The following is a 71,133-nucleotide window of genomic DNA, read 5'->3' on the forward strand; positions in this document are numbered from 1 at the left end:
TTTATTAATATTTTTGTATATACATTAAAGATTAAAATGTGTAATAATTTTTTTCATAATTGATCAAAAAATTCATATAGTTATTAACCTTTTTTAAATACATGATTAACTTTTTTTACACACATTGTTTATTGTTTGTATAAATATTTCGTATACATGGGAAACATTTTTGCCTATGCGCATTAAAAAATTAAAACACTTGGTTCACATTTTTTTCAAATATTTTATGGAAATAATAAAAATATTAAAACACTTGGTTAAAAAATTAAAAAATGAAAAAAAAAGCGCTTGGGCGCTGGCCTTCACGCGAGACATAGGCTTCATTCGGAGTACAATTTTGTAAAACACCAGAAAGCAAACTCGTACAGGAATACGAAATCCAGCTAGCTGCGAAACCGAGGAACCGAAACATACGAAGGTCTGTATAGTTTGTCGCCGGTTCCAAACCCTGTATTTGTAAGCATCAGCTACTCTATGCTTCCTCTTCATCAATGAAAATCAGCTATAGCTGCTTTTTCGTCAAAAATATATACAGTAGTAATGGTGCTCACCTGTATCTGCAGTATTATTATTGCACAAGGCATGGATGTGTTGTCTAAGACAGAAACAGAGAATTAGTTTGCAATCTAGATGACATTTATGTGCTGTGGGCTGTGGCGTCGCCTGCATTAATGCTCGTGACGCTGATTCGCTCAACTTTGAAGACAAGGTTTATAGTGAACTGAGTTTTATTGTCATAACTTTTGTATATATCAATAATCGGTCAACTTTGAAGACAACTGGAACTATGTATTTATTGTTACAGTTTAGCGTATGTTCATGATCGTTCACTTTTGTAGGCAAGGTTTCAGGTTCTGAATTTCCAAACCATGATTTAAGTTCTGTTTACATTCACTGAAGTGATTATATTGGGGGTCTGTGGTGGGGATTTGTTAGCTCTACATATTCATGATTCTTGTGCTACCTTCAATATGGTGCGCAATTTTCTGTTTTGATGCTTCCTGCCCAAAAAATCTTTTTGGTATTTTAATAAAAAGAAGTGCTAAACTTGTGACCATGTTTTTAGCCTCATGGGGTGAGCTCCAGATGTGCTAGCCTTTTTGGATTGATGGCTGATATGAGTATGTGGTATGAGGAACCCTAGTTGATTTACGAATTATCTGAATCATGGCTGATATGAATCCAAGTTCTGTGTGTTGTTACTTTGGTTGTGATTGTTTATTGCAACATGTTTTCATTATACAAAAAAAAATTGTTGGTATGAACACAAGCGGTGCATCTTCTAGTGCTTTTGTGATGATGATGCCGGCCACCAAGCGATGCGCTTCTTTCCACGCCCACCCACCCACCCACCCACCCACCGAAAGCATTCCCTTTCTTCTTTACCACTCACGATCACACGCACCTTCTCCCACATCCAACGCATCCACCACTGAGGTGTTGCTCTCTTCCTCTCATTCTTATCTCCTCCTCTCCTCCATTGTGTCTCGTCGCCTGTAATACATACATCCGCATCCAACCTCCACTGAGTGCTCTCCCCTGCCAGCTCACTCCCAGAGACCTTGACGACCGCGGAGGTATGTTTCCTGCTAAAAACTGATTACTTCTGCTGCTTGAGAGTCTGATAGATTTGTGTTGGTTGAATCCAGGGTCGCAGTGAAAAACTAGCTATCAAGAACCATTCAGAGCTGACCGCTGACCCGGACGTAACTTCTTCTCACCTTTCTTGCTGTTCTGCTCACCTTGTTAATCTGCTGGTTTGCTTACTACAGTAGATTATAGTTTCTTCTTCTTCCACACTGGGAGCAGTGAGCCTCTGGTGGGCCGTCGCAGCTTCCGCTTCCTTGTCCCCTCCGACGAGGGTGCCCCCGCTCTGTTCTGCTTTGCCGTGAAGCACCAAAGGTGAGAATCTTGCTAAGTTTTGGCTTGTAAACTCAGTTCTAGAGCTTGGATTGCATTGCAGCTCTCTAGGTTCATCGATTTGCAGTTTTTCAGCTGATTGGTCATGGAGGTGGTCACGGGTGCCATGGGCAGCCTGCTCCCCAAGCTGGGCCAACTGCTCATGGATGAGTACAACTTGCACAAGCGCGTCAAGAAAGACGTCCGCTTTCTCTCCATGGAGCTTGAGAGCATGCACGCTGCCCTCATCAAGGTTGGCGAGGTGCCGCGTGACCAGCTCGATATGCAAGTCAAGCTCTGGGCCGAAGAGGTCAGAGAGCTCTCCTACAACATGGAGGATGTCGTCGACAAGTTCCTCGTACGCGTCGACGGTGACGGCATTCAGCAAACTCACGACAACTCCGGCAGATTCAAGGAGCTCAAGAACAAGATGATCGGCTTGTTCAAGAAAGGCAAGAATCACCATCGGATAGCTGACGCCGTCAAGGAAATCAAGGAGCAACTCCAGGAGGTGGCTGCTAGGCGTGACAGGAACAAGGTAGTTGTTCCTAATCCTACGGAACCAATTACTATCGATCCTTGTCTTCGAGCTTTGTACGCAGAAGCAACAGAGCTAGTTGGCATCTATGGGAAGAGGGATCAGGAGCTCATGAGGTTGCTCTCCATGGAGGGTGATGATGCCTCTAACAAGAGACTGAAGAAGGTCTCCATTGTTGGATTTGGAGGGTTGGGCAAGACCACTCTTGCTAGAGCAATATACGACAAGATTAAAGGTGATTTCGATTGTCGGGCATTTGTTCCGGTCGGTCAGAACCCTGACATGAAGAAGGTTTTAAGGGATATCCTCATTGATCTCGGCAACCCTCACTCAGATCTTGCGATGCTGGATGCCAATCAGCTTATTAAAAAGCTTCAAGAATTCCTAGAGAACAAAAGGTATGCATGAGCTACAGGAAAAAGTTACACTATTGTATGAAGTTTGCACTAAACTGTGGACCTTATAGGTGCTATATTTTAGGCATGTTTAAGTATATATGTGTTTGATTCTTCCCTCCTTTATAAAAATAATTAGAAGTACTTCTTGTTTCATTCATTACACTGGCTGAAACTTATTGGCATCGGTCCAAATAATCCATCTAAACATTTTACATTTCAGAGAAATGGGTGTAATAACAATTCTAACAAATATTACACACAAAGGAAAGTGGGAAATGAATGTTACAAGAATTTAAAAACCCACTGGTTTTGAAACACATATTTTAAAGGGTGGCAACGCGCGCCAAAGGCTCTTGAAAATTCCTAAAATATTGTATCTTTGATTGACGACAAAACAAGAAGGTAAATTATCTCTTCATTATTACATTATATTTCCATCCATGACTTTTTCTGGAAACTTAAATCAGCAAAAGATAGACGAAAGGATAATGCCACACAATTTAAGTCTCCAAGAGGTCATTAGCTGCCATATATGAAATTGGTGGGCCAATCTGTACCAGGGTCTTTCTGATATATCACCTGGCCATTTGAACTTCTGTAGTTAATTGTATTCTACCCATGGTCACTGATCCAACAAGTTCCTAGTTGTGTTTTACTCCCTTGAATATTAAATATTTATTCAGATTGTTTATCATCTGATTGGAGGCTCATAAGTCATAATTCATGCTTCAAGAGAATCACATTGTAGATTCTCAAAAAAAAAAAAAGAGAATCATATTGTCGAGTTTGAGACGCATGCTTATTACTAGTTTGTTTCTGAATATATGCCCTTATAGATGTATAGTTCCACCCATATGTTCATATAGCCCTGAGTTTTGTGATTTGTATATACCTTACACGGATACTCTGAACTAATGTAGGTATCTCGTCATAATTGACGATATATGGGATGAAAAATTGTGGGGAGGCATCAACTTTGCTTTCTCCAACAGGAATAATCTAGGCAGTCGGCTAATCACCACAACCCGCATTGTCAGTGTCTCCAATTCATGTTGCTCGTCAGCCGATGATTCAATTTATAAAATGGAACCGCTTTCTACCGATGACTCCAGAAGGCTCTTCTACAAAAGAATATTTCCCAATGATAGTGGATGTCCAAATGAATTTGAACAAGTGTCTAAAGATATATTGAAGAAATGTGGTGGGGTACCACTAGCCATCATTACTATTGCTAGTGCTTTGACCAGTGGCCAGAAGATGAAACCAAAGCATGAGTGGGATATTCTGCTCCAGTCCCTTGGCTCTGGACTAACAGAAGATAACAGTCTAGAGGAGATGCGTAGAATACTATCTTTCAGCTATTATAATCTACCCTCTCATCTGAAAACTTGTCTACTGTACCTATGTATATATCCAGAAGATCGCGAGATTAATAGAGATAGACTCATATGGAAGTGGGTGGCCGAAGGATTTGTCCACCATGGAAATCAAGGGACTAGCCTGTTTTTGCTTGGATTAAATTACTTCAACCAGCTCATTAATAGAAGTATGATCCAGCCAATATATGATGATATAGGCCAGGTACATGCTTGCCGTGTACATGATATGGTTCTGGACCTTATCTGCAACTTGTCACATGAAGCAAAGTTTGTTAATGTATTGGATGGCACTGGGAATAGCATGTCTTCACAAAGTAATGTTCGTCGTTTGTCCCTTCAGAATAAAATGGAAGATCATCAAGCCAAGCCTCTCACAAATATCATGAGTATGTCACGAGTGAGGTCAATTACTATCTTTCCACCTGCTGTTAGTATCATGCCAGCTCTGTCAAGGTTTGAAGTTCTGTGTGTACTTGATATGTCGGACTGTAACCTTGGGGAAAGTAGCAGCCTGCAGCCTAACCTCAAGGGTGTTGGACACTTAATTCACCTAAGGTACCTAGGTCTATCAGGTACCAGAATTAGTAAACTCCCGGCTGAGATAGAAAACCTGCAGTTTTTGGAGGTGTTGGATCTTGGAAACAATTATGAGCTAGATGAATTGCCGTTCATTCTTTTTAAATGGAGAAGATTAATCTGCCTAAATGTTTATCCCTATAAGGTGGTTCCAACTCCTGGTGTGTTGCAGAATATGACATCCATAGAAGTGTTGAGGGGGATCTTGGTCTCTCTGAACATTATTGCACAAGAGCTTGGCAAACTGGCAAGGCTGAGGGAGCTTCAGATTCGCTTCAAGGATGGTAGTTTGGATTTGTATGAAGGTTTCGTGAAGTCTCTGTGCAACCTACATCAGATCGAAAGTCTAATTATTGATTGCAATTCCGAAGAAGCATCTTTTGAACTGATGGATCACTTGGGAGAATGCTGGGTGCCTCCTGTACATCTCCGCGAATTTGTGTCATACATGCCCAGCCAACTCTCTGCACTGCGAGGGTGGATAAAGAGAGACCCCTCGCATCTCTCGAACCTCTCCGAGTTAATCCTCACGTCAGTGAAGGAAGTGCAGCAGGAGGACGTGGAAATCATTGGGGGGTTGCTGTCCCTTCGACGTCTCCGCATATGGAGCACCCACCAAACACAGCGGCTGCTAGTCATCCGTGCAGATGGGTTCCGCTGTATGGTACACTTTGACTTGAACTGTCGATCAGCAACGCAGATAATGTTTGAATTGGGAGCTTTGCCGAGGGCGGAATCAGTTTTGTTCAGCCTGGGCTTGCGGGTCGCGAAAGAGGATGGTAACTCTGGTTTCGACTTGGGCCTTCAGGGGAACCTGCTCTCCCTTCGGCGTGGTGTCCGGATTTGGATGTATTCTGGTGGAGCGAGGGTTGGGGAGGCCAAGGAAGCGAAGGCTGCGGTGAGGCACGCACTCGACGCCCATCCCAACCATCCCCCGACTGAAATTGACATGTTCCCGCAAATAGCAGAAGGTACTGACGCTACACCCAACTAATTCCTCGTGCACCTACGAATGTGTTCTCTCATTAGCGCCTGACCTTATTACTTTCTGCATTGATTTGATCTCTAAATCTTCCAAGGTGCTCAAGATGACGATTTAATGTGATTACCCGGTTGGAGGACCGATTTCTGACGCAGAGTGACTGACGTTGCTTCAGGTGTGCTCTCAATCTATACATATTTACTCATCATATTATTCTCCACCTTTCTTTTTCCATCTCTGGAGCTCAGCTTGTCATTGCATTGTTCAATTGTGCTTCTCTAGCAGCTACGGAAATTATGAACAGGCAAAGGTAATTTTACAGAAGTTTCTTTGGCATAAGTATCTGAGAAAAATGCACTTGGCACAATTTACCTTTTCGCAGTAGAAAAGAGTCAGTGGATCATACCTTCTTAATTGTTCGATTGCTCGTTATACTTGGAGGCACTCTATGATTGCTGTGTGCTTTTAGTTTTGATATAGTTCCTGTTAGCATGGACAGACTGTGTGATTGGTTCATGAATTTCAGGGTGGTTCTAATGAGGAAATGATGCTTGCTTCAGAAATAGTTTCCATTTGTACCTAAGCTGTGTAGTTGGTAAAGTTGCATTTTGGATGTTCTGTTGGTATAGCTTACAGAAGAAAGACTTGCGTTGTGCAGGTACCAGGGGCGCAGGTTACTGCTAGTGGCGTCTGAGATGTTTCATAAACGTTGGGTGGGCACCGGTCATGCAAAAAATTGAAGGATAAAAAGGTTCCGAGAGGTTGTGTGATGTGCTCCTTTTAAATGACAGTCGCTTGCATAAAGAGATGTTGCTTGGTTTTTTAGTAAAGTGTTGTAGTAAGTTGCTCTGTTTCGGCTGAGAGCCATCGTTGTTGCTGTCTGTTACATCGAATGGCTGGCTCATGTCATGTTGATGTTTTTTTTATCTGAACCGGACAAACCTGAGGGTGTAGTATCATGTTTGTAATGACTGAAATTCTGCGCTCACCCGAGCTCCTTAATTCGTAAACAACTGCGACTCGTTGTTGGATTCCTTACTTCAGAAAATATTTACTTGCTCTGGCTTATAGAGCTCTGCATGTTTTGTGGTGGTTTGTCGCTGTTTAGGTGCTGCTTCAGACTACTGGTACCTTTGGCCGCTGCTGCTACTGCATGAGCTTTGTATGGCATTGTTAGTATAGTTTGGTGTCATTGGGTTTTCGCCCCATGGTGAGTGTCCATTGCGCGCACTCGCAGCGGTTTCCTGGCGATAAGTTGAACTTGATCTTTCTCTTTCCCACCTCCTAAACGTCTATTCAGACTTGTGTATATTTGCATTACGGGGATTACCCGAGTTCAAAAATAAATATTATTTACTAGTTCTGCCAATGTGTTTCCGTTACATACAAATAAAAGGGTGCTTCCAGCTACAAGTATATTTTTGAGAAGGGCCATTGCAAAACGAAATGAAGCCCAAATTCTACCAACATGTTTCTGTCACATATACATTAAAAAAACGGTGTAGATGTCCCGTCAAAAAAGGGTGTATGTAGGAAAAGGAGTTCGACGCCGCCAGCTCCCTCCTAATGAGGTGAGATTTTTTTTTAGAAAAGGAGGATGACCCCCGGCCTCTGCATCTGGGAGATGCATACGGCCACTTTATTGATTATTCTCGAGGACCGTACAAAGTATTACAACAATGTGCCTGAATCCACCATCTTGGCAACATATGCCGCTACTCCTATCCAATATGATGAAGGGGTGCTAGCTGGGCCACTACCCAAACCACTCACCTAAGCCTAACATCAAAAGCCGGAAGCCGAAACTCATTCGGAAGCCCCAGCCGAGCCACATACCGGGTCTAGGGCACAATCCGGTCAGACGCACTCGTGTGTCGTCGCCGCCATCTTCCACAGGTCTTCAGATCATATTGAGGCTTCTACCTTGTCTGGCCACTCAGCCATCGACGTCACCATGACGCCAGATAGCAACCTCCTCCTGCGCGAGCCCATCTCCGCGCATCGGACGCCGAGTCTCCACAGCGCCATGCCATCGATCTCCGCCGCCATCAATGTGTGAGACGAAGCACCGCTCCACCATCCCTCCAGCCAGCACTTGCTCCAAAACGATGCCCCCAGAAGGGAAAGCAATAGAACGCCATCATCATCCGATCTGGAAGACCCAGATCTGAGGTTTCCCCCTGAGCACCCCGAGCCTGATGGTGCAGACTGCCGACGATGCCTCGACCATCGGCAGTAGCTCCACCAGACGAGCGTCGCCTACGTCGCCGCAGCCTCCAAGATGAAGCTGACCAGAATGCATGTGTCGACACCGAACCGCCACCACTTCCACCGCCGCTTGAGCAGCCCCCGAGCAACGCCTTCAGGAAGGAGCACGCCACCATGGTGTCGTCGTTGCTTGGAACAGGGGGGTCTGAGGTTTTCACCTGAGCTCCTGGGAGGGGTGGAAGGAAGGAGGTCCTCTCCGAAGCCTCCAACGAGGGAAGCAACACCCAAAGGCACTGCCATCGGAGTGGCCGCCACGCCGGCCAAGAGATTCCCCCGGAACCCTTCCAGCCACCGGATCTGCAAGGCCAGCACCCAAGAACGGTGACCGAAGCCACCAAGGGCCGGATCCGCTACAGATCGGAGTAGATCGGGGTCGAGGACGAACATCACCAAGGCCACCAACATCCAGCAAAGAACTGCCGCCGCAGCCGAAGCCCACCACCTCCCCGCCATCCACATGGCCAGGGAAGTGGCCCACCTATCCACGCCGGCGCCGCCCGCCGAAGCCGCGCCGCGTGCCACCAGCCAGGGCCGCCGCCATGGATCCGAGGCCCACGAGGGGCGCGAGCGCCAGATCCCGCCGCCGCCGGCCGCCAACGGGCTTTGCCCGCCGACGAGCGCCGACGGCGGCGAGAGGGGGTGAGAGGGAGAGGGGGGGCGGCGGCGGCGTTGGGTTCCGCCCGAGCCGCCCCTGTGGGGCGACGCGGGGGCGTGGGGGGGGGAGAGAATGGTCCAGGCAAAGGAGAAGGTCACCGCTCGAGTTCCTAATGAGTAGCCAAACTACATCAGCACCAGCCGACTGTCTTTGTTACAGTCAAATAGAATTAGGCCTTTGGCATAGATCTTTTGAGTTTAGCACTCTGTTTATTTCTAGGATTCAGTATCAGTCCCTGGTTATGAAGACTTCCTTTTGTAATTCAGTGTCAGGATCATGTAATACTTGATCATATGGATATGATCTGTCCTCTGCAGTATTTTTCTTAGCACTATGCACTCCATCATTTATATATTTCAGACCTTACTATGAGCTACTCAGCAGTTAATCAGTTATGTCAGCCTACAGTGCATGGATAATATTTTCTTATCTGAATATATATGATCAACCTGCCTGCCCCAAATGCATATTGATAGAGACATACTGATGATAGTGTTCAGCACCATTTTCATATGCTCAGCAACATATCTATGTAGTCCCCTGAACTAGCCCACTGAATTTTACAATTTTACTGCACACCTCAAGACCAGAGCGCCGCGTTTGGAGGAACATTCAAGACAAACATAGATGGAAGAAGCTGAACACTTCCTACCATTGTGAGTTTGCTTTTTGTGTGTTCTGTTTCCTCTCTTGCAGTACTGTTTGCAAGGTATTTTGCTGCCACTGCCCAATTACTGGCCTTTAATACTGTAAGGACAAGCAGAGTGACTACACAATTCAAGATTTTGGTGTATTTGGTTGTATTGTAAGGACAGGCAGAATGACTACAGAATTTCAAATTTTTAGTAGCCTTAATTAGTTGTGCAGTACTAGTTACAAATAGTGTGTGTGTAGTACCTAAGGGTAGTGTCAGAAAAATATAATGCTGAACTGGATAGCCTTTCTCTGATTTTAAGTTTCCTTCTAGACAATAAAACATATATTTGTTCATGTGTGAACGAGAGGTACAATCATCAATCCGTGTAGGTTTCCGGGAGCTTAGCCACAATTTTTCCCAAATGGTAACCACACCACCATCAGTGATATGAGAATACCTTGAAGTGTATACAGATTGATCAAACACTCAATCTTCATCCCCTAGCTAGCCTCACAAGTATCAGCAAGTGAGTGCCTCATACATATGATCAAAACGGAGCAGCTTCTCGATCGGGTGATCTCTTCAGTTCACAGTCACAATAGCTAGCATCGCAAAATCCGAGCAGCTGCAGGACGCTCCCTTTGGCAGCCTCGGCAAAGCACTCTTCAGTGTCTGCATGCGCTGCGAAGATCTGGCTACATACGCGGCGATCTGTAGCCAGAAGTGTCTCCCGAGCTCCATGTGCCCCAGCCCGCAGACTCATCTCCCTCGTCGGAGACTGCTGAGCTCCATGTGTAGTCTAGGTCGATGGAAGATGTGCCATTGGATGTCGATCGGTACTGCAAGCGAGAGCCCGGAGAGGACAAAATTGTCCATGATGAGCGACGCTGTCCCGCGGATGAGCAGCTGGCGGCGAACTCCTCCTCTAGACGCGCCATTGCAATCTGCAGCACCGTCTTGACGCGTGCCCCAGCCACACCAATGAGGCAGGTGGCCACGGCTCGACGTCCTCCGGCGACTCAAACACAAGCCCGACCCCCGCCGCAGGCGAGTCCACTGCATGCTCCCCCACCCGCACCGCCTCCTCCACCGCAGTGTCCTTTTCGTGGCCAAGCTCATCGTCGCCAGGGCTTGGTCCCAACCACTCATCCTCTGCCACCGAGATGTTAGAGCAACTCTACAACACGCCGACCCAAACTATGCGCGCGTCTTCATTTGGGCACAAACTTTGATCCAACGCGGCGACCCAAACGGACGAGCCTCCGTTTTGTTGTCCCCTTGTGACCTATTTTAGATCCAAATTTAAGCCGGGTTTGCGTCGACACGGAAACGCAGCGGATGCGTGTGACACCCGCCATTCTCCTCCACTTGTTAAACAGAATATTGTTATAGATTAGGAGGCTGTTAATATTTGTAGTTATCTCCTTATCTCTTGCAACAATCTATGTAATCTCGGCTATGCCGTGCCCTAGAGGCTGCATATATAAACACTCCCCCGGCCGCCCTATGGGCTGTGCTGAATCCCAATCTCTTTCTTCTGTTTCACATGGTATCAGGCCATCATGCGTAATCGCACGATGGGTTCCCCGACGGCCTCCGATTCCTCCTCCGCTGCTCTCACAACCCTATCCCTACCCGCCGCCTTCAACGGGCCGCCGGCGTCCGCCGTCCCTCCGCCTTCTGCTAGCCTCATCACCGGCAAGCTCACCACCTCCAACTTCCTCCTATGGCGAGCTCAGGTTCTTCCTCCTCTGCGCATCGCCGGAGCTACGGGCTATGTCGACGGCACCCTCCCAGCCCCTGCCAAGCTCTTGGAACCCGATGACAAGGGTGAGCGCGCTCCAAACCCTGCATATGCAAACTGGTACCGTCAGGACCAGATTGTTCTCAGTTACCTCCTCGCCTCTCTCTCCGACGAAGTGCTGCAGCAGGTGCATCGCTTTGAAACCTCTCGCGCCATCTGGGCGCATGTCGAGGAGATGTACAACATCCACTGTCATGCCAGCATCGTCCATATCAAGCTGGATATGGCGGTCTTCCGGAAGGGCAACCTCTCCATGACGGACTACTTCGCGAAGATCCGCGTCAACACCGACCAGCTTGCTGCCGTCGGCCGTGCCATGCGTGATGAGGACATCATCACCACCGTCATCACCGGTCTCGACAGCGACTACGAGCCACTCATCACTGCTGCCACGACTCGTCTTGATGGCATGTCTCTTGGGGAGTTTTATTCCCACACCATCGCCTTCGAGCGCCGTCGTGTGTACAATGCCGCTTGCCTTCATCCCAATCGGGGCAAGGGAAACTACCGCGGTAAGGGTCGCGGCAACGGCGGTGACCGCGGCGGCTACAACAACTCTCGCGGAGGTGACCGCGAGAACCGTGGCGGTGGTGGTGCGCGCCAGCAAGGCGACTTCGGCGGCAACCGAGGGGGTGACCGCGGCGACTACGGCAATCGCGGTGACAACCGCGTCCAGGGTCAGCTCTGCCGCGGCCCTGGGCACTATGCCTGGGAGTGCGGCCAGCGCTACAACCACGCCTTCCAACCCCAACAATCCAAGATGGCTGGTCTCGCTGCTGCATCTCCTCCTTCCATCTTAGGAGATCCCGCCTAGTTCACTGACACCGGCGCCACCGACCACATCACCGGCGACCTCGATCGCCTCACGATCAGGGAGAAGTATCCAGGGAGGGACACTACAAGAAATATGTCAACTTGTAACCCTCACTATTAGCCGCTGAAAGGTCATAGTTTTTCATTTGCGACCTTTTTTTACCAAAAACAGAAGGTCAAAACCTGGCGGTCGTAAACTGAAATTAACGACCTTCTGTAAAAGGTCGTTGGTTCTTCGATCAAAATTTTGGTCACTAGCAACCTCCCCAGGCCACGTAGGCATCCAACGTGGCAAGCTGATGTGGCACAAGAATCAGCCCCGTCCAATTCGGTTTTCTACATGGGCCTAGCCCAACAATTCGGCCCATTTATGATTTTTTTTCCTTTTAATTTTGGTCAGCTACATTGGCCTAGCCTAGCAATTTGGCCTTTTATTTTCTAGGCCTTTGGCCTTTTCGCTTCCATTTCTTGTTTGGGCCTTGGCCTTTTTACATTCCATTTTAGACCAGGTCCCACTAGTCAAATCATCCAATTAGGTCCCACTTGTCGGTTTTTCTTTTGTTTGTTTCCCATTTTAAAGGACTCGCTAGTGAAATGGGACCCAAGGGTGTTGTTTAGGCGCCGCAGGTCAGTTCACTATTTGTGCAATAACCAATAACTTGATTCAAACATAGCCAATAACACATACAATTTCAAACAACAGCCAAACGAAGTACTTTAGAGTCATGGCAGTACAAATCAGGTATTCAACTATAAAATACACCTAATATTAACATGGCCAGCTCCAGGGAGCTAAAACACATAGTTGGGTGCTGGTTTTCTTCGGGATTCTTCTCCTGGGGCTCTTGTACACCGCATCTGCAGGTTATAAATCAAAAAAGTTAGGAAATCAAGTGAAGTTGTGCATATAACATTCTCCTAACAATGAAAAATAGCTGCTGAAGTTGAGATCTAATAAGAAACCGTGCATATAACATTCGCAAACATGTATTGATACCTAGTGTTGACTGTATCTGCATCTAAACTGAATACTGATCCATAGTGTTGACTAAATCTGCATCTAAACTGAATACTCTTAACTGAACATAGACAAGTGATATGCTAATCAGGTGTTAGAATGATATCTGATATCAACAAGGTTAACCAAATTTCCCACATAGTTTTGGGGAAATTCTATCAGACAGACTTGTGGCTGCTCATTTGTATTCAGGTAACTATGGCAGTGACGCAAATAGACTTGTGGCTGCTCATTCACTAGCTATGGCAATGATGCAAACAGACTTGTGGCTACTCATTCACATTCACAGCAACACTTCATCATTCATCTACAAGCAACTATTGACCATCATATCAGACGGATAGGAAGGGTCATCTGACATATTGAACTCGATGCTGCAGAAGGCCGATGATGTGGTGGTACAGAGCAGGCCCTTTGTGGCTGGCTAGATGCGCCCCTCCTCCTCCTGCTCCTCGAGCAGGACAAGGACGGCGGCCGCTAGGCTCGTTGAGATCGGGATGCTGGGGGAGGCGAGCATGCCCTTGAGGTACTCCATGGCGCCGGGCGCATCATGTGCGGCAGGATGCTGATCGCCAGGTTGACCGCGATCACGAACAGCAGCGTCACCAGCGTCGCCGCCTGCACGCATTCCAGCCATGTTGACAGTGTCAGAAACTCAACGGATTTTCAAAACGAAGTACTGCTGGTGCTGCTACCGCTGCAGAATTGGTTGGAGATGCACCCACCTTGTTGGTGTAGATGGTCCAGTTGGTGAAGAGCTCTGACAGCATGGCTCCGAGCTGCCAAAAGAGCACACGGAGGCGCCCACGGAGATGTTGTCTCTGATGAATAGGGTACGTTGAGATTGCAAAGCAGTCCTCCCCTCTTGTCGCAGACACTGCAAGACAGCACATCTTTCAAAAAAAATTAACCAGTCTCGAGTTAACTTGTGCAGTAAAAGTTACCCTACACCTGCAAAACACAACCATGCATGTACAGGCACTATACGTACACAGCAAGACATATCAACAAAGACCATAAATATTCAGGGTTATGCATGATGGATGTTGAGCACTTCTGTTGCTTATTCAGAGTAAAAAAGGGTACCCCAGAAAATTTAAACATATTCTGCTACACAGAACCATGAGCTACCCATTTAGCAAGAACCGTACAGGAACAAACCATGAGCTATCTATTCAGCATATTATGCGCACGCGTGAGAATACTCGGGTATACTTAACTTGGGTTCAGTACCCAGGTACAGTTTAAAAGCATATCAGATTAGGTATACAATCATGCACCTGGGTTTAACTTATCAGGTTTCTTCACTTTCAATTTACACAGCAGAGCAGCTAAATTGATTACCCAAAACATGCATGTTAGTGGTCTACTGGAAGCATCACAAAGTTAATGTTTTGCTTACCACACTGCTATCAAGAACCTCCCTACTTCAAAAAGAAAAAGAACAGACACTTCCAGTTTGTATAATCTGACATTGAACACTAAAATTTAAGAATGAAAAGATGATTGAACAAAAGAGGTTAGCAAGTTAATTGTTGGTTTCATCACAAGTACCAGGAGTATTTTTAAACCTACACAAGTCATTTTTAAACCTATGCAAGTACCAGGAGTATTTCACTCCTTTCCGGTGCAAGTACTCAAAATTTGTTTGAGTAGCAAATCTAGGAGTACTGGAGAACTCCGAGTTAAATGTAATCAAAGCAACCACCAAAATCTCTCAATACCGGTCACAACAAGTAATCAGAATATAGCAGCAACAATTGCAGTACCCAGTTCATAAGAATACATCAATTAACAAAGCTATGGCCACAACGGATTGGACCAAGTACCATCTCAAGTACCTAACGAGTGCCAGACGTCGGATTCGCAATAAATCACAGAGAAGCTCATCCCCTATTGATTCAGCAAGCTACTCACATCCACGCATAATATTACTATCTAATAGCGCAACAGAAAAAACGATGGCAAGCAAAATCATCAAAGGGTGAACCAGTATAGCTGATGCACAACGAAACATGACCCTGAGCTTCATGCGGTAGATCCTGGGATGCTCCTCCGTCGGCGTCGGCAGGCCCCTCCCGACGACCTGGTACTGGTGGAACTGCACGAGCGCGAGCGCCAAATGGTCAGTTCAGATCACACGACGAGAACTAATCCCCGTGATAGCGGTGCGTACGCGTAAGAGGGGCTCACCCTGACCGCGACCATCCTGTCCGGAGTTGCTGAGGTCGCCGTGCGTCGGTCTGGGGCGATGGGCTTGCTGCTGTGCGATGCTGCGACGGGCTTCTGTTCGCGGGAGCCGCGCCAGCCCAGGGCCCCGCCGGTGAGCTCCGGCGAGGGGAGGGAGGAGGGAGGCGACCCCCATCACCATGGCTGCCAAATCCCTCCCTCCGGATCGAGGCTGTGTCCGCCAGATCGGCGTGGCCAAGGCCGCCAATCCGCCTCGCCTGCGCGGGGGAGGGGGGCGGGGGCGCCGCGATTGGCCGCGGGGGAGGGGCTTCGCCGTCGACATCTCGCCGGAACCCTAGACCCTCAGCTTCTCCGCCATGGCTGCGGGAGGGGGGAGAGCACCAGTGTGTTGGGGGTCGGGTGGGGGCGGAGCGGGGAGCGCCGGGGCGATCGCGGCAACGGCAGGGCCGGAGGGACGGAACCCTAGCGCGTCGGCCGACCTGCTCGACTCGATCTGGGGCATAGGGTAGGGAGAGATGGTGAGGGAAGGGAGGGACGAGGTCGGCGGCGGTGGTGAGGAGGGCTGCGAGGTCGGCGGTGGGTGGGAGCGGCGGGGAGAGGACTGGATCGGGGAAAGGAGGCCGGGGAGAGGACTGGATCGAGGGAGGAGGTGGCGGCGGCTGCGAGGAGAGGAGGGATGCGATGGGGGGGTCGATGGGATCTGACCTAGGGTTTGGGATGTGGGTGGGGGGTATCTCTTTTTCATTTTACTTTCTCTTTTTCTGTAGATAGATGGATGGATGGATGTGGGATGGAGAGATGGATGGATGGATGGATGGGCGCCATGTCAACGATCTGTGGGAAGAGTCCTGATTGGTTCGAAAAAACAGTGATTTAAAAAAGTGTCTAAGTACTAAAAATAGAAGGATTTTGTGAAGTGTCTATCAAAAATATTTTGCAAAATGGCACCACACAAATTTTCACTAGAGTTAGACCACATTTTATGGATAAGGACCAATTTCTATGCATTTCTGATCTTTCTAGCTATTTTAATCATTTTCCAAGTGCCCAAAATGACTTTTTTGTGAAGGACCTACCATATATTTGTTGCAAAATTGTACCAAATCAATTTTCTAAAATACTAGGACATATTTAATGCACAATTGACCAAATGATTGGGTGTCAAAAATTTTGATCCACCTCTCATGAAAAAGACAAATTTCCGCTCATTCAGCAGGAAACAGGTCAAATTTGAACTGCAGCGTCCTCATTGTTTGTTATTTATTTTTTCCAAAAATCATTTCTAGGTACAAAAATATCTATTTAATCAGAGAAACACCAAAAAAATTCCAAGATTCAAGCACTAGCTAGGAACGGTCATTCCCGCCGTTTTGACCGCATTTTGAAACGGGCATAAAAAATTCAAAAAAAATCAAAAAATTGGAAAACCTTCACATTGTGTCATTATATGTGACCAAGTTACCAGGAAAAATAATAAACTTGTAATATGGCAATTCTTTTAAAAAACTGTTCTCAGAAATGAGCTATCATGTGTGGAGATCAATGGCTTTCAAGCCAAATGATCAATCTTATGGCCAGATTCATGGCATAGTTTATTCAAATGATCTCATATTGTGCATAAGGGTGCTTATTGGAATGGCAAACAATATTTCCTAAGGAATTTTTCATTTTCTTTCGACGAAAAACCATTTTCCATTTTCTGAGTGCCCAAAAGGAGGTTTTTTTGTGAAGAACCTACCAAATAATTGTTGCAAAATTGGACCAAATCATTTTTCTAAAATACTAGGCCATATTTAATGCACAATTGACAAAATGGTTGGGTGTAAAAAGTTTTGATCCACCTCTCGTGAAAAAGACAAATTTCCGCCGATTCAGCTGGAAGCGGGTCAAATTTGAACTGTAGCTGCCTTGTAGTTTGCTCTTTTTTTTGCAAAAATCATTTCTAGGTACATAAGTATCTATTTAATCAGAGGAATACCAAAAAATTCCAAGATTCAACCACTAGCTAGGAACGGTCATTCCCGCCGTTTTGACCGCATTTTGAAACGGGCATAAAAAATTCAAGAAAAATCAAAAAATTGGGAAACCTTCGCATTGTGTCATTATATGTGGCCAAGTTCCTAGGAAAAATAATAAACTTGTAATACGACAATTCTTTTAAAAAACTGTTCTCAGAAACGAGCTATCACGTGTGGAGATCAATGACTTTCAAGCCAAATGATCAATCTTATGGCCACATTCATGGCATAGTTTGTTCAAATGATCTCATATTGTGCACAAGGGTGCATATTGGAATGGCAAACAATGCTGCCAAAGAAAGTTTTCATTTTCTTTGGACGAAAAAACCATTTTCCATTTTTTGAGTGCCCAAAAGGAGGTTTTTTGTGAAGGACCTCCCAAATAATTGTTGCAAAATTGGACCAAATCAATTTTCTAAAATACTAGGACATATTTAATGCACAATTGACAATATGGTTGGGTGTAAAAAGTTTTGATCCACCTCTCGTGAAAAAGACAAATTTCCGCCGATTCAATTGGAAGCGGGTCAAATTTGAACTGCAGCTGCCTCATAGTTTGCTATTTATTTTTTCCAAAAATCATTTCTAGTTACATAAGTACCTATTTAATCATAAATACATGGTTTGATGGCGATACGTCGAGGTTTGGGCGGTGGCCGAGGCCCCCAACTCTAGAGCGCGTAAACTCGCATGCCCGCCGCGTGGTCACCGCGTGATCGTGGTGTTGCCATGTGTTTTGGGCAGCCTAGGCATGTCTAGTGGGTTGGGCACTCCCCAGGTAGGTGCTAGGAAGAAAGTTACAACTTAAGATTCTCACGAGGAGACCGGTCGATGCTCAAACATGAATTAGCAGCCAAGTGTTTGATTAGCGGTATGGGAAATGTACATGGCTAATGGGCGTGAGTTTTGGCTGAGGATGATCAGTTACTAAGAAGACCGTCTTCACAAATTTTCAGCTCAAAAGGAGGAGCCTAGGTGGTACTTGATTTGCAAAGTACCACACTGGACATAAATACGAATGTTGAAGCTGTGCTCAAAATAATGAATGGATTGAGGTGGCATTTGGTGGATGATGGTTATTTGGGCATAGGAAAGCACCGTAGAAAATGGATACTATTTGGACATGCCAAAGTGGTACTTCCTTCACAAAGTGTTGTTCTGAACAGAATAGGAAAATGAATATTGTTGAATTATTTTTGAACTAGGCAAGGAAGTTTTTTTTCATATTTGACGAAGATATGACCCAAAGAATTTATGAGTTTTTTTGGGAATTTTGGGATTGACAGAAATATAGGTTGCTTCACAACCTGGGGCAAAAATTGCCACATGGACATGACACATAGGCAAAACTGATGAGGTGGCGCCTAGTCATAGCAACCCACCACAATTTACAAGGTTATGACTATCTATATTGGTCGTGATCAGCTAGAAATAAGGCAGCGGACCAGTGCTATCTGCTTTATGACCATTTCGTGTAAGGAAATTACGACCTTTCTAACCAAAATGGTCGTTATAGTTTAGGGTTTGGAGCCCCCCGAACAGCTTTTGACCAATTGGTCTCAAATGGTCATAGATCTATGACCAATTCTTCCAGGGTCACTGACAGAAGGTCACTAGTTGACATATTTCTTGTAGTGGGATCACATCCACACAGCCGACGGCTCAGGTTTGCACATAGCTCATCGTGGTCATGCAATCCTTCCTACTCCCTCTGCCAATCTGAAACTTCGTAATATCTTGCATGTTCCTAATGCTGACAAAAACCTTCTTTCCGTTAATCGCCTTGCCGTTGATAATCATGCTTATCTAAAGTATTACCCTACTCATTTTCTTATGAAGGATTTGATCACCAAGAGGGTTCTACTTCAAGGCAGATGTGAGAATGGGCTCTATCCCATTCGGCCATCACCTCCTCGTGCTTTGTCTTCGGTTAGGTTATCTGCTGAAGATTGGCATGCAAGACTTGGCCATCCCTCCACGCAAGTTGTTCGGCAAGTTTTATCTTCAAATAAGCTAGCTTCATCTAGTCGGTCTTTGACCCATGTGTGTAATGCTTGTCCGCAACGCAAAGCACACCAGCTACCTTTCCCTAGATCATCGAGTGTTTCTTCCTTTCCCTTAGAACTTATTTTTTCGGATGTGTGGGGACCTGCCAAAACCTCTTCTGGCGGGTTCCAGTACTATGTCTCATTCATTGATGATTATAGTAAGTTTGTTTGGATTTATCTTCTCAAACGGAAATGTGATGTGTTTGATGTCTTTCGTGATTTTCTTGCTCATGTTGAACGCCTCTTGTCTCGCAAAATTCTATGTGTTCAGTCCGACTAGGGTGGTGAGTACGAGAAACTCAGCAACACCTTTTTTCGCCAAGTTGGTATTATGCATCACGTTTCCTGCCCACACACACATCAACAGAACGGTTCTGCCAAAAGAAAACACCGTCACATTGTTGACACGGGGTTATCTCTGTTATCACATGCATCTATGCCTCTTCATTTTTGGGACGAGGCATATCTTTCAGCTTGCTACCTCATAAATCGACTTCCTAGTCGTGTCATTGGCAACATAAGTCCTATGGAAAAACTGTTTAACACCAAACCTAACTATACATCTCTCCGTACGTTTGGGTGTGCTTGTTGGCCCAACTTGCGCCAATACAACACGCACAAACTAGCTTTTCGATCTCAACAGTGTGTCTTTGTTGGGTACATCATTCGTCACAAGGGCTACAAGTGCTTACACTTGCCCACTGCCCGCGTGTACATCTCTCACGATGTCATGTTTGACGAAAAGGTTTTTCCATTCGCTAGTCCTCTCCCCTCTCCCATACCACCCAGGGTAGCCGAACATGCCATATTATTATTTCCGCATGACCACATGAACTATTGTACACCTGGTTTGCATGCTAACTTGGATGCAGGATCTCCCACGGCACAGAAAATCCCAGGCGAAACCACCACGGGATCCCAGGAGGATCCTGGTGACCGATCCGAGGCTGATCCGGTCTTGGATCCCGCGCTGTCGGTGGACAGCGACGCGTCTTCCCCCGCGCCAGGCAGCGGCGGTGCAGCAGCCTCCACAGTGGGCCGCGTGGCGCCTACTGACGGGCCGTCCTCCTCTCCACCCGCACTCGCGGCTCCACCCGCGCCAGTGGCGGGGTCCACACCTTGGCCGACCTCCCTCCAGCCTGACATGCCTCGGGCCGAGCCACACGTGGCTTCCGGGCGGACTGCCGCCCCGCCAGCTTCCGGCTCGGGATCCCAGGCGGATCTCGGTCCCGCTCGCTCTGCCGCTGGTACGGGATCCCAGGAGGATCTCCCGCCTGGATCTTCTGCTCCGCGCGGATCCGATGCTCCGCCCGGCCACACCATGGTGACTCGCCTACGTGACAACACCCGCAAGGCCATGCAACGTACCGATGGCACGGTCATGTATGACTCGTCACGACGTGCGTTTCTCGCCTCGCGGGAACCTAGTGATCATCGTGAAGCTCTCCATTCTCCCGCATGGCGTGCGGCCATGCAACTCGAGCTTGCGGCTCTTCATCACAATGGCACTTGGTCTTTGGTTCCACAACCATCTCATGTCAATGTAATTGACTGCAAATGGGTTTTCAAACTCAAGCACAAGGCGGATGGAACAGTTGATCGTCATAAGGCACGACTCGTTGCAAAGGGGTTCAAACAACGATATGGCTTGGACTATGATGATACGTTCAGTCCTGTCGTCAAACCAGTCACTGTTCGCTTGGTTCTCTCCATTGCGGTCTCTCGTGGGTGGTGTTTGCCTCAGCTGGATGTCCAACACGCCTTTCTTCATGGTGTGCTTCAAGAAGAGGTGTACATGCGACAACCACCTGGTTTTGTGGATCCCAGGGCCCCACGACATCTCTGCAAGCTCAGGAAGGCAATCTATGGTCTTAAACAAGCTCCTCGAGCGTGGTATTCCAAGCTCAGTTCTCGTCTTCTTCAACTTGGTTTTGTGGCATCTAAGGCGGACACCTCCTTGTTTGTCTTTCATCATGCTCGTGTCACCATGTTTATGCTTGTTTATGTGGATGATATCATTGTGGCCAGCTCGTCTCCTACTGCTACCACCAAGTTGCTTGCTGATCTTCAGGCTTCCTTTGCTATCAAAGATCTCGGTCCTCTGCATTACTTCCTTGGAGTTGAGGTGAGATCGTCGCCAGGGGGGATTGTACTTTCTCAACAGAAGTATATTGGCGACATTCTTCATCGAGCAAATATGGAGAATTGCAATATCTCTACCACACCCATGTCTTCGGACGAGAAGCTCACCAAGGAAAGTGGGTCGCCATTGTCTCAAGATGATAGCACCAAGTATCGTAGCCTGGTTGGTGCTCTTCAATATCTAACACTTACCAGGCCAGATATATCCTTTGCAGTAAACCGTGTTTGCCAGTTTCTTCATGCACCCACAACTATACATCTCTCAGCAGCCAAACGGATTTTGAGATACTTAAAGTATACTCGGAGCATGGGTCTCTCTATAAGGAAATCTCCTTCAATGTTGTTGAGCTGTTTTTCTGATGCAGATTGGGCAGGGTGCAGTGATGATCGGAGATCTACTGGTGGTTTTGCTGTCTTTCTTGGTCCTAATCTTGTGTCCTGGAATTCGAGGAAACAAACCACGGTTTCTCGCTCAAGCACAGAGTCTGAATATAAAGCACTTGCAGATGGAACAGCTGATATAATCTGGATCCAATCAGTCCTTGGTGAACTTGGGGTTTTCATGGCAAGATCACCTGTGTTGTGGTGTGATAACTTGGGAGCTACTTATCTATCTGCCAATCCAGTATTTCATGCCAGGACTAACCACATAGAAGTAGTCTTTCACTTCATTCGAGAGAGAGTTACAGCCAAGGCACTAGATGTTCGGTTCATCTCTTCTAAAGAGCAAGTTGCCGCTGCTGCTACAAGTGCGGCGACGGAGTCAACCGGCAAGGCCGGTGCTACAAGTGCGGCGAACGTGGTAACTTCAAGCGGGAGTGTCCGCTGCTGCGGAAGGCGCCGGCGGTAGAGCACGCGCTGCTGGTGGACGACGGCGTCGAGGACGCCGGGCTGCTCTGAGCCACGGTTTAGGAGGTGAGTGTTGGGTGAAATAAGTCGCGGCGACGAGCTTGACACGACTGGTGCGTGTATGGGCGCGCGCCGGGCGTGCTGGGCGTGTCGGGTCCGCGACGGGTAGCGTGTGCATGCGTGTGGGTGCAGCACGGGCGTGTCCGTGTGGGTGTGCACCATGTGCGTGTGTGTGGGCATAGGCCGTTGGCGAGCCGTGCGGGGATGATCGCGTGCGATCCGTTGGAAGCCACCGTGAGCAGCGCGCGTCGGAGCGCGTCGTGGGCATGAGCGAGGCGGGTGGATCGCGGGCGCGAAGGGGGAGGGAGCGTGGGTACGTGCCCGGTCGCTAGCTCCAGGTACAAAGCCCCCACGGTGATTGTTGTAATGGTGTGGTGTAGCTCGAGTTTGTGCTTGATGAAAACTTGGTCGTCGTTGCGGCAGTGGCGTTCATGCGCCGGGAGCACCACCGTGTCCATCTTCTCCTCGTATCTTCTTCTTCGTCGTTTCGGTTTGAGCTAGGGCGAGGTGAGAGAGAGAGAGCGCGCGCTAGGATAGAGAGAGAGCTAGGGCAAGGAGCTGCATCAACACTGGTGGCCCTGCCGCCGGAACTCGTCGGGATCGAGCGGCATCGTCATCTTGGCTTCTACTGATTATTTTTCGGCTAGATATGCCAAACAGGCCAGTGCATCGAATCTGCCGATGCTGGCTCATGCACGCATGCTGAGAGACGATAATAGCAACACACCTCTGGTTGTTTGTTTCTTCTAATCTGATTGGCAGGGGTAGTCACATATCGATCGGTAATTCGGTATATATAATATATATTTTGAAACACATTACAGACGCAGATGCCCATACATACGCACATGCACTCATACCTATGAATATATGCATGCACACCCTACCCTATGAGCACCTCCCAATCCCTGAAACCTTGAACTTGTAGACGAAAGAATAATCGAACCTTGAACTCGCAATCCCTAAAATAAGCACACCGAGTTCATTGATCCCGGTCTATTTTGAACCTTGAGATCGTTCCCAAACAGGGATTGCTGACGTGGCAAATTAAACCCGGGATTGTTGCCTGCGAATGAGGGAGAATTTATTTTTTTGAGGCAAATTACCGTCATTTCACACCCACCAGTCACGATGGGCCGGCGTGTTCGCGCCAGATAAAATGTAAGAAAAAGATGAGCGAGCTGCAGGTATCGTACACGGGAGCTACAGCTAGAAGCGCGGGATGATAACCAATAGAGTTAATAAACATTCGGGTTATTCAGTCAACGCGACAAGTTAAAATAAGCTAACAGCAGCGCCTGATCCTAAAAACAAATGGTAAACACTCTGTTTAAAAAAAGTGAATATTTCTTAGAACGTGAATATTCTGAAAAGTTCTGAACAGAAAATTTGAACTCAACATTTATTTCGAATTTTGAACATTTTTTGAAAATACAAACCTTTTTTAAAAATATAGGAGGTACTGTAGCGATCACGTTTTTTTAAACACAAACATTTTTTGGACTAGGACTTTTTTTTAATAAACAGAGAGGTACTGTAGGGATTAATTTCTTAAACGTGGACCATTTCCTCTTGCTCCTGAAAAAGATCTTAGATGGACTAGTGGTTTTTGAATTTGCGGGCATTTATTTAAAAGATGAATATTTTTTAAATGTGATTTAGTAGAACACGAACAATATTGAAAACCTAGGAGGTACTGTAGCGTACAACTTTTTAAAACGCAAAAAAAGGAATGTTTGTGAGCACTTCTATCAAACAATAATATTTTTCTAATTTGAACATTTTTTGAAAACCTAGGACTTACTGTAGTGAACATTTTTCTAAAGCACAAACATTTTCCGAACTTTGAAAGATTTTTGAAAATGAGATAAAAAAACTGAGGTATTGTAGTGAACAATTTTTTAAAACATAACAATTTTTAAAATTCATGAGAATTTCTGTAAAACACGAATATTTCTTGAATTTCAACATTTTTGAAAGCCTCGAAGAATTTGTGAAAACAATAACATTTTCTCGAGGCAGCGATCAAAATGAACAGAGGAACACACGACATAGTCAACGATCCCAGAGTTTGACTTGCCACATCAGCGAATACCTGCTAAACGCTCTCAAGGTTCAAAATAGACCGGGATCAGAGAGTTCGATGTGCCAATTTCAGGGATTACGAGTTCAAGGTTCGATTTAGCTTTCGCCTACAAGTTTAAGTTTTATTTTCAACTTTTTCCTTATTTTTCGGCTAGTTATATGCCAAACAGGCCAGTGCATCGAATCTGCCGATGCTGGGTCATGCACGACACGCTGAGAGACGATAATAGAAACACACCTCCGGTTGTTTGTTTGTTCTGAACTGATTGGCAGGGGTAGTCACGTATCGATCTGGTTATATAATATATATTTTGAAACACATTACGGACGCAGATGCCCATACATACACACATGCACTCATACCTATGAATATATGCATGCACACCCTACCCTATGAGCACCTCCCAATCCCTGAAACCTTGAACTTGTAGACGAAAGCTAAATCGAACCTTGAACTCGCAATCCCTAAAATCAGCACACGGAATTCATTGATCCCGGTCTATTTTGAACCTTGAGATCGTTCCCAAACAGGGATTGCTGACGTGGCAAATTAAACCCGGGATTGCTGCCTGCGAATGAGGGAGAATTTATTTTTTTGAGGCAAATTACCGTCATTTCACACCCACCAGTCGCGATGGGCCGGCGTGTTCGCGCCAGATAAAATGTAAGAAAAAGATAAGTGAGCTGCAGGAATCGTACACGGGAGCTACAGCTAGAAGCGCGGGATGATAACCAATAGAGTTAATAAACATTCGGGTTATTCAGTCAACACGACAAGTTAAAATAAGCTAACAGCAGCGCCTGATCCTAAAAACAAGTGGTAAACACTCTGTTTAAAAAAAGTGAATATTTCTTAGAATGTGAATATTCTGAAAAGTTCTGAACAAAAAATTTGAACTCAACATTTATTTCGAATTTTGAACAATTTTTGAAAATACAAACCATTTTTAAAAATATAGAAGGTACTGTAGCAAACACATTTTTTTAAACACAAACATTTTTTGGACTAGGACTTTTTTTTAATAAACAAAGAGGTCCTGTAGGGATTAATTTTTTAAACATGGACCATTTCCTCTTTCTCCTGAAAAAGACGTAGATGGACTAGTGGTTTTTGAATTTGCGAGCATTTATCTAAAAGACGAATATTTTTTCAAATATGATTTATTAGAACACGAACAATATTGAAAACGAAGGAGGTACTATAGCGTACAACTTTTTAAAATGCAAAAAAAGGAATGTTTGTGAGCACTTCTTTCAAACAATAATATATTTCTAATTTGAACATTTTTTGAAAACCTAGGACTTACTGTAGTGAACATTTTTCTAAAGCACAAACATTTTCCGAACTTTGAACGATTTTTGAAAACGAGATAAAAAAACTGAGGTATTGTAGTGAACAATTTTTTAAAACATAACAATTTTTAAAATTTAGGAGAATTTCTGTAAAACACGAATATTTCTTGAATTTCAACATTTTTTAAAGCCTCGAAGAATTTTTGAAAACAATAACATTTTCTCGAGGCAGCGATCAAAATGAACAGAGGAACACACGACATAGTCAACGATCCCAGAGTTTGACTTGCCACATCAGCGAATACCTGCTAAACGCTCTCAAGGTTCAAAATAGACCGGGATCAGAGAGTTCGATGTGCTAATTTCAGGGATTACGAGTTCAAGGTTCGATTTAGCTTTCGCCTACAAGTTTAAGGTTTATTTTTGACTTTTTCCTTATTTTTCGGCTAGTTATATGCCAAACAGGCCAGTACATCGAATCTGCCGATGCTGGGTCATGCACGACACGCTGAGAGACGATAATAGAAACACACCTTTGGTTGTTTGTTTCTTTTTAACTGATTGGCAGGGGTAGTCACGTATCGATCGGGTTATATAATATATATTTTGAAACACATTACAGACGCAGATGCCCATACATACGCACATGCACTCATACCTATGAATATATGCATGCACACCCTACCTTATGAGCACCTCCCAATCCCTGAAACCTTGAACTTGTAGACGAAAGCTAAATCGAACCTTGAACTCGCAATCCCTAAAATCAATACACGGAATTCATTGATCCCGGTCTATTTTGAACCTTGAGATCGTTCCCAAACAGGGATTGCTGACGTGGCAAATTAAACCCGGGATTGTTGCCTGCGAATGAGGGAGAATTTATTTTTTTGAGGCAAATTACCGTCATTTCACACCCACCAGTCACGATGGGCCGGCGTGTTCGCGCCAGATAAAATGTAAGAAAAAGATGAGCGAGCTGCAGGTATCGTACACGGGAGCTACAGCTAGAAGCGCGGGATGATAACCAATAGAGTTAATAAACATTCGGGTTTATCAGTCAACGCGACAAGTTAAAATAAGCTAACACCAGCGCCTGATCCTAAAAACAAATGGTAAACACTCTGTTTCAAAAAAGTGAATATTTCGTAGAACGTGAATATTCTGAAAAGTTCTGAACAAAACATTTGAACTCAACATTTATTTCGAATTTTGAACATTTTTTAAAAATACAAACCATTTTTAAAAATATAGGAGGTACTTTAGCGAACACATTTTTTTAAACACAAACATTTTTTGGACTAGGACTTTTTTTTAATAAACAGAGAGGTACTGTAGGGATTAATTTTTTAAACATGGACCATTTCCTCTTGCTCCTGAAAAAGATCCTAGATGGACTAGTGGTTTTTGAATTTGCGAGCATTTATCTAAAAGATGAATATTTTTTAAATGTGATTTATTAGAACATGAACAATATTGAAAACCTAGGAGGTACTGTAGCATACAACTTTTTAAAACGCAAAAAAGGAAAGTTTGTGAGAACTTCTTTCAAACAATGATATTTTTTCTAATTTGAACATTTTTTGAAAACCTAGGACTTACTGTAGTGAACATTTTTCTAAAGCACAAATATTTTCCGAACTTTGAATGGTTTTTGAAAATGAGATTTAAAAAAACTGAGGTATTGTAGTGAATTTTTTTTAAAACACAACAATTTTTTAAATTTATGAGAATTTCTGTAAAACACGAATATTTCTTGAATTTCAACATTTTTAAAAGCCTCGAAGAATTTTTGAAAACAATAACATTTTCTCGAGGCAGCGATCAAAATGAACAGAGGAACACACGACATAGTCAACGATCCCAGAGTTTGACTTGCCACATCAGCGAATACCAGCTATACGCTCTCAAGGTTCAAAATAGACCGGGATCAGAAAGTTCGGTGTGCTAATTTCAGGGATTACGAGTTCAGGGTTCGATTTAGCTTTTGCCTACAAGTTTAAGGTTTATTTTCGACTTTTTCCTTATTTTTCGGCTAGTTATATGCCAAACAGGCCAGTGCATCGAATCTGCCGATGCTGGCTCATGCACGACACGCTGAGAGACGATAATAGCAACACACCTTTGGTTGTTTGTTTCTTCTGATCTGCTTGGCAGGGGTAGTCACGTATCGATCGGTATATATAATATATATTTTGAAACACATTATAGACGCAAATGCCCATACATACGCACATGCACTCATACCTATGAACATACGCATGCACACCCTACCCTATGAGCACCTCCCAGAGAGTAAGCAGGTGCATCATCTTGTCGTCACGGACGTCTTCGTACTCGACGGGAACATCGGCTAAAAGACTGAAATAAATCTAGAAAAATACGAGCACCGATGTAATCTAGGACTTGTACTCTTGTGCACTGGGGATACCATTGTCTTCCTAGCCATCCCACATGTTAATATTAGGTATAGATATAAAAAAGGACTATAGTGAAGTATTTGACGAGACTATAAAATTTGGTACCACCCTTATGATAATGAAACACGCTTCATAAAAAGCATCACGGTGTTATGGTAGTATAATAAAGGTTGGAAAGTAACAAATCAGGTCAAAAGCAATATATATTTATATTTATATGTCAGAGCGACAAGCAATAACGATCTGTACTTTCCATGTTCGAAAGCATTTAAATGGGTAACACCGAAGTGATAGAATAATGTAGCTACACACAATTCCGTTGATGATGGGGCAAGTGGAGAATGGGAATCGGTTTTTAGGGTAATACACAAAGTCAAATTTACAATTTTGGTTATTCAAAATAAAAAATTGTTTTGTTTCGAGAACATAAACCGTACCATAATATTAATTATGGATTCAATCTGAAATATAATAATTTCATTATGTGAATATTGAAAATATTCTATCATCTATTGTAGAGAGTAACGATAACCGTCACCGTAGAAATTGTGACCGTTCCACCAAATGCGATTTTCCACTTTGCACCGACCCAATGATCTGATTGAACCTGAGTCATCGTTGTCACCTTTATGTTGTACGGTGTATGGTTAGCAGGGGAGCACTGGATACAATTAATTATCTAAATAGTGGCCCTATTTATTGACAGGATGAACCTAAAAATCTAGGATCCCTGTCCTGTCCGATCATCAATGCACGCCATGGACGTGTCAACGAACTCCACGAAATCTCAAGACACACCTAACTGAAAACACACCTTGGAGCCTATGTAGTTGTTGATAAGGCAGTCTTATCTTAAGGCATCTACAAATATTTCTTTTTTATTTTTACAAAGGCTACGTGAAAGAAAACAACCGACGGAAAAAAGACCATATAGGAAATGACCCATACGAGAAAAAGGACGACGTACGAAAACAAATCGATGAACAGAGAAAATGGAGAAAGAATCCTACCTTTATACTTAGGCATACAAAAGGGGTGTGGCGAAGTATTTGACGAGACTACAAAAATTCGTATCACTCTTATCATAATGAAACTAAAGTAATGTTCGCTTACTAAAAATCAACACAGTCTTATGGTAGTATAATAAAGGTTGGAAAGTTAGCAATTAATCATGACAAAGGCAATATAGAACGACAAGCTATAATGATATGAACCGCCTGAGAATAAATGTCTCAAAATACTTTAATACATGGGTGTACTTTTCATAAGATGTTCGTATTAGACAAATATGTCCATGTTTGAAATCATTTAAATGGGTAACACCAAAGTGATATAATAATGTAACTACGCACAATTCCATTGATGATCAGGCAAGCGGAGAGTGGAACACGACTAGCCATAGTGAAGAGTAACAAGAGTAACACACACATTATCCTAGGCTATGTTACTACCTTCATAGTGGGTAGTGACATAAGTGTGTTGTCATGCAAAGCTTCATTTATTATGTTATAGACTCATATTGTATTGAGATATGTGATGTTACGGTAACTAGCTAAGTTTCTCAATTTGCCTCTCTCCTCATTAACTCAATGCCACATAGTCAGAGGGTGCTTGGATCCAAGGGACTTATTTTAGTCTAACTAAAAATAGTCTCTTTAAGAGGCTAAAGTTCCAAGCACCCCTGACTAAAGAGGGGCTAAAACTAGTTTTGAGACTAAAATTTTTTAGTCAGGGGTACCCCTACTAAAATGTGGATTAGTCCTCTCTCTCCTCATTTAACTCCTCTCCTTTAACACATGCGAGTTCTGAATTGGAGGGTTTGGAGGATAATAAATGCTCATTAACTTGATTTTAGTCTCTTTAGTATTTGTATTCAAGCATGGGGAGGCTAGCAAGTTTTAGTCCCACTACTTTTAGTCATGAGACTAAAACGTATCCAAGCACCCTCTTAATTTTGCTGAGTTGGAGCTTATGTGGGAATTGGTGGGCCTTTCGCGGCGTGATTCTGCGTTATCCACTAATTAACCCATATTTATGTGGGAATTTTTTTGCATCGGTGGTTGCATGTACTATATTCATGCCATAGCATCACATGGTGGCGCTTTTTTCGGGTGATGGGAGTCCGCGAGTGGTTGATAGGTTTTTATAGGCCGGTTGCTGCTGATTGATTTGAAAAATCGTTGGCCCGATTAGAGTCATAAATCAAATCCAATATTGAATACCTCAATCGAATAAAAGAGCTTTAAAATTAGGAACATAGAAAATTAAAATAAATAATCGGGAGAGCTCCTTCGGAAATTGTTGACCCGGTCGAAATCGGGTGGCCCAATTTTAAATTGAAGCCTCAGTTAGTTGCGAAGCTTAAAAAAATTAGGAAGCATAGTGTATTGTATAAAAAAATGAATGGGAGAGTATTGAGAAATTGCTGATCCAGTCAAATTTTGGTTACCAAATTTCAGTTGGAGACCTCAGCTGATTGTGAGGCCTCCAATCTTTGGGAACTTAGTGATATAGTATATGTCTCACTCCTCTACCACCTCATAGTTTTCTAGAAACGCAGAATATCTAGTCCCTCTAGTCCATCTCATCTGTTTTCCTAAAACTCTATCAGTCTAACTAAGTGGAAAAACAGAATTGGGTACTAATAATAGTTTGCACGTCACGTAACACAACAAGCTCGCTTGATGGAGTTAATGTGTAAGCATACTAATATAGTATGTGTACATGTCGTGTCAGGCTATAATTGTAATTGGTCGTACATATTCACACTAGAGCCGGGTCGGATCCTGCAGTCTGGGTACACTGGTGGGTGGGGGGCGAGATGAAGGCGTGGCATTGGTCCTACATATTGACACTATGGATTGGTAAAGCGTGGCATTCAAGTTGTGTGTCGGACTGTAGGTGGTTTGCAGTTGATACTGTATCAACGTAGTACATGGGGTGAGAAGTCCAAGCGCAATAATGCATGTGCAACTAGAACATGTGGAACAGCCCGGTGTTTCGTCACTTGTCACATGGTCGTCAATGACTCCTCGACCAGAGTGAACAGTGGATGATATGTAGAGTGGAGCGATAGTAGTAGAATCTATCTTCAGTGCAGCTGGCTGGAATGCTAGCTGATACTATGTAAACATCCGGGCACTCCAAACCCATCTCAAACGCCCGAACTGAGATATGTAAAAACCTTCACGACCGTGTTCCCACGGATTCTATCGTGTGTTTGAAAACAAATGCTTTGCATATCCCATGGAGAGGGCAAATCTTATTCACTCAAATGCTGTTTTTGTGGGTGATTTTCTTTTGCCAGTGTGAACTCGCATAAGTCCTTGTCACTGGCAAGACCAAAGTTTTGGTCACTCGGTGGTAATTTTTTCGAAAGTACTAATAAAATTCAGACAAATTTAGCAAAAAGTATGCTTGAATGATCTACCCATGTGTAAATTTTCATGAAGAAGTGACATCTGTGGTGGTCTGAGAAAAAAAAACAGTGCTTCAAAATACTTTTAAAATAACATTTATTAACGGGACAGTGCAGTATGCATGTGTGGGGTAGCATTAGCATGTGCATTTTGCCCGGCCGCACGTGACGTGAGTCTTCCTGTCCTATTTATAGGAACGGAGCGTACGTACAAAGTTAATTTCAGAGCCAACCGATGCATGCAAGGACCAGTCGAGCACGTACGAAAGTGACAATGGAGGACGCTGGTGGTAGTACTGCACGAAGGCAGCCTTCACTCTCCGTCAACGCCTCAAGAGCGCCGTCCGGCGACTGGCCGCCGGCGGATGAGGGGCCGGTGAGCCCTACAGGGAGGCTCATGGACGGCTTCTACATCGTCGTCAGCATGGGGCTTGGGGTGCCCCTAAACTTCCCCGTCCTCCGCGCCGGCATCGAGACCCAGCTCGCGCGACACCCGCGGTTCCACAGCATCCAGGTGACCAAAGATGGCAAGCCACCACGGTGGGTGCACGCGTCGGCGTTGAACTTGGATGACCACATCACCACCCCACTGCTGGACGGCGCCGCCGTGGCGTCCGACCCTGATAAGGCCGTGGAGGACTACGTGGCCTCGCTGTCCACGGCGCCCATGGACCGCTCCCGGCCGCTCTGGGAGCTCCACTTCCTCAACTACCCGACCACCGAGGCGGCGTCCACCGTGGTGATCCGTGTGCATCACTCCCTCGGCGACGGCATGTCGCTGCTCACCCTCCTCATGGCGTCCACGCGCAGCGCCGCCGACCCGTCGAGGCTCCCGGCCATGCCGGCGCAGCCCGCTCGCTCCGGATCCATCTACGCGCGACCGCGGCCCCCGTGGTCCGCAGGCACTCTGGCGTTCATCACGTGGGCTTGGTGGTACGTCGTGCTCGCGTGGCACACCGTGGTGGACGTGGCGCTCTTCGTCGCCACAATCATGTTCGTCAGGGACCCACAGACACTGTTCAAGCCTGCCGACGGCGGGGGCGGCGAGCTCCCCCGCCGCAAGCGCTTCGTGCACCGGAGCCTTAGCCTCGACGACGTCAAGTTCCTGAAACATGCCATGAACTGCGTACGTACGTGCACCTTCATTCATCGATCGACTCCTATATATAGCAACATACTCCATTTTATCGTGTTTGCATGCGCAGACTGTGAACGATGTGATAGTTGGAGTGACTTCCGCTGCTCTGTCGCGATACTATTTCCGAAAATCTGGTAACTGCTCTTTCATGTACTATGATTTTCTTTTCCGAAGTATATACTACAGTATGGAATTTAGATATTATGCTGCTAGCGCTATTACTGCCTCCGTCCTTTGATGATATCCTAAAAATGTGTAGTCAGATCTTTCTAACAACATATCCTCCCTCTTTCTCTTAAAATATTATCATACTAATTTTGTGAATGTACTGATAAATATGAGAATGGCTAGATGTAATTTGCCTGATTTTCGAATTTGGGTCAGTCAATTGTTTTGGGACGTCGGATGCAGATCCAACCGCGGGCAGCCCTTCTTCTTCCTCCAGCTCATCTCCTTCCTTCCAACCGCCCAGCAGAAGCCGGACTAACCGCCTGTTGCTGGCAACGCTCCCGCACCACCCTCCCCACAACTGCGGCCCACCGTCATGTTGCCCTCCGCCTGACCGCCTCCTGCCCTCCCCCCCCCGCCATCCCTCTAGCCCCGACGCTGACAGAGATTTTCTCTGGCAAAGTTGCACCACCATTGTGCTGCCACACCCCCACCCTAAGATAGATGTTGGGATAGCCCTCCGGCGAGCTTGTTCCTTCTCCTTCCTTCCCTCCGGCGAACTTCAAAAGAGATTGACCCAAAACCAAAAGTCTTGTCGACTGACATCTAGCTATTGTGGATCAATATAATAATAGTTAGAATAGATGAAAAGTATGAGTAGATGTCTTCTTCACACAAGAAAAATCTATCACGGAATATGTTTTTATCGTGTGTTTATTCGTTAGTATGTATAATGATTTTTTTTCTACTACATCCTTTATATGTTATAAGGTACATTTTCTTTCCAAAAGTAAAACACTTGTATCTTGGATCAAGTTTATAGAAAAACAATCAACATCTGTTATACTGAATCATATTGATTTTAATAGATGCATCATGAAACATATATTCATATCTGGTTTATTTAGTAGTGTAGTTATTTTTTAAACTTGGTCAAAGATCAAAAGTTTGGACTTTAGGAAAAAACAATAAATCTTATAAAATGTAACCGAGGGATTATTAATTTGGACAAAGTTGAACATGGTTTTCTAGGATTTTTTTAGATTCCGTCAATCTAGGGAGTAAGATATATATTAAGATTAGTAAACCAGAAATTGTATAATTAGGAGTAATATAATATATAAATTTACTAACTATCCGCTATCTCTTCCATATTTGTTAGGTGACACTAATACCAAAATTATATGTTTGCGATCGATCCTCCTTGTGAACATGAGGCCAACCAGTGGCCTACAGGTAAAACTTTTTTTGGCCAAGGAATGTCTATTTGTAAGACATACAGAAACATGCTCGGTCCTCAACACTTTTATTTTGTAGTGTATCAGTATTTAATTCTTTTACCATTCTGAGCAGGAATATGTCAATATGATGGAGTCTGGTAAGAGTAACGATATGACACGGAGAAATCAACTTGGCTACATAATCCTACCATTTCAGATTGCTGTGCACAAAGATCCACTTGAATATATTCGCAAGGCCAAAAAGATTGTTGATAGGAAGAAAAGCTCACTGGAAGTGATGTTCACGCATATGCTTGCCGAAGTTATAATCAAAACTCTTGGTGTGAAGGTATAACGATTTGCTGGTCCTTTAGTTTGTACTTGTATACTGTTGTCTGTAGAATATGTTTTTCAAAAAGGAGAGCAAGCATTTAATTAACAAACCAATTAATTAATGTGATTTTCTAAACAAATTAATTAACAATTTTTAATCTAATTCAGTTCCATGATTGTCAATCCAAGTAGGCAGCAGGTGTTATTTTCCACCGTATGATATCACACACGACCATATCATTTTCGAACATGATTGGGCCAGCAGAGCAGGTAGAGTTCTATGGGCACCCAGTTGTCTCCATTGCACCTAGCGTCTACGGCCCGCCAGAAGTAAGTAGTCGCAGTCCAGCCATAATCTCACATTACAAAGTCTACTCTTAAGTCGTTCTCAGAAAGAAAAGAGAATTACTATAGTAGTGGAATTTACTTGTGTGAGTTTAAAAAAAAAAGAATTTACTTGTGTGTACTCCCTTTGGTACCTAATGGAGATTAATGCTTCCTGTGTGCATAGGCTCTGACGGTGCACTACCAGAGTTATAGTAACACCATCAAGGTAATTCTAGCTGTTGATGAGGCACACTTTCCAGATCATGGTCAACTTTTGGATGACTTCACCGAGTCCCTTAGGATCATCAAGGATGAGGCTTCAAGATTGTAATGACAATCGAGGATGTAAGGGAAATTAATTGGATCGATCAGTGAACTACTTGAAGTCCTACACATGTGTACTGAATAAACACTATATAGGAGAATTTTGCTGGTGTCCATTAGAACAAAAAATTTGTATCAAGAACCAACAACATGTTTGTAAGGCGAACATGAAGAACAGAGGACAATTTTTGCTTCGATTGAGCCAGGTACATACTACAGACTACATATATAGTAGACTTGAGAGAAAATGCCAGTTTGCTACAAGGGTATTTCTGTGAATTTTTTATCTGAAATCATTAAGAAATATTTTACATAATAAAATAGGGAAAATTATCAAAAAACTCAGTGTAATATGGGCAATGTGGACACCAGCAAAATCAACTATGTTCTACAAAGTAGACTTTGAACGATTTCCGACACCGTATGCAAGTTGCGACACGTCCGGCCATTTATCGCCCTTTTTGACCGAGAAAACTCCAAAAGATGCAAAATTTGTTGAAAACCAAGACAACTCGGCATGGTGCCTTGAATTGGTCATTCATTTGACGGATGTCGAGAAAAAACGTGGTCTCAAACGGAGCCTTCTGGCCGACCCGGACACCTTACATTGAACATAGTAACTGATACTTTGAAGGAAAATGTATTTAAAATCATAATTTGAACAGGTACTTAAAACTGATACTTTGAGTTTTTAACATAACTAATAAATACATTGAAAATAGTAAATGATTTCTTTCAAAATCATTCAAAGAATATTTTATGGAAACAAATTAAAATCATTATTTAAAATAGTTAACTAAAACTTGTATTTTGGTATTCAAAAAGGAGACAAATGAATTAAACAAAAAAAGCGAAACTGGAAAAATATAAAAGAAAATAAAACACTTAGGTCTGGGCCTAGCTAGGAGACGACATCGCTCCCGTAGGACATGTGTTGGGTGGCCCAAGCGCTCGCAGATTCGAAAAAGTTCTTCACTTTAAAAAAATATTCATGGATTTGAAATATTCACAAATTAAAAAAAAACTTCATGTAAAAACATGCAAAAAAGCGTTCCCGGTTTTGGGCCACAAGGGACAGTACATAGTGACACGTCGGAGCTACACGATTGACATCGGTCCGCAAGGGACAGTACATAGTGCCTCCACCCGTAGCTGCCTCTGTGGCTGCATTCACCCTGGCAAGTGGCCGGGGGGGGGGGGGGGGGGGGGGGGGGGGCGTGGCGCGAAGCTTGAAGCGCCGCCCTTGTCCACCACGAGTGGCGGAGGGCAAGGTCCTCATTGCACGACATCGAGCTCAAATCCTCAGCTACGAGCGCATACCAATCGGTTGGGTTGGCCTCGCTTGCAGAGCAGGCCATGCTAGAGCGGAGGGCGATGAGGAGGGGAGGGGAAGGGAGCGGAGTGGAGTGGTCAAGAGTGAGGACTGGGATGTGGTATATGTGTGGTTCGTCTAGTTCAACCTGAGTAGGTCTTACTTGGCGGTCGTGTCTAGACCGCCTCATATTCACCCCAGATATGGCTGGGTTTGAGGGCTGCTGGACTTCCCAGAAGTTTGGATTGGCTATGAGGGGCATGTTGGGTGGCTCTTTTTGGTCAGGGTTGTTCGCTCGAACATTTGAGGAGGATTTGAGGGGTCTGGTTGTAAGTGCTCTTTCTGTAGTAGAATATGAGTATATTTATGTTATTTTGCTCTATGAAGTTACCTCGGCCAGAGCAGGCCATTAATTCTGTTATTTCTGTTATTTCTGTGTGTGGCTACAAGAGACTTATTTCTGTGTGTGTGGCTACAAGAGAGTTATTTCCCTGGTTCTGTTATTTCTATAGTAGAATATGAGTATATTTCTGTTATTTCTGTTATATTACCCTAAATCAATTGGGTTGGCCTCGCTTGCAGAGCAGGCCATGCTAGAGCGGAGGGCGATAAGGAGGGGAGGGGAAGGGATAGAAGTGGAGTGGAGCGGAGTGGAGTTGTGGAGAGTGAGGACTAGGGTTTGGTGTGGGGATGTGGTATATGTGTGGTTCGTCTAGTCCAACCTAAGTAAGTCCTACTTGGCGGTTGTGTCTAGACCGCCCCATATCCACCCCAGATATGGCTGGGTTTAAGGGGTGTTGTAATTCCTAGATGTTTGGATTGGCTATGAGGGGCGTGTTGATTGCCTATTTTTGATCAGGGTTGTTTTTCGCTCGAACATTTCAGGAGGATTTGAGGGGTCCGGGTAAATGCTCTTTCTGAAGTGGAATATGAGTATATTTCTGTTATTTTGCTCTACAAAGTTACCTCGGCGTCCATGAGAAAAATATATTCGAGGAGGTGGGACTAGTTAAGAGTCATTTCATATTTTCAACTACAAAAGTTAGGTACTAAGAGAATATAATTGGCTGGTGAAGATTCCCTCTTAACGAAATTGCTTGGTGAAGGGACTACTTAAAGATCCGTTTCAAAATTTGGATTTTATTGGCCACTAATTTTACTAATGCGGGTTTAATCGCATTTATCAGTTAATGATGCTAGTAAGGGCATCTCCAATAGCTATAAGACGGGTGTCAGTAAATTTGCCATATAAGCATCTTTTGATGACGTGTCAATTAATAAATAAAGAGAGAGTGAGTTTGTATGGACATGAACCAACAACTTGTGCACAAGGTCCAAGACAAAGAAAGAGTGCAAGCTTTCATATTCTCTCACCTCCTATTGGTCAATCTTACATACAACCATTGGAGTACTTGAATGATATGGTTATATTTACCAACAAATTAAATCATAATTTGTTGGAGATGCTCTAACAAGTTGTTGATGACATGGATGTATTTACCATTGTTGATTAGCTTTCTAAGTCGTGCACACGCAATTTGACAAGGAAAATGTATCTTTAAATTTGTCATCAGATGAAATTTCTAGCCATATTTTTTTTTGGCATATTATACATATTTTGTTAGTTAAATCAAAGATCTAAACCCCCGATTTCATAAACCTAACCGGTATTAGCGTTCCACTCTGCAACCGGTAATAATTGAGTTCCTCCATCCAGTTTGAGAATGGGGCGCGTATCTTTACGTCTCGGGTGCCGATGCATCCGAACTGAGAAAAATAATTTAGAAATTGCAAAAAAAAGTGAAAAAAAAATCATGATTTCCTTAGAACAGACATGATATTGTGTTACACTCATGTGAAAAGATTCACGAATGAATGACTTTCATGTACTCTGGGCGAAAGAAACCAAAATCGACACTATATAAAAGTTACTATTTACGCTTTTATACTTAGAAATTTCTCTTTTGCCCTGAAGTCATTCTTTCGCGAAACTTTCTATACGAATATAACACTATATCAAGTATGTTTTCAAAATGTTCTATAATCTTGTGACCTTTTTTGCAATTCCTAAATTATTTTTTCAGTAATGTGTTTGCCAGTTCTTAGAATATCGCTCATAACATAAATTTTTGTAACCCGATCATCCTTCGTTCACCCCGGTTTATGTATGTTTCCCCTACGTCTACTAGTTTAGAGTTTTTTTGCTCCCACCTTTGGTGTTTTCCACCCGTTTTGATAACCGGCTCAACAGCCCCATAAAGTCTTGTTTTTTTTGCAAGCAATCACATTAATAATAACATGCCAGGTAAATAACTGACTAACCTATTAGAAGATTTATGCCCTCATTGCAACGCATGGGCAATTATCTAGTGTGACAATAAAAAAAGAGAATATAAAGTCACGAAAACGTAGTAAGAAGTACCACAAACAAGGGAGAGGAGAAGATAATTTAAGGACAAACTACTAGTTGGCACTTTGTACACTATAAAATTATCCATTTAGTTGCACCTAAAGTAGATAGTCTTGTACAATCTAGAAAATTTGTCAAGGTATATCCTAGATCCATACACTATTTTTTATCAGTTTCCAGATATTGATAATGGTAATATATTAATATCGAAATGATACTCTGTACATTCATCATCCAAACGACACATATAAAGAGTTAGTCAAGACATCAAGGATGCATATGCTATAGAAACGCAAAAAACCTGACATGAGGAAAAAGGCTTTGTAACGATAATATTGGATAGGAAAAAAATATGTATCTAAATAAACATTGGCATGTTCTATCTTTTATATCAAAATAATTTATCAATAATTTTTTTAATTTAACCACAAGATAATTTACGACTAAATAAAAAAGTTCAATATAAAATAGGTGATAATTCTATGCACCAAACATATTGACCATATTTGAGCATAATATTTCAAAAGGATGTTCTATGTGCTTTTTAGGTTACTCTTCCTTATGAGTTTTCTTATGATTTTTATTTGATAATAGACCCACAAAATTTAGTAAAGTATCAAAGGCGAGCAATTAAGCAAGGGCAAGGGGCACTACTGGATTTTATATCAAAACTGGTGAAATATTAACAGGTTTAGGCATTAGGAATAATTACATTATGTCTTCGTTGGGTCTAATAAATAAGGTTAAAAAAATAAACAAACAGGGATAAATAATCTTGAGCAGACATTAGTGGTACGGAAAATAACATATCATGGCATACCTTTAGGGTCAACTTCTTGTGATATTTTAGATTGCAACAGAAGTTGCAAAATCCTCATTTGTTGTAAAAACAGCAAGTATACAGTCTGGTTGCAAAAACAACAAAACAGATGATTTTTGTATCAAATAACAATAGTCACATTATGTTTCCGTTGGGTCCAATAAATTATCAAACACAAACATCAATCACTGCTATTCAAGACAAGTAATACAATAAGGCCAAACTCGCTGGAAACAGGCAAGTAACAAAGATGGAGCTGGACACATAAACACCCTACCTAATAGACCGGTACTAGAAGATCAATACCAGTTTTAATAATGTTGATTTACATTTTCAATGAATACTTGAACCGTGCTTTCAATCTCTTGAGCAGTACTGTCCAACTGACCATCTAAGAAGCACAAACCGAGTACCAACTTAATGAATGGACATATAAAATGAACGGTAGCTCATAAGTTATAGTCACTTACCAACAGCAAGTTTACTAAGCCCAGGAAGATCATAAGAGTCAGGTTCACAACTGCAATGATTAAAAGCGTTACGATGCGACAAAAATGGAAAGAACAAACAATATAAGAAAATACATAACAAGGGACAGATACAATATGACTATCCTATCAATGACAGAGATAGTCCGTAATAAACTTATGAAAGATCGTGGATGTCGCCTAGAGGGGGGTGAATAGGTGCTTTAAAATAATTACGGTTTAGGCTTGAACAAATGCGGAATAAACCTAGCGGTTAATTTGTCAAGCACAAAACCTACAACAACTAGGCTCACCTATGTGCACCAACAACTTATGCTAAGCAAGATAAACAACTAGGTGATAGCAAGATATATGACAAGAACTAATATGGCTATCACAAAGTAAAGTGCATAAGTAAAGGGCTCGGGTTAGAGATAACCGAGGCACGCGGAGACGACGATGTATCCCGAAGTTCACACCCTTGCGGATGCTAATCTCCGTTTGGAGCGGTGTGGAGGCACAATGCTCCCGAAGAAGCCACTAGGGCCACCGTAATCTCCTCACGCCCTCGCACAATGCAAGATGCCGTGATTCCACTAAGGGACCCTTGAGGGCGGTCACCGAACCCGTACAAATGGCAACCCTTGGGGGCGGTCACCGAACCCGTACACTTTGGCAACCCTTGGGGGCGGTCACCGGTACCCGTCAAATTGCTCCGGGCGATCTCCACAACCTAATTGGAGACCCCGACGCTTGCCCGGAGCTTTACACCACAATGATTGAGCTCCGAACACCACCAACCGTCTAGGGCGCCCAAGCACCCAAGAGGAACAAGCTCAAGGGCACCAAGCACCCAAGAGTAATAAGCTTCTCAACTTGTAACTTCCACGTATCACCGTGGAGAACTCATACCGATGCACCAAATGCAATGGCAAGGGCACACGGAGTGCCCAAGTCCTTCTCTCTCAAATCCCACCGAAGCAACTAATGCTAGGGAGAAAAATGAGAGGAAGAACAAGAAGGAGAACACCAAGAACTCCAAGATCTAGATCCAAGGGGTTCCCCTCACAAAGAGGAGAAAGTGATTGGTGGAAATGTGGATCTAGATCTCCTCTCTCTTTTCCCTCAAAAACTAGCAAGAATCCATGGAGGGATTGAGAGTTAGCAAGCTCGAAGAAGGTCAACAATGGGGGAAGAACACGAGCTCAAGAGATAAGGTTCATTGGGGAAGAAGACCCCCTTTTATAGAAGGGGAAAAATCCAACCGTTATGTGCTCAGCCCGCACACGAGCGGTACTACCGCTCCACGAGCGGTACTACCGCTCTGGCGGAAGAAGCAGGGAAAAGGAGCAACCAAACATGAACCTTGGGGCGGTAGTACCGCTTATAAGCGGTACTACCGCGCACCCCAGCGGTACTACCGCTGGAGGAGCAGAACACGGGACAAAAAATGCAGTAGCGGTACTACCGCCCGACCGGAGCAGTACTACCTCTTACAGGCGGTACTACCACCCATCGGGGCGGTACTACCGCTTATAGGCGGAACTGCCGAGCCTTACTGCCGTGCAACTACTGCTAAACCCGACACGAAAAATGCAAGACCCAAAATCGAGGCGGTACCAGCGCGGAACCGTAGCCGTACTACCACTTATGGCCATAGGCGGTACTACCGCTGAGGACAGCGGTACTACCGCTTGGGGCGATAAGCGGTACTGCCGCTCTGGCCGCGGTACTACCGCAGGGAGAAAACCAAAACTGCCATAACTTCTTCATATGAGCTCCGAATTGAGCAAACTCAAGCTTGTTGGATACAAGACGATGAGTAGCATCAAAACAGTGACTGGTTATAGTAAGAAGAGGCACGGGAGGTATGCCAACAAATAGAGGAGTGAAACCTCCAACCGAGAAGAACCGACATAACCTCCAACATCGACAACATCATAGAAGATGCGAGTGAACTCCGTTTTCGATGAACTTGAGCTTGTCATCACGATGACCATAAGCTCCAAAACTCACAAAGAGAAGAACCAAACAAGAACCAACAAAGATGATGCAAGGATGCAATGGTTTGAGCTCTCTATGAACGATACGATCAAGCTACTCATCGAGAGCCCCCCTTGATAGTACGGCAATCGATCCTATAACCCGGTCTCCCAACTACCATCATGAGACCGGTAAAATAGAAAACCTATCAAGAGCAAACCTTTGCCTTGCACATGGTCCACTTGAGCTAGATGATGATGATCTTGACTCCCTCAAGTTGGACCACCTTTCTTGGTTGTGTTGGCTCGATGAAGACCAGTTGATTGCTCCCCCATACTCCACTATGGGTGAGCTACTCTTCCGCACATCTTCACAAGTCCATTGTCACCACAATGGACGGCAAGCTTCAAGCATTTGATCTCTTCATGATGCTTCACTTGAACTTGCACACCGCAACATCTTCACAAGTCCATTGTCGCCACAATGGACGGCAAGCTTCAAGCATTTGATCTCTTCATGATACTTCACTTGAACTTGCACACCGCAACCTAACCCCACAAAGAACTCTCACGAAGATCATGGGTTAGTACACAAAGCGTAATTGACAATGCTTACCACACCATGGGATCGCTTGATCCCTCTCGGTACATCTTGTGCGCTTTGTGTGTTGATCAACTTGATTCACTCTTGACTTAGTCTTGATTAACCTTGACTCTTTCCAACTCTCTTCATTTGGATGATGTCTTGAAAGTAAACATGAATGATCACACAATCTTCTTCTTCAAGACATGCTTGCAATAAGCTCTACTCTCACATGACCAATCTTTGGATAATTCCTTAATAACACCTTGGTCACCACATAAACTCCTTGAAACCAACACATGGACTTCAAGAATTGCCTATGGACAAATCCTTCAAATATAACTCAAGGCAACCATTAGTCCATAGAGATTGTCATCAATTACCAAAACCAAACATGGGGGCACCGCATGTTCTTTCAACTTATAACCTTCTAAGGTAAATCAGAACACCCTTTGCAAGCAACGTTTTTTGATATCTAATAATGGAGGTACATAAGACAGTTTGATATTGAGAGAGCATTAGAGTAACACCATTAAAACAATTGGCAGCATTGCTGTCTGCATATCTTACCATCTGGAGAAAATATGCTTAGATGTATGGGGACAGCTGATATTTCCTTTGAACAACCGGCTATCTCCGTCTTCACTTCGGCTGCAACGATAGAGATGTCACCATGAGCCGAGTATAATCGCGATAAACTAGAATAAAATGAATAAAAAATAGCGCTTGATAGAATTTTAAGGAAATAGATTTGTGGAATTACCAAAACACGTGTATTTTTTACTTCGTTCATGTAAAAACCTAGCATACTCTCTAATTCCATCAATTTCACGAAGCTGCACAGTCAGGGGAGGCGCGTGACAATGCCCTTGGGTAGGAAATCTTTTCCAACAAGGCACTTCAGCACTAAAGATGTGCCGGCACCCTGCCATATAGTCAGAAGTTTCAAATGTTAGGACAAATACTAGGTACTCAAAAAACAGACAAAATTGTTTTAGGCAATCACACCCTCACACTATCCCAATATCTGTACGGGCAACTAAACTGAAATACCAGATTCAAACAACGGTTTTGCTAAAACTCATTCAGCTGAGAAAACTTTTGGTCTCATTCACTTTTTCCATTTTTTTAGATCCAATCACGTTGCGATTCGTGGTTTCTCTTTTTTTTTGAAGTGCCGTGGTTTCTCCAGGTGGAGAGCTTCGTAGCCACAAGGTGCAGCCCATCTGTTGGTTGGCTCGCAGCCCGTTTCTTTTTCTGTCGCTTTTTTTTTCTTGTGTCACGCTGAGGGAGAAGACTCCGTGATGGGTTTTTTCCGCCGGCCTTGTGTGGGCTTGTGACATTGGGCCAGTTCTTTTTTTTTTCCTACGCTAGCTACACGGGTGCACGGGAGATAATAAGACGGGTTTTTTCTGCATTTCGTTTTTCTTTGCTATTGTATTTTTTGTCCATTATTCCTATTTAACTTTCTATTTTACCTTCTTTTTTTATTTTTCACTTTTCTATTATTTTTTGGTTGGGAGAAAACATGTAAAGAGTTTTAAAACTAATTTCTACTCAAATGAGATTTGGTTAATTTTTGAAATGTATTAGAAGATAATTTCTGATACTTTTTCGTGTTCCTTTTTTTCTCTTGTGTTTTCTTTTTATGATAATCATTATTTATATTTTTGACTCATGGAGAGGGTGATAGCTGGATCCATTCTACTCCCTCCGTCCCAAATTTTTTGTCTTAGTTTTGTCTAAATATGGATATATCTAATTATGTTTTAGTATTAGATACATTCGTATCTAGACAAATATAAGACAAGAATTTTGGGACGGAGGGAGTATTTGTCTTTTTAGAGATTTCAAATGGACTACCACATACGGATGTATATAGACATATTTTAGAGTGTGGATTCACTCATTTTGTGTGCTGCTCCGTAATTGCCCCAGTAGCATGTCCATAATCTGTCTCGCAACTGCGAGGGCCCGCATGGCTCTTGCAAGTAGACCATCGACTCGCAACTGGTCTTTTGTGTTGTTGTTTTTGTTCTTGTTGTTGGTTGTTGTTGTTATTGTTGTTGTGTTGGTTGTTGGGGGTTTTTACTCAATGCCACTTGCAGCTTGACCGTGGTCTACTTGCAAATAGACCATCGACTCGAAACTGGTCTATTTTTTTTTTACTTTTGTAATTGTCCTACTTGCAAGTCCACCATCGAATCGCAATTGTGGGTGCTCGCATGCCAGTTGCAAGTAGACCATCGACTCGCAACTAGGGTTGTTTTACTCGATGCCACTTGCAACTTGACCATGGACTTGTAACTGGTATGTTTTTTTGTATGTAGTTTTTGCAATTGCCCTAGTTGCAAGTCCATCATTGACTCGCACCTGTGAAGGGCCCGCATGCCAATTGCAAATAGACCCTTGACTCGCAACTGGTCTGTTGTTTTTTGTAGTTTTGTAATTGCCCTAGTTGCAAGTCCACTATCGACTCGCAACTGTGGGTGCCCGCATGCCACTTGCAAGTAGACCATCGACTCACAACTAGGGTTGTTTACTCGATGCCAGTTGCAACTCGACCATCAACTTGCAACTCAGCTTTTTGTTGTTGTTTTGCAATTGCCCTAGTTGCAAGTCAACCATCGACTCGTAACTATGGGGGCGTGCATGCCACTTGTAAATAGACCATTGACTCGCAACTGGTCTGTTTTTTGTATGTAGGTTTTGCAATTGCCCTAGTTGCAAGTCAACCATCGACTCACAACTGTGGGGGCCCGCATGTCACTTGCAAAAAGACCCTTAACTCGCAACTGGTCTGTTTTTTGTATGTAGTTTTTGCAATTGCCCTAGTTGCAAGTCCACCATCGACTCGCAACTGTGGGGGGCTGCATCCCACTTGCAAATAGACACTCAACTCGCAATTGGTCTGTTTTTTGGTAGTTTTGTAATTGCCCTAGTTGCAAGTCCAACATCGAGTCGCAACTGTGGGTGTCAACTGTGGGTGTCTGCATGCCACTTGCAAGTAGACCATCGACTCGCAACTAGGGTTGTTTACTCGATGCCACTTGCAACTCGATCATCGACTTGCAACTCGGCTTTTTTTGTAGTTTGTTTTTGCCCTAGTTGCAAGTCCACCATCGACTCAAAAATGTGGGTGCCCGCATGCCACTTGCAACTCGACCATCGACTTGCAAACTCATTTTTTTGTAGTTTCTAATTGCCCTAGTTGCAAGTACACCATGGACTCGCAACTGGTCTATTTTTTGTTAGCACTTTTGTAATTGCCCTAATTGCGAGTCCACCATTGACTCGCAACTGGTCTGTTTTTTGTCTGTACTTTTGTAATTGCCCTAGTTGCAAGTCCACCATTGACTCACAACTGTGGGGGCCCGCATGCCACTTCTAAATATACCATCGACTTGCAACTTGGTCTTTTTGTTTTGATGCCACTTGAAAGTCGACATTCCCCCTGCAACTGGTTCATTTGTTTTTTCATGCCACTTGCAAGTGGACACTCGACTTGCAACTGTTTTTTTTACTTTGATGCCCACTTGCATGTGGACACTCGGCTTGCAACATTTTTTTTGTTGATTCCAGTTCAAGTCAATGGTCAACTTTGCAACTGGGTTTTCTTGTTTCATGACACTTGCCAGTCGAGGGTCGATTAGAAACTGTGGGATCATATTTTTTTTGTTTGTTGCCACTTGCAAGTAAAGTGTCATTATTTGCATTATTTGTGTTTTATGATCTTATGGAGTCCACCATTTTTCTTTTTGACTTGCAACTATGATTCTTTGTGTTCATGCCTCTTTGTTTGCATGTCCAACCTTTTTTGATTCGATAGTTTATATTTCACAAACACTTTTTCCCGTATCTTTTTGAAGCTAAAATTTTGCAACCAAGCGCCAACTAATAACTTGAGAGCCCCTAGTTGTTACTCCTTAGTGAACACACAACTATATTTTTTTTTCCTTTTTCGTCTCTTTTTTTGTTGATTTTGTTGTAGGCGCACTAGTGTTTTTTGGTGACCCTTTTTTATCTCAATTTTTAGTTTCACATTTTTTTACAAGGACAGACCCCCAAAATGATTTCTCTATGTGTTTTTAGACTAAACACAGTGTTCAGAGAGACATACTTCAAGTTCAGAGAGTTTGACTCATCATGTTCAGTAATCGCTCAAATTGTCCCCACATTTTTTCCCTCCCTAGTGTTGAATTGTGTATCATTTATTCAGAGAGTTGGCTCATCAGTCAATGTTCAGAGAGGGTGCCTTCATTTTTCAGAGAGTTTGACTCATCAGCCATTTTTTGTCATGGTTGTCACATAGGCAACAACCATGTTTTTCAGTCATGAAAGAACGAAACCCCCCTGATGTAGTGTTTGTCAGCACCCATGTTGTGCCATTTTTAGAGAGACGTGCGTCTAGCTGTAATTTTTTTATTGGTGTTCTAGAGAGATGTGCGGGACTTAAAAAAGCCCAAAACTGACAACCCAAAAACAAACAACGACAAAAAAACAACTGAAAGCTGACAACTCAAAAAGTGAAAACCAAAGAGGCCCGTTCTTGTGTTGTTGTTTTTTACCAAGAATAAGGATGGTGTAGGCCTGCCAGGAAAACGGACTGAGACAAAAAACGCGATGTCATGCATACGTCATGTGAATGAGACCAATTTATGTCTCATTCGAATGAGTTCTAGGCACTCCCTTCAAACAAACCATTAACAGCCAGCATAGCATCCCATGCCTCTAGTTGATCCTAAATACCAGATCCAGATGCAACAATAGATCTCTAGGATCTCTAGGCACGAAATTCAGATGCAACGACAATTCCCCTAGGCAAGATCCAAGCATATAACCGCGCGTCTCCAGAACTAAACTCTGTTGGTTCTCAGTCAGGATCACACGACGACGACGATGAACGCACACATGCGAGAGAGTCACACGTGAACACACATGAACGAGAGTATTTTTGCAACGCACTGATTCGGCGTCTTTTCTGTTTCTTTCCTTTATTCGTTTGGAAACAGACTAAGAGCATCTCTAGCAGACCTGTATAATGCCTCGACCCGTAAAATAACCACCAAAATACGGGTCCGCGTGGAAAATGTTGCCTGATCAGACCCTGTAAACGCGTCGGACCCATAAAATGTTTTGCAGGGCGCGGCAGCATTTCAGCCCGCGCTTTTCCCCACCCATCGCCGCCTACGATTCCGGCCATACCAGCCGTCGGACCGCCACACGTCCGAGATTGTCCACCGCCACTTCCCCCTGCCTCGGCCGGCCGGAAAGTTGCAAATCGGCGGTTGTTTGTCGCGGCCGCCGGATTTGGTGTTTCAAGCCACCGGTGGCCGCGTCAAGCCATGGATTGGTCAGGAAGCACCCCGACCAGCCCTGGAAAAGCCCCAGTGCCGCATGCAGGTACTGGTTCGTCCTCTAGCCATCATCGTCGGTTTGCCGGCAAGGACTCGGCCGGCCGTCGCCCGGGCTCGGCGCTCGCTCAGCGCATCGCCGGCTCGTTGATGCCGCTCATACAGTGTGACAACTGCACGTAGACAGTGCTGCGGCTAACATCTAGCATGCCAAAACACCCGGGATGGATATTCTTCAAATGCGAAAACGATTGGGTATGTTCTTGTTTTCATTCAGCTTTGTCAACCTATTTGTTTCAATTTCGATAGTTTATTGAGATGGTCATGTGTGTAGGAAGGTGGATGCTCATTTTGGTTTTGGGAAGAAAAATACATTGATTTATTGTTGGAAAGAAACTTAATAGATGTTCGTGCACTCATTGGTAGAATTGAAGCTAATGATGCGGCTGTGTGCAATTAAAGAAGAAACTAGAGGGGAAGCAACGTCTACTTCTTTAGAATCAAAAAAAAAAAAGAATGCAAGATCAAGAATCCGCAGATCAACAATGAAGGCATGGAGAAGATATTGGTCCAACTAGTGGGAGGAGTTATGAAAGTTGGATATCTTCTAAAATGCCTAATTGTGGTTCTTGTTTTCTTTGGTCTTGCTATTTTAGCAAAGATTTGATGAATTACTATGTATCCAATGCCGTTGAAGAAAATAAAAAAGCAAAGAAATGTGTTTTCATGCCTGAAATTGAAATGCAAATTACTGATTTACGGATCAGCGCAGGCGGGGTCAAGCAGACCCCACAAAACAGACCCGTAAAAAAGATTTACGGGTCCGCTTTATGGGGTCAGCTCGGCCGCCGTCCGCGCCGGCCCGCAAAGCTGATTCTCCGCAAGCTGTATACACATTTTACGGATCGGTATTATACGGGGTCTGCTAGAGATGCTCTAAGAGAAGTGGACCGAATCCTACGCCACGATCCCTTTCAATCGTGCCATCCCACGATCTGGTTCTGGCTCGGTCTAACTAGACGCACCCCACGTGAACAAGCACATGTCAGGTTCCCTTATTTGCTATACGTACAGGATGTAAAACAGACTAATGGGCATGCACGTACACAACATGGTTACGTGCACAAGATTTCAACTGGAATAAATCTTGTTGATTTGCATCGACAAACTCGCGAGATCCAACCGCGACGGGGGTGTTGGGGCACGCGCCTGGACTCCAATGACGACGACTGAAGGCGGCGCGTCCCAGTCCCAGTTGGCGGGGAGGGCGCTTCGGGGCATGCCCGCTGGAGCTCGTCGATGAGGGATACGAGACCCTTCCTGGGTGGCGGCGCGAGTTCTGGCCGGATCAGGTCGTCGCACGGAGGGGCAGTCATGTTCGTCGGCGCGGATTCTGGCCGGATCAGGTCGTCGTGGGGAGGGGCGGGCATGTTTTCTTTTTTCCTTTCCTTTTTTTGTTTCTTTCATTTTTATTTTATTTTCGTTTTTCCCTCTTGTATATGGTTTTAGAAAAAAAATAAACTAAAAAAATTCTGAATAAAAAATGTTTAAATTTGAAAGTTATTCAAGTTAAAAGCAAGTTTTTTAAAAAAATGTTAATTTAAAGCAGTTTAAATTTTGAAAACATTCAGATTTTAAAACTGTAAAAGGAAAAATCACATTGCGGGAAACGTGAGTATACAGGCCGAGTGGATGGTCGCTAAAAAGAACTGAGCATGGAGACGAAGGAGCGAATGGGGAACTAAATGGGACAAGCCCATCGTGGTCTCCTTCATGTGACAGCGCCGCCGCACACCGCTGAATGCAGCAGCATATAGGAGCTCCCGGCTGCCCACATGCCGAAAAGAAAAAAACACGGACCGGCATGAAACGACATGGCCCATGGAGGAAGCCATTTTGGCATGTCGGGTCATTCGGCCCCTTCGTTTTGGCCTTTTAAAATAAAAAAATTCAAGAAAATTGCCAAAAAATATAAAAGTTCAAGAAATAGAGGTCAAGTGTCATGTTCGGTAAATAGTGAGCTTTAGTAGGGCACGTACAACATTGGGCGTTTAACCAGGCGGTAGGGTAATATTCTCAGCCATTAGCCTTCCGAGGCCCCGAGAACAACGAGATCGCACATCGCTACAGTCAGGCTGGGCGCGTTAGTAGGCCATGGAGGGTAATATTGGGAATTGTATTTGTTATCCTTGAGATTAATAAAATATTGTCCCCGTCCCCTTTGTTTTCTTTGTGTATCGCACGCCGCATTATCTTTTTCCCGGCGCATGAGACAAATCAAACTCCTTTTCTTCCCTTCTTAAGGAGTGCGATTTAGATTTTTCTCGTGTCAAACAAGAAGTACAAATTGTTGTGTCCCACTTGTCCGCCTTTCAAACAAATGGGGAACGTCGGGCAGCAAATGGGTCTTGGGGGTTGATTTGGTGAATGCCCTAAGCTTGTGGGGACAACATTGTGCTTTAGATGTGTCCATGATCAAAATAGTTGATTATGTCGGGGCTGTGTTTCTTAAACAGGTTTATGAGAAATTTAAATTTATGAATGCAAGTTTTGGATATGATCTCAAAATACTTATTCCATTGGCAAAAAGCATGGCCCCCTTAAGATTTTTTCATTCCATGTTGATGTGCAAATTTGAATCACACAAGACTATTGATGTGCAAATTTGAATTACACAAGAGTATGGACAGTTCATCGCCACCATTTTAGCTCAGTTACTTTCTTTGAGCCTACCCTCCTACTCTGCCCTAGAATTACCACTGTGCACAGCCAAACATATTTAGTGCATAAGAAATGCATATTAAATAGTCTAATGCAAGATATTTTTAAAAATTATTGAACATTTTATCTGATATGCATAGCCTACACATGCTCTTAGAATTTGAGCTACGACCAAACTTATTTGCAAGGTTCTAAAACTAAGCAATAAAACAGTAACTAATTGTCATAAGAATTAGTCAAACTTTACCGGTGATAAAACTAGCATTACAGCACACCACAGTATATTTCAGATCCTACATATGAGTTATGCTAGGCAGTAAATACAAAATGCCATGGACCTTGGTGAGAGAAAAAACTTGCAAGAACATAAACTAACTCATGCATATCATCATCCTGGATTAGAATACAGACGACACACTCCATTAATACAAGGAACTAACTGTTCAACGGTTCAGCAAAGCTGATACTAATAACTTCAGCTTAAACTGCGGAAAAGAGTTTTATCTTACGACAACAACAGCAAGCCATCATCATGGTTTGTTTCTATCGACACGACACACAGCAGGATTACTAACAAAGTAGTCGCAGCGGCTTTTAACTCGACATTTTTCCGACAGCTAACAGCTTTCTCTCACTTCTCTAGTGCTAAATTTGTACAGTGAGCAGAGTAACATGTTCAAACTTACTCCACCCTCTTCCTCCTCTTTACAGCTTAGTCTCTCAGATTAGTCTTTGCCTCCTCAGCTACAGAATGTACACTCTCTCCAGTGCAACCAAGATTTGTATCTTATTCATGCCGGTACCATTACTAGTCGATCTTATAGGGTTTTCAGTTGTTGGGGGGAACACGCGAGCGCAAACCTAGCCACTGTTAGCTGTACAACTGCATAGTTCCCGCCTTCAGGCGGCGGTGCATGCTGGTTGAAGCCCCTGGCGCTTCTCTGCATCCACAAGAGCGAGGACAGACATATGGTTAGCATATGTAAGATCTTCATGCTGAATCTGTGAATATTGATGACAAAACATACCTCCAGCAGCAACTAGCTTCTCTACACGCGCGACTATGTGCTTCCCATAGGTGTACTTCTTCAGTGTGTTCAGGTGAGCTTTGATCCTTGTAAGGATCATCTCTCTCTGCTGATCATCACAAGTCTCCAGCACCTTCTGCACCACATAGTTTGCAAACTGATCTTTCATCATCACCTGCAATGACATATGCAGCAAGGTTAACAAATATTTGGCATGTAGATTCTCTTGGGAGCTTGGTAAAAAATGCTGAAAGAACGCAGACCTCAAGAGGTTCACTTTCAGTAGTAGACTCAAGCATTTCACCAATCAAAATCTGCCGCTCTACAGGATTACCAAAAGCTAAGCACTTCTCAATGACATTTGAAGCAAACTTTTGCTGGCTCATTTGCACAATCTGCCCAATTAACTTGTCAATGATAGCAGTTCTCTCATGTGGCTTGCCATGTTCCAGAACATGCTGTAAAAGTTCAGCAAGCATTGTCAGAAATAAAGTATTGTGAAAATGGGAACAAAAGGTTAAAAATCTCAGAACTGAGAGTGCAAAGTCCAGATCTCAGTATTCATTAAAAAAACCAGGAAAGTCCACAAAAGATCCAGATCCACTTGTTAAACAGTAAACAGTAAGCATTAAGTAAGCAGAAAGATCAGTGCAGCAGCCTGCAGATGCTACTGCCCAAAACAGAAGGCAGGCTAGTGCAGTTCACTGCAAGACACTTGAAGAGAAAATATATGTAATGTCCACATCTTAAGAATATTAGGTTTGTCTTAAGTAAAACTTTCTGAAGTTTGACCAAGTTTATAGAAAAAAATATCAACATTCACAATGCTGAACCAATATCATTAGATCATCATGGAGTATATTTTCATATTGGATTTATTTTGTATTGCAGACATTGATATTTTCTAAAATGAATTTGATACCTAATATGCGGAGTAAAAAGAAACTAAGGGAGTACAAAAGGAAAACTAACATGCAGTTACTAGTAATTTTCAAGAATTAAAACAACATGATAACCTTCAGATGATACTGCACATAATAGCCGACTACATTACACCGCACAGTAGTAAAGCAGCGTAGAAGCTTGGATAAGTTCAAGGTATGCAAGAATGTTCGAAAAGATGTGTGTGGTACTCACCTGAACAACATAGTTACCATATTGATCTTGAGCCAGCAAGCAAACAGACTGGAGAATCTCATCCATCATTATCTGCTGTGTTGTGGGATCATCACAGTGCTCCAACACCCTCTGGTAATTCACATGATATGATGAGCAAGGTAGATTGTGAAATATTAACTGTAAACTTCAAAATAAATTTATTAAGAAGCGTGTTATGCAGTATGAGCATACCTGTATAACCCGGCAACCATATGGATGAGTGGATAGCAGCACAACTTGACCATAGAAAGTTGAGACAATGAACTGGATAACGTCCTGAGGGATGCACTCTATGCATTTCTGGATTACATGGTTACCATTTTGATCACGTACACAGCGCATGATATGTCCATCCAGCTCAGCAACCATTTTAGTCTGCTGAGCTAAATCCACGACCTCTATAGCCTGCACACATGTATCATCAAATGACTCAAGTTGCCTTTACTCTTCCAGCCATCTACTCCCTCCGTTTCCAAATATTTGTCTTTTAGATATTTCAAATGGACTACCACATACGGATGTATATAGACATATTTTAGAGTGTAGATTCACTCATTTTGCTCCGTATGTAGTCACTTGCTGAAAATCTCTAGAAAGACAAATATTTAGGAACGGAGGGAGTATGTATTTAGGTATGTGTGCAAAAGGTTTAACATAGTTGTAAGTATATATACACGAGGGTATGGTTAAGCAGAGAAGGATCATGCGACAGTTTACAAGTTAATCTGTACACTGATGCCTTCTGAAATAACAGCTACATTGTTTGCTCCAGAAATCCTCTATTGTATATGCTAGTGGAAAGAGGTGGTTTAGTAATCATAGTCATACTAACAATTATTTCAATGATTGATGAAACTGTATACCTAACCTCAACAAGCGATGGGAATACATAAAAAAGATGGTCATTGTAAATGCGCCCATGCAAGAAGTCTAGAAATCAGAAATTCCTACTTATCAGATAAAATTAACTTGAAAATGTTGATAAGCACCTTTTGTATAACCCGACATCCATACATCTGAAGACTAAGAGCAAGGACACGCCCAATAAGCTGATCAGAGAGTTCCTTTATCTGAGTAGTGCTTCCATGCTCAAAAAACTGGACAGAAGGCAGACCATAAGGATAAGTACCATATACTTAGAGTCAAGGCCATCACCTCAAACAAATTAGCTTCCCATACCTTCTGAACAACATAATTTCCAAATACATCAGTCATCAATGTGAGAGCTTGAGGCATAATTTCTGAAAAAACCATGTCCTTCTCTTCAGTACTAGCTGTTTCAAGCTTTTGCTGTATGAATCGGCTCCCATATTGATCAGCACTACAAAATATTCAATAGTTGGTAAACTAAATAAGCATACAAGAAGATATATCTCTTACAGTTCTGCATACTTCCAATCACGAGTAAGAAATCAGCAGTAATTAAGGGGGGCGGTACCCAGTGCAAAGTCGTGCAAACTGCAGAATAGACCTACCCCCTTTGAAACAAGTATTTATGACAGGGATCATCAATACAAAGCTGAACATTGTTAAAATTTACCAAAGAGCAGCAGAACTAGACACGCTGGGGATTTTGTTAGGTGTCATAATGCATTATGTCCATGCGTGTTGCACACTACAAAGATGTCCATAGAGCAGCAGAAATAGAAACACTGGGCATTATGTACATAGTCGGATCAGCATTACGTCTTATAATTTTGCTCATCGTTGTGCAGTATGTGTGTGCGCGCACACGTGCACATTTGAGAGGGGCATAGAAACATATTGCTAGATATTTGCTAAAATGGAATGGCCAAAACACTTTTCACTATTTGAGTGAACAGAACAAGCAAAGGAGGATTACCGTGCTTTCTGTTGGGTATTTGGCCTAAAGATGTACAATGCATATGCAGAAAAAGGGAGTATTCTTAATAGTTATCACTAGGCTGTAGAAACAATCTGCAAGAAAACATTACTCTTAATATTCCTCATTTTACACTCGATGTATCCGTATATATTTTTTCATGTATGCAGTATAGCAGTTCATGCCATGCCTTGTTCCCATAAAAGAAATAGCTCCGACTATTGACTAGGAAGTAACACTAACTGTATGATGCACTTGCGTGTTACAGTTTGCATGTTGTTATGTCATACTAATGATCACATATACTTAATGCAGAAGTGTACCTGAACTCAACGACATGCCCAGCTATTTCAGAGAGTTCATAAGTTCTGCTTTTGTTGCTCTTGAATTCCTCCAGAAGCGAGGGCATCAGATTTCCTTCCATCTTTCCAACCAGGTCTGGATTCCACGAACCAAAAGAACCCCCAAAATTTCTCATGCCTGATGCAAAGCGCATGCTGCGTTCACCGTGCCTAAGTGGGCTACCAGATGCAACAGGTGAAGAGGGCAGAACAGGACTCGTCAAAGGGCTACCGCCATAACCAAGGCCAAACCCAGGATTTCCATAGCAGCCATAGTTCTTCTGTGACTGAAGCAGTGGGCTAAGGCAACCCTTCTGAGGACCAAGTAAATCCATGTATGAACTTCCTAGATGTCCACTGGCCATGAAAGGATCATCATAGCTGGCTGCAACTTGGGCAGCAAGGTATTGAACATATAACGGATCGATAGGCATCTGAAGAGAAGCTGCTCCAGTCGGACTTCCAACTCCATTGTAACCTAGGTAGTTGGATGCACCAGCTAAATTTTGCCTAGAAGATAAAGTGCCTCCTGGGGACCTTGCGCCAATCCTAGGCGAAGCATAGCCGGATCCAACTAAGGAATTGTCAGATGATGTGAAGTTACCACCATTCATCTGATTTCTCATCATAGAAGAATTAGCCGAATACCCCTCAGGTGCCCTAAAATGTCCTTGCTCGGGACGTTTCATGAAGGAGTGCTGCTGATTGCCACTTGTTTGATCAAAAAGGAACCTATTGGCATTATCAACATCCTGGTAGAGCTTAGACTGGTCCATAGCTTGCCCATTACCAGCTCTCGACGATGACAGGTTCATCCCAGATAGAGCAGCCACCAGATCATCAGGTTCACCAACAGCAGATGAACTGCGGCGGAAAGAAGAGGAGCCACCATTACTCTTTTTATCATAAGCGCCGACTTTCACACCAATTGGAGGCAGGCACGGACTAGGTACCCTCCTCACCAGCTCGGGGTCTGGGGATGCACTTCTAGAGAGTGAGGGTCCCAGAATAGACGCATATGCATGTGATGACAACTCATTGTTCCGAATATCAGCCATGGTCTGTTCATTGCTCTCACGCTGCAGGCCGCTCATAGCTCCAGTCTCGCGATGTAGAGCATACTGCATTCCAGAAGAATCCAGGAAGTCATTGCGGTTGTGGTTGGCACCCTGTCTATCCATGTCACGTTGATTCGAGTCCTCCTGGAACATTTACAGCAAATTGGTACAGATCAGATAAGCTGCCTTGCATAATAATAGTATTAAACTGAAGAGAAATAGAAGTGGCCAAAAGGTCACATTAGATTGTTTGCAGTTGTGACATGGAACCAGGACAGATGGTCCATGAACATGATCAGGATTAGTGTAGTATATACTACTGGTGAAAGTTTGGAAGCTTCTCTCTACTTGCCTAATGCAGGTATTGGTCCATCCAACACAAATCACAAACTGAAATAAACTTGCTAGAACAAGTACTTGCTGGTCACAGCGGATAAGACGACGCATGGATGCACAAACAGCTTCATATAAGTGAAACAATGTGAAGCACTAGACAATATCTCTCATGATCCAGTAAATTCAGAGAGGTTAATCAGGAACTATTACTCTATTGGTGATAACAGTTACAATAACCCATCCAAGCGAATGTCACGAAAGTAAGAAACGCTAGCTGAGAATCCAGCACTGAAACTGAATAGTCGCCCTTCTGCGCCACCCCTGCAAGCTATGAGTACAGGACATTCCTATATATGCTACTTCAAATCACACTGAGAAGCATGCCTCCAGCCAATCGACAAATCAAACAGCTGCAGGAGCAAGACTAGGCTCATGGTGTATGAGCTCGCACTATTCAGTTAACCGTATGAGGTAGCCAGCTGCAACCTGCAAGGCGTGAACTGGCAGTTCATACACACATACTGTATGAACTACTACTATGAACTTGGACTATTCAGTTGACCGCCGCACACCCCAGTATTTTCAGTCCACTTCACTCACAAGTGATAGCACACAGCACTGCTGAACCAATACTAATAATAGCATGCTGAAAACGAAAGATGAAAAACGAGATCTTTGTTTGCTCGGAGGAAGGAACCACCACCTGGAAGATGCCGGAGAAGCCCCGCTGCCGGGGGTGGTCGATCCCGGGCAGGCTGACGAGCCCGTCCCCGGGCGCCCTCCTGCCGTCGCCGATCCCGCCGAGCCCGGCGGCGGCGGAGGAGGAGGAGGAGGAGCGGAGGCGGTGCTGCGCGGACCGCCAGTCCTCCTTGGAGAGCAGCGGCGGCGGGAGGCGCGGGTTGAGGTGCGCATTGGAGTAGTAGTAGCTCTGGTAGGCCGGGTCGGCGCGCAGCTCGTCGTCCAGCAGCACCTCGCCGCCGCCGCCGGACGCCATGGCCATGGCCCCCTCCACCGTGGGCGGCGCCGAGCCGCTGCGGAAGAGCTCGAAGTCCCCGCGCTCCCCCTCCTCCCCGCCGCCGCACACCGCATCCCCTCCCCCACGCGTCGCCATCTCCGTCACCATCGGATCGATCACCGCCGCCGCCGCCGCCAGCAAGAAACAGCCCCGCCACCACACCAAACGAACAAACGAAGAGAAACAAGATCTCCGCAACCTTATCCCCCTAAAACCCCGCCGCCATTACCGCACCCGCCGCCGTCCTCGACCCCAACCCAAGATTTCACCCCGGAAACAGCCGCCCCAGGAACCCGGCGAGCGCCAAGAACCGACCTTTCCTGCCCGGACCGGCCGAATCAGGCGCGGCGCGTCGTTCTACAGCCCGCAGACCGCCGGAAATGGCCCGGATTCGGGAGGGATTCGAGCTCCGTCCCCCCTTTCTCTCTCTCTCTCACCCTCGCAGCTACCAATGCGTGCGCGCGTGTGTGTTCTCGTGGGGGAAGAAGAGAAGGGAGCAAGGCGGCTGTGTTAAGTACAACGGGCCGGGCGATCTGAGCCGTCGGATCCGCGGGCGTGCGGCCGGGATGCGGCGGAGGGGTTTGGGCCCTAGGGTTTTGAGGCCGCGGCGAGCCGCAAAGTTTTTCCTCCTTGGCTGGAAATGGAAACTCGTTGGGTTTTTGCAGGTCAGGTCAAATTCCTCTTCAAGCTTCTTTTCTCAGCTCTCATCCGTGTGAGCCGTCCTGGCTAATTTTGGCAATGTGATCTTTTTGTCAGAGCATCTTCTTCTCTCTTTTTTTGAGAGGAGATTTGGCGGAATAATCTTTCATTATTTCTATATTTACTTTTTGGCTGCCAGAGATTTTCTTTTTACGAATGTGAGAAGGAAAAAAACACACGTTGTTGAACTTGCAATACCGCGTGCTTTACGGTATTTTTCTTTTTGGTCTCCAAAATAGGCAAGTCGTAAAACGGAGTATATTTGTTGATTGGCTTTGAGAAAATGGTTGTCATGTCCATAAATGGGCGTACGTGGCGGGTCAAAAGCGATCCTTCATGAATTTTTTTTACGAATGTTAAAAAATCCACCTTGCTGAACTTCAGATACACCGTGTGCTTTATGTTCCTTGTGGTATGTAAAATAGGGAACTGCGAAACAGAGAGTGTTATTGTTTTCGTGTCGATGAATAGTCATACGTGTTAGCTGAAATCGACCCTTCATGGTTGTCATATAGATAAAATCTCACATGTAATTTACTGTTGATTTACTTTTTTATATATCTCTCGGAGGGGAGGCGGATGCTGCTATCACAGAGATAACGTAGCAAGCATCGAGAGGTTTCCATGTGACAGTGGCGTCCAGAAAGACATCTCGCTTGCCTCGGTATATACATATCAAAACGAGAGAGAGAAAAAACCAACGAACTGTGTCACTTGCCCAGCTAATAGATATCATTATAAAAACATGTCCAGATGAAAGGAAAGAAAAAACTAATGAACTATGTGGCTTGCCTGGCTAATAGATCTCATTATAAGCATGTCCAAACGAAAGAAAAAATAACCAACGAACTATATCGCTTGCCCAGCTTACAGATCTCATTATAAACATGTCCAAAGAAAAGAACAAGAAAACCAACAAACTATGTGGCTTGCCAGGCTAACAGATCTCGATATAAACATGTAAAAAACCGAATAAAGAACAAGAACCAACGAACTATGTTGCTTGCCTGGCTAATAGATCTCATTAAACATGTTCAAACGGAAGAAAAAATAACCAACAAACTATGTTGCTTGCGCAGCTACCAGATATCTCACTATAAAAGTATCTTCAATCGCCAAGGTCCGGCTCTTCTCCATCAACTCGTCGCCTTGGTCTATGATCGACAATTGCATCCTTGATCTCTCTGTGCCCTTGTCCCTGAAAACATCTTCTTGGATTCTTTAAGCTTCTCCCTGGACGTCATCCCCACCTTGATTGGTCATAACTGAAGACCTACCCAATATCGTAGGGAGAAAACAATTAACACATGAGATAGTTTCTCTCCGATCTCCTGCTTATATAAAACATAAGATGTTGTGTGCTTGTCCTTCGTCCATCTTCTTTATTGTGTTTATGCTCACTCTTTCCCTTTTGATTTCCACCCTTCAATCTCTGCCTTTTTCCATCTTTTTTTCTTAAAAAACGCCTCAACGGTGCCACCTCTTAACATGTCAAAATGAAGGAGGAAAAAAACCATGCCATGGCACCCCCTCCAACACTGCAAAAAAATAAATTAACCTACTCCAAAACTGCAGAAATAAATCAATCTATTTGTAGTTTTCTTTGTAATTAATCTATTTGTAGTTAGTCTAACCTTATGTGTATTACAGAGGTTTAAATTGTATAGGCCGGTCTTGGCATCCACATTGGTCAAACCGTCAAAGTCTACATCCACGCCTTTTAGATTCGTTCATCTGAAAGTACATGCACACATCTCATACCACGCCGACTTAAGTGAAATGAAGTTCCATAGTCATCTCGTAGTGTCCAAAATTGCAGAGGAATACGTATATAGTTCCCCTAAAAAAAAGTATATACGTACGTAGATGTGAAAGAACATTTTCATGAAAATAATACTTTAAAAAAATAGCAGGAGTTGACACTCTATTTAGCAGGCTTGCTCACTAACCGACATGTGTGGGTCGGTTGTTACACACATGTGCAGGAAGGATAAGATTCCAAGCAAGAACGGAAGAGGAATGCACACGACGATTATTAGGTGGCAGGCTCCTGCAGCTCCTGTCACGTGATCCCCGAGCAAATGTGCGGATCCACTTGACTACACGATCAGGAATGCTATAGCTTTTAATCCCACACGTCCCAAAATACTAAGGTCGAGACACTTATTTTAAGACGGATTGAGTAATAGGGAAAATAAACTACTTTGTCGCGCATTTAACTCTTTTCTAGGCTTCTTATTTACTCGGATCTTTTCGTCTCTTCCTCTTCAGATCTCTACCTCCTCCCGTTGATTAGGGCCGATGGTTCCCTTCCCCTCCATTTGCGGCTTCAGTGGCGGGATTGTTGGGGAACGTAGCAGAAATTCAAAATTTTTCTACGTGTCAGCAAGATCAATCTAGGAGATGCTAGCAATAAGAGGGGAGGAGTGCATCTACATACCCTTGTAGATCGCGAGCGGAAGCGTTCAAGAGAACGGGGTTGATGGAGTCGTACTCGTCGTGATCCAAATCATCGATGATCCTAGCGCCGAACGGACGGCACCTCCGCGTTCAACACACGTACGGAGTGGGGACGTCTCCTCCTTCTTGATCCAGCAAGGGGGAGGAGAAGTTGATGGAGATCCAGCAGCACGACGGCGTGGTGGTGGAAATAGCGGGATCTCGGCAGGGCTTCGCCAAGCGCAAACGGGAGGAAGAGGTGTCACGGGAGGGAGGGAGGCGCCAGGGCTTGGGGTGCTGCTCCCATGCGCCTCCTCACTATATATAGGGGTGGAGGGGGCTGGTTTCTTGCCCTCCAAGTCCATTGGGGCGTTGGCAAAGGTGGGGAAAGAAATCCCATCATTTCCCTTCCCCACCGATTGTTATCCCCCCTTTTTAGGGATCTTGATCTTATCCCTTCGGGATATGATCTTATTCCTTCTAAGGTGGGATCTTGATGCGCCTTGACCAGGGGTGTGGGGCCTTGCCCCCACTACCCACGTTCATGTGGGTCCCCCATGCAGGTGGGCCCCACTTCGAAACCTTCTAGAACCTTCCCGGTACAATACCGAAAAATCCTGAACATTTTCCGGTGGCCAAAATAGGACTTCCCATATATAAACCTTTACCTCTGGACCATTCCGGAACTCCTCGTGACGTCCGGGATCTCATCCGGGACTCCGAACAACTTTCGGTTAACCGCATACTAATATCTCTACAACTCTAGCGTCACCGAACCTTAAGTGTGTAGACCCTACGGGTTCGGGAGACATGCAGACATGACCGAGACGACTCTCCGGTCAATAACAAACAACGGGATCTGGATACCCATGTTGGCTCCCACATGTTCCACGATGATCTCATCGGATGAACCACGATGTCGAGGATTCAATCAATCCCGTATACAATTCCCTTTGTCAATCGGTACGTTACTTGCCCGAGATTCGATCGTCGGTATCCCAATACCTTGTTCAATCTCGTTACCGGCAAGTCACTTTACTCGTGCCGTAACGCATGATCCCGTGGCTAACTCCTTAGTCACATTGAGCTCATTATGATGATGCATTACCGAGTGGGCCCAGAGATACCTCTCCGTCATACGGAGTGACAAATCCCAGTCTCGATTCGTGCCAACCCAACAGACACTTTCTGAGATACCTGTAGTGCACCTTTATAGCCACCCAGTTACGTTGTGACGTTTGGTACACCCAAAGCATTCCTACGGTATCCGGGAGTTGCACAATCTCATGGTCTAAGGAAATGATACTTGACATTAGAAAAGCTCTAGCAAACGAACTAACGATCTTGTGCTATGCTTAGGATTGGGTCTTGTCCATCACATCATTCTCCTAATGATGTGATCCCGTTATCAATGACATCCAATGTCCATGGTCAGGAAACCATAACCATCTATTGATCAACGAGCTAGTCAACTAGAGGCTTACTAGGGACATGTTGTGGTCTATGTATTCACACATGTATTACGGTTTCCAGTTAATACAATTATAGCATGAACAACAGACAATTATCATGAACAAGGAAATACAATAATAACCATTTTATTATTGCCTCTAGGGCATATTTCCAACAAGGATGGGGGACCCTGCCTTTACGTGTTTGACACATACTTACCGTTTTAGGTTCTGGTTTTGTGGTGGCGACGTTTAGGTGGAGGTGGCGGCGTTCCGTCGAATAATGGTGCCTCGGCTTCAACTGTACCTCGGTAGCGTGGTTGGCGGCATTGAAGAACCATTGTTTCAGTGTCGTCGGCGGGCATGCGCTTCTACGTTGTGTGTTGTTGGATTGGCCCTTGGTTTGTTGGTGGTGGCCTCACCTTGTGTGTAGGTTGTTCCCACCCACGAGCAATCATAGGATAGGTCGCCAATTTTTGCCGGTGATGCTAGCTCCACCATTGGCATTGGTCGAGGCGCGAACCCTGCCAATTCAGCTTCTTACCTCAAATCACATTGTGTGCGACTACTGACTACTGGTGCGACCATGGCAAGAATTTTCCCTTTAGAGATCTATGTCAACGGCAAGACTCTTTCTCTTCTTGTGCTCGTTCTCTCCTCCGGCGATGTGATAACCACCAAACAAGTGGTAGTTGGTTCAGTTCAAAAGGGTCTTGGGGGCTTAGATGTACTTCTAAGTTTTATCACGGTCCAATTTATGTAAAAGAAAGGGGAACAACATTCTTTGGTAAAAGAAAGGGGTTCTTTGGTAAAAGAATGAGTCTTCCCCTTTCTCGGCGGAAAGGGGAACACCCATTCTTTTACCAAAGAACCACTTTCTTTTACATAAAAAGAACCCCTTTCAAGAGTTAAAAAGGGGAACAACATTCTGCATCGAAATATTTATTTTTCTTTAATTAACATACTCCATATACTAAGGTAAAACACTTTTTCTAGGACCACCCATTATTTAACTCTTGAAGCACTCGACTAGGCCATTGTTAAACCTCACATGCAACTCTTTTAACTATAAGAGCATCTCTAGGAGACTACCTATTCTAACCCAAATCCTTGAGATGAGCCAAAAACAATAATGTTTAGTGTTTTGACAAATTGCATATCCCAATTTTAATAGCTACATTTTACAAGTACTCGCCCCATATTCTTATATCCAGGATTTTCGTGTTCTCAAGTTTTAGCTCTCACCTGCCTTGCACTTCCATCCTCATCTCGAGCGCGTTATCTTTCGTCGTGGTGTCATCTCAACCTCATGTGCCCCCACCCGCCTCCTGTCAGGCGCGTCACCTCACGTACTTTCGTCATCCTCTTGTGTGTGTGTGCCTCCACTCACTATAGCACTACTAGGGAAAACCCTAGCAGTAGCGCGGGTATTTTGCCTATCAGTAGCGCAGGACGTAGCGCCACTGATAAGGCGCTACAGCTAACGTGTAGCAGTAGCGCCTGTCGTCCCACGCTACTGCTATACATGGATAGCAGTAGCGCGCTTTAATGAAGAGCGCTGCTGATAATATCTGCAACGCTTTTTACAGGGAAGCGCTACTGGTAAGGCAGCACTACTGCTAACTTTGTTCCCCTCGCTACTGCTAGTTTTATTAAATTTTTTCTGCATATTTGTTTTATATTTGAATAGGCTTTATACAATAATCTTTAGCATATCATACACATACAAATGTAATCATAGCATATACATACAACTAGTCTCATCAAATCATGTCATCATCATAATCATCATCCAGCACAAAGTGGTCCCTCGTCATCATCTCAAAAATAGCGATACAAGTCTCGATTACTTGCAACTACATCGTCATCCATCTAAACAATGATATACGCGAGAAGAGCTATCACTTTGAGTGAGAGCGGAACTATGCAGTACATGAGTTCGTATCCCTCTCTCGCATTAGCGTGAACCTAAACTAACTACTGCCTGTCGCTCGGGAACCGAAAACCGGTACACCTGGGCCTGACACTCCGGCCACTCGTCGTATATATACTCCTGGCGTAGCACTTCTTCGCCATCGATGATCTATGCACCTGCATCGTCACATGAGTCGATGATATGCAACATATATAGTTGAGCAACAGAAAGAGACAGACTTGGCAAAAATAGAAGCAACATATCATAAGCATAAATAACAAAGTTGATCGTACCCAAAATGCCCTCACTAGAGTGATCGTCGCTAGTCGAGGAGGACGGTTTAATTACATCACAAATAAAGTTTCGTCGTGCATAACTCAAAGTTTCGTCATACAGAAAGTATGGACTAAACGGACACATTGTCATATATCGACAATCACTCCAACATGTCCTGCCATCCATCCAAGTCAGGGAGATAGTCCCCGAGCCTAGTGAAAGGTGATACGTCCATTTTGCATCATGCTTTTATATCGATATTTATTGCATTATGGGCTGTTATTACACATTATGTCACAATACTTATGCCTATTCTCTCTTATTTTACAAGGTTTACATAAGGAGGGAGAATGCCGGCAGCTGGAATTCTGGGCTGGAAAATGAGCAAATATTAGAGACCTATTCTGCACAACTCCAAAAGTCCTGAAACTCCACGGAAGTTATTTTTGGAAATAATGAAAAATACTGAGCGGAAGAAATTGTGACGCCAGGATAATTAAGCTACAGTAACCCTCTGCTAATGATGCCACGTCACCTCGATTACTGTGGTTAATATCGCGTTAGTTCAAAACCAATTCGAATTCAAACTAAAAAAAAACAAAGCAAACAATAAAAGTTTTCAAATATTAAAACTAAAATGTTCGGAGTGAGCCAAATAATGCATAAGTAGTAATGGTGGAGAAACCACATTGTTATAAAAGGTTTAAATGCACTTAGGTAATTAAAACAGTAGTTAAAACAATTAAATAAATACATATTGGATTTTATTAAATATTAAACTATTTTGTTTTGGGTTAATAATTACTATGGCAGTAGTATAATTATGAATGCAAGTTTAGGTACTAGTGATAATTTTTATAAAACAGAAACTAAGAGGAAACTCAAAAAATAAATGGAAAGGAATAATAACTAAAAAGAAAAGTAAATAAAAACAAAGCTAAGAAAAATAAGATAAAAATAAAAGACATCCCCCCCCCGCTGGGCCAACCGGCCCAGCTAACCAACTCTGCACCCCTGCTTAACCCCCCACCCCCACCGAACCCTATCCATTCCCCTCCTCCTCGCTCGCTCTCTTCCCTCCTCTGTCGCCCGAACGCCATCGCCGTGCCGTCACCGTGCTCGTGGCCACAAGCCTCCCCGGCGTTCGGGAGGAAGTCGAGGAGCACCGCCGTCCTCTTCTGCACCGTATGCAAGCGCTAGGTTGAGCCGGAGTGCCTCGAGACGTCGCCGTCGGCCTTCTTCCCCAACCACGGCCGTCGTCGTCCACCTCATCGATCTGCCTCGCCGGACCACCCCGAGCTCGCTGCCATCCTCGCTCGGCCCCTGTGAGCCGCCGCCTCCCATCTTCCCTCTCTACTTCCGCACGCCGCCCGCAGCTCCTCGTGCCGCTCGACCCCGTCGCTCGTGGCTGGCCTCGCCCAATCCCGCACCGGCCGTGCCCGGCCGCCCCGGCATGCCCGCGCCTCGCCGGCGTTGCTCTTGTCCGGGGCCGCACCCTGCTCCCCTCTCCCCTGCCGGCCTCGCTCACCCCGGCTGGCGCCCGCCGCCCCGTGCCCGCCGCAGGCCCAAGCTCCATCGCCGCCCCGCTCACTGACGCCGCCGCCACAACCCACCACCGGCTCCCCCACGGCCACCGTTTGACTCGCCCGGGAGCGCTCGTTCTAACGCCACCATCCACGCGAGCTCCCGTGGCCGGAGTCGGCCTGCCGGCGATTGCCGGAGCCGCCGGATTAGCACCGGTGGTTACGCTGACGTGGCACCATTAGATTAGGTTAATCACGCGCTTAATTACCTCCCCTTTGTATGACAGTGGGACCCGCTGTTTAATTAGAACCATTTAATTAAAGGAAATAAACTGTTAGTTTTAAGCTGAGTCACTGACTACTGGGTCCCGCTGGACCCAATTGACTAGTCAACTCTGCTGACTGGGGACTCCCAGTCAGTGACAGGTGGGACCGCCTGGGCCCCTTTGACTTTGTTGACCAGTCAACTGGTCAACAGTTGACTGGGCTGACTTGGCCCCTGGCCCCACATGTCTGTCTTAGTAGCACATATGTGGGTACACTTCTGTGTACCCGTAGTAATTTCCCTTTTATTTTCGATTTAATTTAAATTGCAGAATATCTTAAAACTTTGAAAAATCATATAAAATAATCCGTAACTCGGATGAAAAAGTTTTCTACATGAAAGTTGCTCAGAACGACGAGACGAAGCCGGATACGCAGCCCGTTCGTCCACCACATATCCCTAGCATAGCAAACGTGCAACAATCCCCCTCCGGTTCGTCTGTCCGAAAACGTCAAACACCGGGAATACTTTCCCGGATGTTTTCCCCCTTCGTCAGTAGCACCTACTACTACGTTAGGTCACCTCTAGCACCGTGTAATGCCATGTTACACTTTGTGATGCTTTGATTGCTCTGTTATTTATTGTGTTCCCCTCCGTTACTTTTTTTCGGTAGACTCTAAGACCGGTGCCGATGTCCGTGTGTTCGACTACACCGAAGATGACCCCTCCTTCTTGCCAGAGCAACCAGGCAAGCCCCCCCCTTGATCACCAGATATCGCCTATTCTTCTCTATAATGCTTGCATTAGAGTAGTGTAGCATGTTACTGCTTTCCGTTAATCCTATCCTGATGCATAGCCTGTCCTTGCTTCTACTGTTGTTACCTTTACCTGCAATCCTACATGCTTAGTATAGGATGCTAGTTTCCATCAGTGGCCTACATTCTTGTCCGTCTGCTGTGCTATACTATCGGGCCGTGATCACTTGGGCGGTGATCACGGGTATATACTATATACATTATATACATGACACATGTGGTGACTAAAGTCGGGTCGGCTCGAGGAGTACCCGCAAGTGATTCTAATGAGGGGCCTGAAAGGACAGGTGGCTCCACCCCGGTAGAGGTGGGCCTGGGTTCCTGACGGCCCCCGACTGTTACTTTGTGGCGGAGCGACAGGGCAGGTTGAGACCGCCTAGGTGAGAGGTGGGCCTGGCCCTGGTCGGCGTTCGCGGATAACAACACGCTTAACGAGTTCTGGGTATTTGATCTGAGTCTGGCCATTTGGTCTATACGCACTAACCATCTACGTGGGAGTAGTTATGGGTATCCCGACGCCGTGGTATCAGCGAAGCTCTTTTGACGTCAGCGACTGAGTGGCGCGCGCCGCATTGGACCGTAAGCTCGCGCTTGTATTAAGGGGGCTAGGTCTGCTTCCGGCCGCGTACGCAACGTGCAGGTGTGCATAGGGCGATGGGCCCAGACCCCTGCGCGCATAGGTTTAGACCGGCGTGCTGACCTCTCTGTTGGCCTAGGTGGGGCTGCGACGTGTTGATCTTACGAGGCCGGGCATGACCCAGAAAAGTGTGTCCGGCCAAATGGGATCGAGCGTGTTGGGTTATGTGGTGCACCCCTGCAGGGAAGTTTATCTATTCGAATAGCCGTGTCCCTCGGTAAAAGGACGACCCGGAGTTGTACCTTGAGCTTATGACAACTAGAACTGGATACTGAATAAAATACACCCTTCCAAGTGCCAGATACAACCCGGTGATCGCTCTCTAACAGGGCGACGAGGAGGGGATCGCCGGGTAGGATTATGCTATGCGATGCTACTTGGAGGACTTCAATCTACTCTCTTCTACATGCTGCAAGATGGAGATGTCCAGAAGCGTAGTCTTCGACAGGACTAGCTATCCCCCTCTTATTCTGGCATTCTGCAGTTCAGTCCACTGATTTGCCCCTTTACACATATACCCATGCATATGTAGTATAGCTCCTTGCTTGCGAGTACTTTGGATGAGTACTCACGATTGCTTCTCTCCCTCTTTTCCCCCTTTTCCTTTCTATCCGGTTATCGCAACCAGATGCTGGAGTTCAGGAGCCAGACGTCACCGTCGACGACGACACCACGACACTGGAGGTGCCTACTACTACGTGCAGGCCGCTGACGACGACCAGGAGTAGTTAGGAGGTCCCAGGCAGGAGGCCTTGCCTTTTCGATCGTTGCTACTTTTGTGCTAGCCTTCTTAAGGCAAACTTGTTTAACTTATGTCTGTACTCAGATATTGTTGCTTCCGCTGACTCGTCTATGATCGAGCACTTGTATTCGAGCCCTCGAGGCCCCTGGCTTGTATTATGATGCTTGTATGACTTATTTATGTTGTAGAGTTGTGTTGTGATATCTTCCCGTGAGTCCCTGATCTTGATCGTACACATTTGCGTGCATGATTAGTGTACGGTCAAATCGGGGGCGTCACAAGTTGGTATCAGAGCCGACTGCCTGTAGGAATCCCCCTTTCCACACTCCTTGGCCGAAGTCGAGTCTAGTCATTGAAAAATTTTACTAACATGGCTGTGTGGCTTACGGGCCCACGTCGCCATTGGGTGGTATTAGGATCTTTTACTCCTCGACCTATACTCTGGGACTCTGATCTCTCTTCTATTCGGGTTAAATGATTTTGCTAAATCTAACATTAGGATCTCGTTATCACTTTCACCCGGAGAGCCCCTTATTACTGATGATCGTCTGCTGCACGTGAAGACCCTGAAGATACTCTCCGCTGATAACCCGAGAACTTGTGTTCATCGCTTTTGCAATTCCCTTTCATCGATAAACTCCTATGGATAACCACGTATACTCGCCATTCATACAATGTTTCCCAGTTGATCTTGTTATTACAAGATACCCCGAAATTCTCTCTGTTGTTCCGAGAATCCTTTGAGCTTACTGCCTTGCTGTTCTTTGTCACCTGAATACCCCTACGGAAAATTCTCGCACTTACCGAGTATCCGGTCATCCCCAGTTGATTCAAGTATTCCACAATAGTCTTCAAAATACTATTCGATCTTCCAAAAATCCTCAGGAGCCTATTGCTCTTGAAATTCTTGTTTGCTTGCATTATGGTTAATCCCATAAGTCTCGTAATCTTATTGGCATCTCTTGTCATTATCATTTTGAGTCCGTTGATTCAATTTGTTGCGAATGCTCGCAATCCTCAATCATATCCTAGAATTCATTCTTCCGGCTCAGACGTCATTTTAAACGTGAGCTGGATCTCGACCTATCAAATTGCCATCGATTGTACCCCTAAGCCTACTCAACTTATCCATCCTTGATCAGAGCGTTGCTTCTGACCCCCTGAGTTGGAAATCATAATTCTTTTGCATTTGAACTTTGAGTTAGTCAGTTGTTTCTATAATCAGATCTCCTGGCATTCTTCTTCCTCTGGTTGAGTACCGATGCTCACATCAGATCCCTTGTGGACCATCGGTTCCTTTGTTGGATTTTATCCGACAGTGTCCTTCCTATTGAATAACCTTGTGAGCCTTTCCATGGGTATATAATGCCTTTGGTAAATTGTATCATCTGATTTTGAACAATGCTCTTCTTTCGAGCTTGTAATAATTACTCCGAAGTTTGTGGTATATGTTCCTAAGATGCCTTGATGGGTTGAACCTATGCCTTTCATAATACGTGTGAACTCGAAAGTTTTCATGAGTCATACTCTTCTGGTATTTTGCCAGATAAATTTTTCCACACTGCAACTTCATCAAACGCGAGAAGTGAATGAAAGGTTATGCATTGAAGAAGTGGGAGTCGACCTTGAACTTTGTGTTCATGCCCATGGACACGATGTATACCTTATCATGGAAGCTTCTCTTAAAATAATTGTCCCCTTGTAATAAGTTCATCTGGTATCCGTGGACGTCGTTCCGACCATGTTCTCCTTTAAATACCATTTCTCGTACAAGTTTAAGCACTTGTCTTCTGTAAGAGCAATACCCCAGTCCAACCTCTACTTTGGTTTGTCGTCGAGTATTACCCCCCGGTATCTCGAGATTATCACGGAACTGCATAACTTCTTATGAGTTCTCCATCAAGTATTACATTCTCATGGATTCCAATTTTTCACGGGCTCCGAGTTATTAAACACTCAAGGACATCGATAACTGAATCGAGTCCGCATCATGGTTAAACAACTCTTAATAATCTCCCTTGTTTACGAGTTCGTACTCGATCACGTCATCCCTAGCCTGCTCGGCTATGTTATTATCGTGCTGATTTTAACTGTGCTACCTGGTCTTTATTCCCGGAGCACCACCTTCGACGCTGAGCTAAGCTTACGTCGATTTTCCTCGTCATATCATTTCGCCTTGGACAGCAAGCTTGATTTCGAGTTTGTGTCGTACCCCTGGTTCCAATAACTTTTCGCTTCATCATTCCTTTGACTTGATGTCATCACCGATCGATTACCTCTTCATAAATCCTCGCTACAAATGTGTCGTGAACATCATCAACATTCTGAGCTCTTCCAAGATATCTATCGAATTCTGGATGAGAAATACCATCCTTGACCTCGATGATTTGTTTTATCATCGACCATTTTATCGCCTTCCATTCAACACAAACTTGTTCGTGTTTTGTGTTGTACCTTAATTTCCTTGCTATCTAGCTTATGATATGTTCTACCTTGGAGTATTACCATCTTTTATGTCAAGTATGTCGTAAGAATTTCACCACCTCGTATGACATCTTGGTACAGTGATACTTCTCCCCATCACCATTCTTTCTTGGTCCCCGTGTTGTTTCTAAAAGGAATACCGACCAATGGTCTGTGATGTGTAAATTCTAAACTTCTAGCAACCCTATTGCTTTGAAGTTATTGGTCTATAGTTTCATTCTACGTCTATGGCTTAATGAATCATCATTCGGACATTGATTGTGCTACCTAGCCCATATTTCGAGTGCACATTTCAACCAATGTTTAACTGTGTATGTTTTTCCTCGAGCATACATCATTAAGTCATTCGATCTAGCTAATGTTATCTCCTTGTTCACATAGTGGTGGAAATCCATCTTTTGGAAATCTCAATGGATTGTCGCCGAGTCAAGCAGTCACCTCCTCACCTCTCCTTGATTT

General features: G+C 44.3%; 4 protein-coding genes across 14 annotated transcripts; 2 read left to right on the top strand and 2 right to left on the bottom strand.

Moving 5' to 3' along the window:
- The first annotated feature begins 1,350 nt into the window (after positions 1-1,350).
- LOC543093 (disease resistance protein PIK6-NP) lies at positions 1,351-6,806 on the top strand. Of its 6 annotated transcripts, none has more exons than XM_044591832.1 (7): positions 1,351-1,577; positions 1,650-1,706; positions 1,783-1,902; positions 1,988-2,835; positions 3,756-5,761; positions 5,870-5,947; positions 6,431-6,806. In XM_044591832.1, exons 4-6 carry the CDS (start codon positions 2,006-2,008, stop codon positions 5,893-5,895), a joined length of 2,862 nt encoding a protein of 953 aa, XP_044447767.1. In that variant the 5' UTR covers positions 1,351-1,577; positions 1,650-1,706; positions 1,783-1,902; positions 1,988-2,005; the 3' UTR covers positions 5,896-5,947; positions 6,431-6,806. The 6 variants fall into 6 exon arrangements, with proteins under 6 accessions (XP_044447767.1, XP_044447769.1, XP_044447768.1 ...); XM_044591834.1 differs by having other exon boundaries at positions 1,996-2,835; XM_044591833.1 differs by having other exon boundaries at positions 1,810-1,902.
- Positions 6,807-12,588: 5,782 nt separating this feature from the next.
- LOC123179930 (uncharacterized) lies at positions 12,589-15,874 on the bottom strand. Of its 6 annotated transcripts, none has more exons than XR_006490618.1 (5): positions 15,144-15,874; positions 14,958-15,068; positions 13,693-13,844; positions 13,327-13,585; positions 12,589-12,807 (listed from the first exon to the last, which is right to left on the bottom strand). XR_006490618.1 is itself a non-coding variant. In XM_044591840.1 (4 exons), exons 1-4 carry the CDS (start codon positions 15,477-15,479, stop codon positions 13,570-13,572), a joined length of 615 nt encoding a protein of 204 aa, XP_044447775.1. In that variant the 5' UTR covers positions 15,480-15,874; the 3' UTR covers positions 13,047-13,569. The 6 variants fall into 6 exon arrangements, 2 of the variants coding, with proteins under 2 accessions (XP_044447775.1, XP_044447774.1); XR_006490619.1 differs by having other exon boundaries at positions 14,988-15,068; positions 15,144-15,872; XR_006490616.1 differs by having other exon boundaries at positions 15,161-15,864.
- Positions 15,875-31,720: 15,846 nt separating this feature from the next.
- On the top strand, positions 31,721-35,194 carry LOC123162878 (wax ester synthase/diacylglycerol acyltransferase 11). Its single transcript, XM_044580632.1, has 6 exons — positions 31,721-32,616; positions 32,696-32,762; positions 33,959-34,032; positions 34,150-34,365; positions 34,542-34,679; positions 34,861-35,194. The coding sequence occupies exons 1-6, from the start codon at positions 31,726-31,728 to the stop codon at positions 35,005-35,007; spliced, it is 1,533 nt and encodes a 510-aa protein (XP_044436567.1). The 5' UTR covers positions 31,721-31,725; the 3' UTR covers positions 35,008-35,194.
- A 15,801-nt stretch (positions 35,195-50,995) lies between these two features.
- On the bottom strand, positions 50,996-57,916 carry LOC123179931 (pumilio homolog 1). Its single transcript, XM_044591841.1, has 9 exons — positions 57,117-57,916; positions 55,002-56,221; positions 54,015-54,156; positions 53,825-53,932; positions 53,028-53,240; positions 52,815-52,925; positions 51,941-52,135; positions 51,678-51,852; positions 50,996-51,590 (listed from the first exon to the last, which is right to left on the bottom strand). The coding sequence occupies exons 1-9, from the start codon at positions 57,534-57,536 to the stop codon at positions 51,550-51,552; spliced, it is 2,625 nt and encodes an 874-aa protein (XP_044447776.1). The 5' UTR covers positions 57,537-57,916; the 3' UTR covers positions 50,996-51,549.
- Positions 57,917-71,133: the final 13,217 nt, after the last annotated feature.

Source organism: Triticum aestivum, chromosome 1D, assembly GCF_018294505.1.
Source record: "Triticum aestivum cultivar Chinese Spring chromosome 1D, IWGSC CS RefSeq v2.1, whole genome shotgun sequence".
Taxonomy (NCBI): Eukaryota; Viridiplantae; Streptophyta; class Magnoliopsida; order Poales; family Poaceae; genus Triticum; species Triticum aestivum.

What these genes read in the sequence shown, in the direction of transcription:
- LOC123179931 (XM_044591841.1), bottom strand. Translation starts at nt 57,536, where the DNA reads ATGGTGACGGAGATGGCGACGCGTGGGGGAGGGGATGCGGTGTGCGGC. An exon ending in ATGGTTGCCGGGTTATACAG is followed by an intron (nt 52,926 to 53,027) that starts GTATGCTCATAC and finishes GTGAATTACCAG; the next exon opens with AGGGTGTTGGAGCACTGTGA. An exon ending in CTGAAAGTGAACCTCTTGAG is followed by an intron (nt 51,853 to 51,940) that starts GTCTGCGTTCTT and finishes ATGTCATTGCAG; the next exon opens with GTGATGATGAAAGATCAGTT.
- LOC543093 (XM_044591830.1), top strand. Translation starts at nt 2,006, where the DNA reads ATGGAGGTGGTCACGGGTGCCATGGGCAGCCTGCTCCCCAAGCTGGGC. An exon ending in GAATTCCTAGAGAACAAAAG is followed by an intron (nt 2,836 to 3,755) that starts GTATGCATGAGC and finishes GAACTAATGTAG; the next exon opens with GTATCTCGTCATAATTGACG. An exon ending in GTTCCCGCAAATAGCAGAAG is followed by an intron (nt 5,762 to 5,869) that starts GTACTGACGCTA and finishes AAATCTTCCAAG; the next exon opens with GTGCTCAAGATGACGATTTA.
- LOC123179930 (XM_044591839.1), bottom strand. Translation starts at nt 15,479, where the DNA reads ATGTCGACGGCGAAGCCCCTCCCCCGCGGCCAATCGCGGCGCCCCCGC. An exon ending in ACAGGATGGTCGCGGTCAGG is followed by an intron (nt 15,069 to 15,160) that starts GTGAGCCCCTCT and finishes GCGCTCGTGCAG; the next exon opens with TTCCACCAGTACCAGGTCGT. An exon ending in GGACCATCTACACCAACAAG is followed by an intron (nt 13,586 to 13,692) that starts GTGGGTGCATCT and finishes GAATGCGTGCAG; the next exon opens with GCGGCGACGCTGGTGACGCT.
- LOC123162878 (XM_044580632.1), top strand. Translation starts at nt 31,726, where the DNA reads ATGCATGCAAGGACCAGTCGAGCACGTACGAAAGTGACAATGGAGGAC. An exon ending in TGAAACATGCCATGAACTGC is followed by an intron (nt 32,617 to 32,695) that starts GTACGTACGTGC and finishes TTGCATGCGCAG; the next exon opens with ACTGTGAACGATGTGATAGT. An exon ending in GCGTCTACGGCCCGCCAGAA is followed by an intron (nt 34,680 to 34,860) that starts GTAAGTAGTCGC and finishes CTGTGTGCATAG; the next exon opens with GCTCTGACGGTGCACTACCA.